Source organism: Solanum dulcamara, chromosome 7, assembly GCF_947179165.1.
Source record: "Solanum dulcamara chromosome 7, daSolDulc1.2, whole genome shotgun sequence".
Classification (NCBI taxonomy): domain Eukaryota; kingdom Viridiplantae; phylum Streptophyta; class Magnoliopsida; order Solanales; family Solanaceae; genus Solanum; species Solanum dulcamara.
This window is the reverse complement of record NC_077243.1, coordinates 79,306,329-79,378,417: the sequence shown is the minus strand read 5'-3', so window position 1 is coordinate 79,378,417 and position 72,089 is coordinate 79,306,329. Positions and strand designations below refer to the sequence as shown.

Genomic DNA, 72,089 nt, shown 5'->3' with positions numbered 1-72,089 from the left:
ATCTTTCATGTTTGACCTTCTTGCCGGAGATTCAGCACAACAATTTAATGCCACTTTCATGATTGATGACACAACATCTAGCTTCTTTTGTAAGCGATTATCTAATTGGGTTACCAAGTTGGCATCTACAACATCCATTACTGCCTGTGGAAGTGAATAACTCACCCATTGCTTCAAGCTAAGATCTCCCTTAAACTCATTAGGCTTTCTCCTGGTAAATGTTTCCAGCAACATGATCCCGTAGCTATAGACATCGCATTTTACTGACACCAATCCATCCAGTCCATACTCTACAGTGCAACAATTAATTTAAAGATGCAATATACTTTCTTGATTGGAAAAAAGAAGAGGAGGAAAAATCAATGTTCAAATTAGCAAAAACAAAGAGACATACCCGGTGCAATATAACCCAATGTTGCTAAGGTTTTTGTGTACAAATCACTCTCATCTTCACCAAGTAGTTTTGCAATACCAAAGTCGCTAAGGTGGGCAACCATATCCTCATCTAGCAAGACGTTACTAGGCTTTATATCACAGTGAATCACGGGAGAGGAGCAACCATGGTGAAGATATTCTAACGCACATGCCACATCTATCACAATGCTTAGTCTCTGCATGATGTTTAAGAAGTAGTTGTGTGAATACAACCACTTCTCAAGACTCCCATTTGGCATATACTCGAGCACTAAAGCCTTAAAATCAAGGTTGGAACAACTAGTGATGACTTTCACGAGATTCCTATGGCGAAGCCTACGCAAAACTTCACATTCTGTATCAAAACTCTTGAATGCCGCTTCCAGTTGCAGGTTGAACACTTTAACTGCAATGGCAGTCCCACTTCTGAGAACACCTTTGTAAACAGAGCCAAAACTTCCAGAACCAATCAGATTACTCTGGCTAAGCGAATCAGTTGCTTGAAGCAGTTCATAGTATGAAATTCTTTCTCTCGTTACGGTAGGTAATGAATCAGCTTGTTGAGGTACTCTTTTACCTCTTCTATACCTTATCCATACAAACACAAAGGTAATAGGAACAAATACAAGTGCAATTCCCAGCATAAGAAATAGAACAAGCATTTTTTTACTATTTGATCTGTGCTTTGATGATGTGGGGCATGGCGGGACACTAAACCTTGAAGAACCACACAATGCTTCATTATCGATGAAAAACTGACTCGAGAGGTTCTTGAAAGGACCCCCCGAGGGAATTTCACCGTACAACTTGTTGTCAGAAACATTGAAATACTTCAGGTTTTGAAGCTTCTCCAAAGACATAGGAATGATTCCTGATATATTATTATGAGAAATGTCTAGGAATTCCAAACCTACCATGTTGCTCATTGAGTCAGGTATAGATCCTTGAAACAAGTTGTGTCTCAACGAAAGGTGCACCAAATTTTGCAATCCTCCAATTTCTCTTGGAATTCCATTTGAGAATTGATTCATCGTCAAATCCATCAGTGTCACAGCCTTTAGATTTCCAATTTCTGGAGGTAAAGAACCAACCATGTTATTTGACGATAAGTCAAGAAGCAGTAAATCTTTAAGATTCCCTAAGCTTGTTGGGATATTGGAACTCAATTTATTGGACCCCAAATGTATCTCTCTAAGGGAGGTGACGTTCCCTAAACAATTAGGAAGAGATCCTGAAAGTTGATTTTGACCCAAGTAAATAGCACCCAAATGCTGCAATTTACATATATGATCTCCAATAAATCCTGTAAGTTTGTTGTCACTCAAGTTGAAGCGCTGAAGGTTTCTCAAGTTCTGAGTTGATGTTGGAATCGATCCACTTAAGTCGTTTTCAGAGAGATCAAGGTCTATTAAATTGGTTAAGTTTCCAACTTCATGTGGAATCTGGGCGTTGATCTTGCAAGCAGAGGCATCAAACTTTTCAAGAGATGTGGAGAAGTTCCCTATGGAGACAGGAAGCGCGACACTTAGTGGGTTGGAATGTATAGAAAGGAATGTCAAATTTCTGCAATTGGTTAATGAAGTTAGGAAGCTTAACGACGAATCGCTGGTTAAATTGTTTCCCCCCAAGTTTAGGAACTGTAGATAAGTTAAATATCCAAGAGAATTGGGAATCAAGCCACTGAGTTTGTTTTGTGAAAGCTCTAGATTAGTAAGCTTTGAACAATTGGAGATAGAAAGAGGAATAGTCCCACCAAGATTGGTTAATTCACTCAGATAAAGCTGTTCAATGTTGGGTAAGATAGAACCAATGTTTTGTGGAAGGGTTCCTGATAGATTGTTGGATGTAAGATCAATTAGTATCAGCCCTGATATGTTGAAGATTTCCATTGGAAGTGAACCACTAAAACTATTAAACCCAACACTAAGTTGCTCCAATTCAACAAGATTTCTTATCTCTTTGGGTATTTCACCTGTCAACACGTACATGAAGAAAGAATGAATAGTAGTAGTTAGTTCAATACAATATACTTTTTGCAGTGCGTACCAGTAAACCTATTATCGTCAAGATATAAAAATTGCATCTTGGTTAAGTTGCCAATCTCCGGTGGTAAGGATCCCTTGAGATTGTTCCTCCATAGTGAAACAAATTGCAACGAGGAGATATTGCATATGGAGATGGGGATAGAGCCGGTAATCTGGTTTATCTCCACCACTAACTTCACCAAATTAACAAGATTTCCGATTTCTTGTGGAATTATCCCTGCATTTAATGTGTAATAAAAAGTATCTGAGGTAATTAGATACAATAGTACTAGCATTCGTCATCATATCATATTATATATGGAAGAAGTTATGTTATTATTTAATTTACAAATTAGCAAAAATTAAACTAGGGTCAACTCTTCATAACTCTCAAAAAGGTGAAAAGTTGGAGTAAATTGCATTCATTAATGATTTAATATATACCACATTCATCATTTGAATAAATGAACAAAAACGTATAAAAATTTGTGCATAATAAGTAATAGTGATCACTATTAGAATTGTCATTTGGTGTGATAGATAAGAGGAGTTAATCTCGAGATAATTTTTGAGTGTCCTTTAATCCTTTGTTTGGTTACAGAGATTGTTATAACTTATCCCAAGATTAATAGAGATAAGATACCCTTTAATTGAATGAGATGATTGAGGACTATTAGGGGATAGAGTTTCTCTATATATAGTTAGCTCAACAGGATTGACAGCTATATATTTAGGACATAATTTTTTTAAAAAAAAATCAATAAATTTCAATATAATATATCCATTATCCTTAAAAATGTGGTATACATTGAGATTATCAATTAATGCACCTACTAGTAAGATAAAAATACCTGTGAAATGGTTGGATCCAAGATGCAATGTTTGCAATTTACTCAATCTTCCAATTTCACTATGTATTGGTCCATCAAACTCATTTGTTGATAAATCCAATATTTGAAGTTGTGAACAATTTGACAAACTTGAAGGCATATGACCATGAAGCTTGTTTTTTGATAGATAAAGCCCTGTGAGTATTGAAAGACCATTGCATAAACCATTTGGAAGACTTCCTGATAAGCTATTATTTGTAAATGCAATGACTTCGATTCTAGAAATATTGAAAATAGTGAATGGTATAGAACCCGTAAGTTGATTATCTTCTATCAACAACGAGTTCATGTTGTGAAGATTTCCTATCCCTTCTGGAATGTTCCCTTGAAGTAAATTGCTAGATAAAACTAACATCTCCAACCTTGAGGCATTCGAGAGTGACAGAGGAATAGGCCCTATGAGATTGTTTCCATACAAGCTTAAATATCCGAGGTTTTCAACACTTGCAATCTCCTTTGGAATTTGACCTTCTAACGAATTGAATGTCAAATCCAAAGATTCAAGCTTTGAAATATTAAAACATGAAGAGGGGAGTGAACCGGTGAAACTATTATTTCTAAGACTTAGATATTGAAGTTGGTGTAAAAACCCAAACCAAGAAGGAATCTCCCCTCTAAAGTTGTTGAGACTTAAATCAATAAACTTAAGTCGACGTAAGCATGCCATTTCTTGAGGCAAATTTCCCTGGAAATTGTTGTTTCCCAAGTCAAGAGAAACAAGAAATGTGAGGTTTCCAAAATCACGGGGAATCCTGCCCGTAAGAGCCATGTTGGAAAGATTCAAGGACTTCACTCGTTGGTGACGAGAGCCACAAGTGATTCCAACCCAATGGCAAACAGAAGAAGTGGGAGACCAACTTTCATCAAAGAAGTGAAAGGGGTCCGAAGTGATTTGAGATTTTAAAGAAAGAAGAGCTAATTGATCAGTCGTAATGTTGGTATGGGTCATGGCTGAACTTTCCATAACATAGTGAAGCAACAAGAGGATTGTTAAGAGAAAAAAAGTGAAGGCTTTCTCCATTAGTAGTAGGAAAATGGTATGGCTACTAGCCATTTAACAATTATTTATATAAAAAAATTGATTTATTTTTTACTTGTTTCAGAGAACATTATTTTTAATAAAAGAATATATACACAAGATTAACTTGTATTTGCTGTTATTGTTTGAGGAAAAATTTCCAAGTAATGTGGTCCTAAAGACTTGACAAACTGGAGAAAACCAAAAATCAACCAAGTCTTGCAAACGTAAATGTGGTGGCAAAGTTATTCCTCTAATCTGTTCAAAAAAAGCTCAAAATCATATTTAAAGGATCAAAATAGACCTACTCTCATACATACAATGTACACGAGCTATATTGAGATTTTTACTTGATTAGTAATAGAGTACTAATTTAGTATGGTTTATAATTGATTCTAGTTACTTATGAATGAATATGATAGTGTGAAAAATATTGTAACTCTCAAAAGATAAATATTCTATTTGTAGTTTTAATATCTTAACCAATTTTAATTTTTTTTTAATTCAGAGGTATTTTTATAAATTTATATTCTTGAAAAGAAAAAAAACACCATTAGTTTGTATTGGCTGTCATCGTCTGAAGACTTGACCAATTAGACAACCAAAGTCTTGCGTAGAGTTTGTGCCAAAATGTGCAATTAGAATGTGACATCATGAGTACAATCAACATTACACAGTGAAATAGTGTAAAATTGTGACATAAGTCAATTTGGTTTGTGAGAGTAATATATAATTATACTCGATATAAATGGTTTAAAAGTTGATTGATAAATGGTTGGTAGATATAAAATGATGTCTCTTTTTTAACAAAATATAAATTTGTGTGTCAATTTTTGTATTTGAAAAATGTAAAAATCATGATATGAAAATTCAAAAAATCTGCAATTTTTTTCCTACTACACTTTTCAATATCTGTTAACTCTAAAGTGTGTGCACTTTAGATTTGAAAAATGTAAAATGGCGGATTCTCTTGTTGGATCGCAATTACATTTTTAATTTAAGTTAACTGAGGTTTGGAATGAAAAGTTTGTTATTTGCCTTCATTGATTAAATAGGTGGGTGCTTACTCTACTTTGAGACAACATAAAATATATATGCATCTAAGATTTATTTGTCGATCATCACGCTACCCTTGGACTATTCCCTATAGATATTAATGAGGTGGGAAGGACGGATAGTGCCTAATATGGATATGAATATTTCCCTCATATTTGATCTTTCTTAGGTTACTCTCACAAGTGAACAAAAAGGTGGATCATCTGTCCTTGAAATACGACAGCTCGGCTATTCGGATCTTTTGTATGATCGTTTAGCCAGGTATTTGAATCATACTATTTTCGAAATTCAACTTTTCGCATTCAATAACAGCCTTCACTCTCTAGTATAAATGAATCTACTTAAAAATGCGTAATTAAATTTCCTATGAAATCGATAACTATCAGATGCCCCATATCTTATTAAGTGTTTCCATTCTCACAAATGAAAATTGATCTTTACAAGCGAATGATTTTCTCTTGTTGTTTATGTAGTCCCACGACATAAGTTCAATGGCAAAAGTAATGTCATTGGGCATAAGTTCAATGACATAAGTAATGTCATAGAACATAAGTTCAATCACAAAAGTTATGTCCCAAGACAAAATTTTCTATTGCATACTGAACTTATTATTCCCGAGGGCAAACATTCTCTACTTAGTTCTATCCTGCGAAATAAGTTTTACCAGTAAAATTATGTCATAGTTAAAGGTACTTTGCCCCATAAGTTTTCTTTAAATGATCATGATGGGAAAAAATTAAATGTTTGTCCCTCTTGGGGGGATTGAACACAACAATCCAGTGCCACTTTCATGATTGATGCCACAAAATGTCATGCGATTCGTGAGTTTGAGCGTATTGGACCTCATTTGACAAATGAAATTTGATATTTACGAGCGAATGATTTTACCTTGTTTGTATTTGCAGTCAGTTGCAAGTACTCACTCAGGGTTGAGATCTATCCTTTATATTCAAGGATTCAATTCCTGAAATACCACATGATATGTTGCCCACAAAATGTTCGATGTTTTGCCTAGCGAATTTGGTTTAAATTGTTAGTGTTTCTACTAAGTCTCAGATGTTACTCTAATAGTGTGTGCCTTAGTGTTGTATTCCCCAGCATTGGTGCCTAATCTACTTTGAGACAACATAAAAAGAAATACTAATCTTAGATTTATTTGTTGATCATCAATCTACCCTCTGATTCCTCCCTCCAAAAATGAGGTTGGCGGAAAGGATAACACGCCCCGGGAGGGTACCCTAGGCGTGACCGGCACTCAGAAACCATTACTGGCTCCCAAGCAAACCACTTGGCCTGATCACACATTCGTTCATTCATTCAATCAGCAGAAGACTTAAAATAAGGAGATAATTAGGTGGACAATCCAAATCAATAATCTAACTCAAGAAAGAAAGGTCATGTCCAACAAATCGAACTCCAATCTATATCATTAAAATAGTCTGACAAGAACAATTCAAGGAAATAAAATACTCCATCGACCGATCATTATCTAGTCTATGAAGCCTCTATCACTACTATCTAATTGGTGTCAATGACAGGTTCATGGCTACTCAAATCAGAATGAAAAGACTAAACTCAACACAAGAATAACATAAGTGGTATCCTCCGAATGTAGGGGAGGACTCACCAATAAGCTGAGCGTGAACAGATCCCCAACGGTGCGCCTGTTGATGATCTCTTAATCTGTCTCTGCATCATGAAATGATGCTAGTCCAAATGGACATCAGTACTTGGAATGGATGAGTATGTAATATGGCAGAATGAAACATACATCAAGGTAGAATAATACCAGTTCAGATATCTCAAATCAGAAAGATAAGAGAGACTCAATCAAGGTGTCATAAGTCTAAAGTAAGAATAGGGTTTAGACAGAGACCAATCATATACAATCCAATCCAATCATGTACAATCCGATCCAATCCAATCATATACAATTCGATCCAATCCAATCATATACAATCTAATTCAATTCAATCACATACCAACCAATCCAATCCAATCCAATCATATACAATCCTATTCAATCCAATCATATATCATCCAATCCAATCATATATAATCCAATTCAATCTAATCACATACCACCTAATCCAATCCAATCATATATCATCAACTCAACGAATAAAGACAAAGGACTCAACTCAATAGAAATGTGAAGTAGAGTTTAGAAATGTTTTACAAATTGACTCAATCATCTACAATCTCAATCAAACCAATCATATCATGCACAATCCACTCAATTTGGGATTTTCTCTAATCGACAACCTTCACCTATGAGCCAATGATGTACAACAAGCCGACGTTGTTGCCACGTTCGTTTAATACATTGCCAGGGTATGAATGAATCAACCAATCATGGATCCATCAATCAATCAAGTCCTATCATTTCAAGACAATGAAATAGGGAAGCATCTGACTTTAACGGTTCAATCCTCTCCTACGTTGTCTACGTAGTTCATGGGATTCGAGTAGGGACTATACTCTTACCCAATTCGGTGCTCGATACTCCTCCCAAGACTCAATATGCTCATATCTATCAGGTGAGTAAAATACTCAAAATACCCATTTAGTCTCTTTTGGACTTAGTTCAAATCAACTCATTTAGTCTCATTGGACTCTTTTAAAAACTCAATCAATCTGGTTTTATTGGACCTTCTTTCAAAATCAACTCATCTCAATCATCAAACTCTTCTCTTTAAATTTGATACAATGTAAACTCAATAAACGCAGTAATTATTAAATGCATTTAAAACATAACTTTAACATCTCAACTCAATCTCAAAATAGATATTTTAATGTAAAAATGCTCAACTTGTTTATACTCAAAATATTAATTCTCAAAATAATAATTAAGATACTTCTCATACTCAACTCATGCTTAAACTCTTTCTAAATCAAAGATGAAAATAATAATTCTTTAAACTCTAAATAGTGCATAAATAATTTATACAAAAAAGTTTACAAATTATTTTTAAAACTCATTCTCAAACAATCATTTATACTCAAAATTCTCATAAAACTCCAATCAAATCAAATTATGCAAATTATATCATGTAATCACATTAGACTCTAATCCACTCCATCTCAAAATATCATCATCAACATTACCTCTTCATCAATCATTTTACTTTTAAAAAAATAAACATCACTTACATCATCATCAAACATTTTGCTCCAAAATCCTCATTTAACTCTATGTTCAATTTCATCAATACTCATTAAAATATGCATCATCCAATCTGAAAGCAATACTTTATTTATACAAGGAAACCATCAATCTCAACGTCAAGACAAATTATGACAAAAGTGAAATCTCATCTTGGGTTCATGTGAATGAATACATGAATCCATACTCTCAACAAAACTCAACTCAAGAACATCATTAATACGTATGAATTTATATACAAAAACACAATAGAAATTATAGATAACCCAAGAAGTCAACTCATGGAACCTAAAAACTCAACTCAACTCGAATCAATGAATATGTAGGGCACATGGATGAAATCAATCCAACGTTGTGAGTAGCCTTACATACCTGAAATGAAGATTATCTCACCAAAAATCAAAGATATAGCTTGAAGATCTTGAATCCTAGCTCTTCTTCTCTTCTCCAATTCTTGTTCTCAATGTTCTTGGATGTTTTTGGAGAGAAAACTCCTTAGAAACTGATATGGGGGAGGAATTTAGCCCAAAACGTAGAGGGGAAAGGTGGGGAAAAGACTGAAAAGCCCCTCCCAAAAATGAAAACTTGGCAGAAATTTGAACTAGGTTGGAACAAGTCCGCGTCGCAAATTTGTTCCCCCCATAGTTCATTTTCCCCCAAAATCTTAAGTTGAAGCAAAACTCGCCAAGTCCGCAACGCGGACTGGTCGCGCACTCTTCTGGTTAATTGGACATAAATTTTTACTCTGAAGTCGTAAAAATGCAATCTTGCTGGAGTTGTAAAGAAGACTCAAATACCTTTAATTTCATAGGTGATAGGCTACCTAATTCACTATATTCTAGGAGATATGGTCGTTTGAAATTGACCCTTATACGAACTTATTCGAAAACTTAGCCGATAGAAATTCTTTGGACTTGGCTTGGTGTTAGAGATCCCTTATGACCCTAAACCACATCTAATGCACTTAAAATACTTAGGAATTGATCTTAACTCATATATACAATTATAATTTATTCAGTTCGAGTCTATACGCATATGAAGAATAATTCGAGTCTTGGCGAAAAGAATTTGGGGTGTTACAAAGGAGAGTGCCTAACTTATTATACGCATACAGATATTCCCTGTCATTGAAATCTTGATATAGTTCCAACAGGAATATTCTTCGACTCTCTTATAGTGTGTTAGTATATTCTTTTTATTTTTCTACAAGGATAGATATTATAACAACAAACTATCTAGCTTAGCTAAATGCCAGCCCCCCATGGTGAACTACATCGGAAAGGGCATTCGATCTCTCTTTTATGTATTACCTGCATATTTGTATTCATATTGTTAATTTAACCAATAAAATATTCTGCTTCAACATGATTAATCTTGTTTCAGTTATTCAATTTATATTTACACTTTCTTCATTGAAGGCTCTGTAGAACTCTAAATTTGAATTTAATATTATTACTAATATTTTTTGGATAGAACTTCTTATTTGTAAGGATTTAACTGAAATAACTAGTAGTTTTGAGATTGAAGGCTTTCTCCATTTGTGCAAAAATTAGTAGAAAAATGTTATGGCTAGTAACCGGTAAATTTGAGACTTTAAATAGGATATTACAACAAGAAGAGTTATGGCAGTTTAGCAAATATTTTCAACATACAAGTTATTTTGAAATAAAAGTTTCTACGACCATACTCAGCATGCAAGAAGTTGAATCTTGATCTTTTGTAGAATCCCTACAACATCTTTCATGTTTGTCCTTCTTGCTGGAGATTCAGCACAACAATCTAGCGCAACTTTCATGATTGATGCAACACAATCTAACTTCTTCTTTAAGTGGTTTTCCATAGGTGATACCAAATTGGCATCTACGACATCTATTACGGCCTTAGAAAGTGAATAACTCACCCATTGCTTCAAGCTAAGATCTCCCTCAAACTCATTAGGCTTCCTCCTAGTAAATATTTCCAGCAACATGATTGTAACACCCCAAATTTGTTTCGCCAAGACTCGAACCATTTTTCATGTGCGTGTAGGATCGAACTCGATGACTTCTAAGGGTCAACTTCAAATGACCATGTATCCTAAAATAGGATAAATTGGATGACCCATGACCTACCAAATTAAAGGTCTTTGAGTCTTCTTTCCAACGCCGCCAAGATTGTAAATTTTGGTGTTCGAAGTCAAAAGTTATGACCATCCTAAGACAGACTAGTACTACCAGAATTTCAGACCTGGATTGTGACTGTAGGAAGCCTGGGCTTGGCGCCGCAGTGGCGCGACGCGCCACTATCTTGCCAGGAATAAGCCTCAGTAGTTTGGTCCCTGGCGCGGCGCGCCACTGGGAGATGTATAGAGTTTTTAAGCCTATTTTTTCCAGAACCCAGAAAATATAGGCTTGGCGCTGTAAGGGCGCGACGCGCCACTATCGCGCCATAAAACAGCCTCAGTAGTTTGGTCCTTGGCGCGATGCTCCACTATCCGATGTGCAAGTTTTAAGCCTAAATTCGACTTGGTGCCGCAGTGGCGCGATGCGCCACTATCGCGCTAGGAGCATTTTTAGCCTGTTTTCCAGATTTTTGGAGAAAGGGCAATTTGGGTATTTTCCCAAATTATATATACATCTGCCTTGGGACATTTTAGACCATTATTTCAGTCCCTCTCTCTCTCTAAAAACCCTAGAAATCCCCTCTCTTCTCCTTCAAATCCTTCTCCAACAAAGAGTGCCTTCAAGAGCTTCAAGAATTCAAGTCTTCCCATTGAAGACCCAACAACAAGGTTTCTTCGAAATCTACTCTAAGGTATGTAAGTCTAACCTAAAATATGGATTGAGTTCTTCCATATGCCCATGTATGTGTTAGATAGGAGTTGTGAAAGATTTGAACCTTCTAGGAAGGTTTTCTTGAAATTTTTCCTAAACCCTAGAATATCTTTATATACTAAAAATTGATGGATGATTTCATGACTTGAATTATTAAATAGTCAACTTTCATATTATTGACTACAAATGTATCTTTGTATATATATTTATAGGTATTGACGATATTCTCGAGTTGAGTTTTGTTGAGAGTGTGGATTCATGTTTCATTCACATGAACCCAAGATGAGATTTCTTTTGTCATAGTTGTCTTGAGGTTGAGGTGGATGGTTTTTTGTATATATGTATTGATTGGAATGAGAAGAGGGAATTGGAATAGTTATGAATGTGAACGACATAAAAAAAAGAATTAAAACATTGGTAGAGCTAGAATGTCACTTTTGTTTTTATAAATGGAATGTAGAATTAAATAAGAATTTTAGAGTAGATGTTTGATGATGATGTGAATGATGATATTTGATGATGATGCGATGATGATGTTTGATGATGATGCGATGATGATGTTTGATGATGATGTGAATGATGATATTTGACGATGATGTGAATGAAGAGGTTTTGTTGATGAGGATGTTGTGTGATGAAGTAGATTGGAATCTAATGTGATTATGTGATAGGTGATTTGCATAATTTGATTGATTGGAGTCTTATGAGCATTTTGAAAATAAATGATCTCTTGAGAAGGAGTTTTAAATAAATGATTGTGAGCATTTTTGCATAAACTATTTATACGCTATTTTGAGTTTTAAAGAATGATTATTTTCATCTATAATTTTAAAAAAAAAGGAGTTTAAGCATGAGTTGAGTTTGAGAAGTCTTTTAATTATTTTTGAACATGAGTATTTTGAGTATAAATGAGTTGAGCATTTTTACTTTAAAATGTTGATTTTTGAGATTGAGTTGAGATTGTATAAATTTTAAAGAGAAGAGTTTGATGATTTGAGATGAGTCGATTTGAAAGAAGGTCCAAGGAGGCCAGATTTGATTGAGATTTGAAAAGAGTCCAATGAGACTAAATGAGTATTTTGAGTATTTTACTCACTTAATAGATATGAGCATATTGATTCTTGGAAGGAGTATCGAGAACCGAATTGGGTAAGAGTATAGTCCATACTCGAACCAATAAACTATGTCGCCAAACGTAGGACGGGATTGAACCATTAAATTCGGATGATTTCCATGGGATCGAACCGTTAAAGTCGGATGTTTCCCATTTTATTATCCTAACATGATAGGACTTGATTGGTTATGGATCCATAATTGGTTGATCGTTCATACCCTGGCAAAGTATGGACAGACGTGGCAACAATGTCGGATTATTGTACTATCACTCGCTCATATGGTGATAGTTGTCGGTTAGAGAAACTCCCAATTGAATGGATTGTGCTTGATATGATTGGATTGATTGTGATTGTAGATGATTGAGTTGAATTGTAAAATATTGCATAGTTTAATTTTCATATTTATTGAGTTGAGTCCTTTGAGTGGATTGTTGAGTTGATTGTATATGATCAAATTGGGTTAGATGAATATATGCTTAGATTGTACGTGATTTGGTTGGATATGTGATTAGATTGGATTAGATGATATGTGATTGACTTAGAGTTAACGACATATGATTGGATTGGATTGGATTGTACATGATTGGATGGGATCAAATTGTAAATGATTTAATTGAATTGTATTGTACATGATTGGATTGGATTGTATGGTATATGATTGGTCTTTGTCTAAAATGTATTCTTACTTTAGACTTATGACTGAGTCTTTTTATCTTTCTGAGTTGAGATATTTGAACCAACGTTATTCTCCTTTGAGGTATGTTTCATTCTGCCATATTACATACTGTACATTCTACGTACTGATGTCCATTTGGACCTGCATCGTTTCATGATGCAGAGACAGGTTTAAGAGATTGTCAATAGAAGCACCATTGAGGATCTATACATACTCAGCGTATTGGTGAGTCTTTCCCTACATCTGGAGGACACCGCTTATATCATTCTTGCATCGAGTTAGCCCTTTTCATTTTGATTTGAGGTAGCCATGAACATGTCATTGGCATCAATTAGATAGTAGTGATAGAGGCTTCATAGACTAGATAGTGATGGGTCGATTGAATATTTTATTTCCTTGAAATTATTCTTGTCAACTATTTTAATGACAAAGACTGAAGTTTGATTTGTTGGCCCATGACCTTTCTTTCTTGAGTTAGATTGTTGATTTGGGAATTGTCCACCAAATATTCTCTTTATTTTAAGTCTTCCACTGATTGAATGAATGAACGGATGTGTGATCAGGCTATGTGGTTCGCTTGGGAGCCAGAAATGGTTCCTGAGTGCCAGTCACGTCTAGGATACCCTCTCGGGGCGTGACATGGCCGGCACTCGAAAACCATTGTTGGCCTTCAAGCGAACCACTTGGTCCAATCACACTTCCATTCAGTCACATTCTATTAGCTAAAGACTCAAATCACAAGGATACTATTCATAATTAAGGCCAAAGGCCAACCACATATCCAATCAACAACTAACAAAAATAAAACTAGTCAAAATGAACAATTCAATATTTTCCACACTCTAGTCTATGAAGTCTCTATCAACAATCTAGGAGGTTCCAATGACAGGTCCATGGCTACCATAATTCAAAATAAAAGAAAACTAATCAAAGTTAAAAAGATAATTTCGGTATCCTCCGGAAATAGGGAGGACTCACCAATTAGCTGGAAGTGAATAAATCTTCAACGGTGCACCGGTTGATGATCTCTAGTACCTATCTCTGCATCATGAAATGATGCAGGCCAAATGGCTTCAGTACGTGGAATGTACGAGTATGTAAAATGGCTGAATGAAACAAACATCAAGAAAGAATCAAATCAACTCAGAATCTCAACTCAAAGGAAGGCACAACTCGATCAAGTGTCCTAAGTCTAAACAAGAATATGGTTTAGACAAGACCAATCACATACAATTCAACCCAATTCGACTCAGAGTACTATCAAGACCTATATGAAAGTTTCTCTTATTCGACAACCATCACTTATGATCTAGTGACAGTACAATAAGCCGACGTTGTTGCCACGTCCGTTCATACCTTGTCAGGGTATGAACGAATCAACCAATCATGGATCCATAACCAATCAAGTCCTATCATGTTAGGATAATAATTTAGGAAATATCTGATTTTAATGGGTCAATCCCCTCCTACGTTTGGCGACGTAGTTATTGGACTCGAGTATTACTTACTCTTACCCAATTCGGTGCTTGATACTCCTTCCAAGACTCAATGCTCATAAAACTCTATACAATCAACTCAATCTAATCAGATCGACAAGTCTCATTTGGACCCTTGTTAATTCATCAATTTTATCGCAATCAACATCTCAACTAATCATACCATCCAATCAATCCCAATCACATCTTTCAAGAGTAGTTTAAATATGCATTTATGGCAACATTTAATCCTATCCAATCATTCCTTCGTTCATTTCACCAATCTTTTGGGGACTCATCAAGACTCCAAGACTCTAAATCAATAATTTAAGACAATCAACATGTTTAAGTTTTTAACAAAAATATATTTAACAACTCATATCAATCATGAAGCATTTATCAATTTCTTGACTCAACAACATCAACATAACAAAAATTAAGTTAATAGATGAAAAAGACTCATTTGGACGTAAATCTATCAAGAAACTCCATTCTTATGGACATTCAATCTCAAAGAAGATGTAGAGCACATGGGTGGATTCAAGCCATGCTTTGAGTAGCCTTACATACCTTGGTGTAGATATTGAAAAAACCTTGATGTTAGGTCTTCAATGAAAAGCTTGAATCCTTGAATTTTTTTGAGGGCAAGTCTTGTTGGAGATGGATTGAGAGAGAAGAGGATGAAGATTAGGGTTCTTTTAGAGAGGCAAAAGACTGAAAAAATATGGTCCAAAACATTCCAAGTTAGTGTATATATGTTTAGGAAAAATGTCCAAGTTTCCCTTCATCAAAAATCCGTAAAAATGGGCTAAAACCCTGCTGGCGCTATAATGGCGTGCCGCGCCATTGCAGCGCCAAGCCTGCAATTTCTGAAATCTGGAAAATGGGCTTAAAAACCTTGCAGGTGCTTTAGTGGTACATCGCGTCAAGGGCCAAACTATTGAGTCTAGTTTCTGGCGCTATAGTGGCGTCGGGCGCCACTGGAGCACCAGGTCTGAAATTCCTGTAGTGATAGTCTAGGCCTGAAAATTCCTGCAGTGATAGTCTGTCGTAAAATAGTCATAACTGTTGACTCTGAACTCCAAAAATTGAAATCTTGGTGGTGTTGGAAAGAAGACTCAAATACCTTTAATTTGATAGGTCATAGGCCACCCAGATCGTTATATTCAAAGAGATATGGTCGTTGGAAGTTAACCCTTATACGAACTCATTCGGAAACTTAGCCGAGACGAATTCTTTGGACTTGGCTTGGTTTTAGGGATCCCTTGTGACCCTAAATCACATATAATACCCTTAAATTACTTAGGAATTGCTCTTAACTCAGGTATACACTTTAAAATCGTCGAGTACGATCCTATACGTACACGAAGAATGGTCCGAATCTTAGTGAAAAAATTTGGGGTGTTACAGATAGACAATGAATCAGCTTGTTGAGGAGCTCTTTCACCTCTTCTATACGTTATCCATACAAACAAAAGGATAATAGGAGCAAATACAAGTGCAATTCCCATCATAAGAAATAGAACTAGCAATTTCTTCCTATTTGATTTGTGCTTCGATGAAGTGGGGCATGGCGGGACACTAGATCTTGAAGAACCACATAATGCTTCATTGTAGATGAAAAACTGACTGGAGAGGTTCTTGAAAGGACCCCCCGAGGAAATTTCACCAAACAACTTATTGACAGAAACATTGAAATACTTGAGGTATTGAAGTTTCTCCAAAGAAAAAGGAATGATTCATGATATATTATTATGTGAAATGTCTAAGAATTCCAAACCTACCATGTTGCTCATTGAGTCAGGTATAGATCCTTGCAATTTGTTGTGTCTCAAAGAAAGGTGCACCAAATTTTGCAATCCTCCAATTTCTCTAGGAATTCCATTTGAGAATTAATTCATCGACAGATCCATCAGTGTCACAGCCTTTAGATTTCCAATCTCTGGAGGTAAAGAACCAACCATGTTGTTTGACGATAAGTCAAGAACCACTAAATCTTTAAGATTCCCTAAGCTTGTTGGGATATTGGAACTCAATTTATTGTAACCCAAACGTATCTCTCTAAGGGAAGTGACATTCCCTAAACAATTAGGAAGAGATCCTGAAAGTTGATTTTGTCCCATGTAAATTTCACCCAAATGCTGCAATTTACAAATGTTATCTCCAATAAATCCTGTAAGTTTGTTGTCACTCAAGTTGAAGCACCGAAGGTTTCTCAAGTTGCCAATTGATGTGGAAATTGATCCAACCAAGTTGTTTCCAGTAAAATCAAGGAATAATAAGCTGCTTAAGTTTCCAACTATGCTAGGAATTCGCCCTTTGATTTTGCAACTGTAGGCGAAAAACCTTATAAGAGACGTGGAAAGATTCCCTGTTGATAGTGGAAGCATGCCGTTTAGAGGGTTCACATATAGATAAAGATATGATAAATTTCTGCAATTGGTTAAGGAAGTCATGAAACTTAACGAGGAGTCGCTTGTTAAATTGTTTTCCCCCAAGTTTAGGAACTGTAGACGAGTCAAATATCCAAGAGAATTGGGAATCAAGCCACTGAGTTTGTTGTGTGAAAGCTCTAGATTAGTAAGTTTTGAACAATTGGAGATAGAATGAGGAATAGTCCGTACAAGATTGGTTAAGTGAAGTTTTCTGAGCTTCTTACTGAGCTTCTTACATCTAAGCCCAGTATGGAGAAGAAGATGAAGATTGAGAGAAGTTAGAGTAGAGAGAGTAGAGAGAGTAGAGAGAGTAGAGAGAGGAAGATATTTTCATTATTGGGGCTTCTGTGAAATATACCCTAATTCACATTACATTGATTACATATACATGTATATATATACACAGTTACTTAGACTAACAAACTAACTAATTGGTAGTTAGTTTGTTTAACTAAGAGAGATGGAATTGACCATAATACCCCTACTTCTAACTAATTTCCTAACTAGTCTTTTACATCTCAACACTCCCCTTCAAGCTAGGAGGTGCAAAGATGTTCAAAGCTCCTAGCTTGGACAAAAGATGCTCATGCTGAACCCTTGACAGCCCTTTAGTTAACAAATCTGCAGGTTGTTCTTGAGTTGGTAAGTAACTTACCTTTATCAGGCCTTGCTGCAGTTTTTCTCTGATAAAATGGCAATCTATCTCTATGTGCTTTGTTCTTTCGTGATATACTGGATTTGCTGCAATCTGAATTGCAGCTTTGCTATCACTATACATTTGAACAGGCAGCTCAACATCTGCATCCACTTCTTTCAACATACCCAGCAGCCATACAAGTTCTGATACAGTCGAGGCCATACTTCTATATTCAGCTTCAGCTGAGCTCCTTGATACTGTGGTTTGTTTCTTTGCCTTCCATGAGACCAGAGACTTTCCCATCTTGATCATGAACCCTGTGACTGACTTCCTGGTTAGTGGGCAAGCAGCCCAATCTGCATCACAAAATGCAGTGACCTGCCTATCTGACTGGCTGGACAATAATATACCTTGTCCGGGTAGTTTCTTCAAGTATTTGACAATCCTTAGTGCAGCCTCCATATGGGACCTTTTTGGTTGATTTAGAAACTGACTCAGTGTCTGAGTACTGAAGGAGATGTCTGGCCTTGTCATATTGAGGTACAGTAGCTTACCTATAAGTTTCTGATATGCAGCTTGATCTACCAAAGGATCTTCTGATTCTTCCAGCCTCTTGTTCACATGATCATCATACTGCCTTGATGTGAGCTTGATGTTGGTGTCTATGGGAGTTCCTGCTGGTTTGGCTGCAGATAGTCCTACCTCAGATATAAGTTCAAGGGTATACTTCCTTTGATGCATGAGTACACCTTCTGTGGTTCTTGCAAACTCAATTCCTAGGAAGTATTTGAGCTCCCCCAAGTCTTTCATTTTGAAGGCTCTTTGTAGAGCCTGCTTTGTGTCTTCTATCAGTTTAAGGCTGCTACTAGTTATTAACATGTCATCTACATATACAAGGACAATTATAATACCTTCTGCTGACTTGTTAATAAACAAGGAGTAATCATATTGACTTTGTTTGAACTCAAGAGAGGTTAGAGCTTCAGTGAGTTTGTGATTCCACTGCCTTGGAGCCTGCTTGAGCCCATAGAGGGACTTTGTTAGTCTACACACCTTCTCCCCTTGACTGACAAATCCCTGAGGAAGCTGCATATATATTTCATCCTCAAGGTCCCTATGGAGGAAGGCATTGAAGACATCCATTTGATGGATGTGCCAATTCTTAGAGACAGCAATGGAGAGAATGGCTCTGACAGTGACCATTTTCACAACAAGAGAGAAGGTCTCCTTGTAATCAATTCCTTCCTGTTGGCTGTAACCTTTTGCAACTAACCTTGCTTTAAACCTCTCTATTTCTCCTGTGGATTTGTACTTGACCTTGTATATCCATCTACAGCCAATAGGTCTTTTTCCTGCAGGTAATGAAGTGATCTCCCAGGTGTTGTTGCTTTCTAAGGCCTGGATCTTAGTCTGCATAGCTTCAACCCATCTGGGATCTTTGATTGCTTCAGCATAGCTTGTGGGTTCTATCACAGAGGATATAGCTGCAATAAAACACTGATGAGATGGTGAAAGATGTGAATAGGCTACATAGTTGGACAGGGGATATTGGACATCCTGTTTGGCAGTCAGAGAAACAAAATCCTTCAGCCAAATGGGAGGCTGTTTGGATCTGACAGATCTTCTAGTGATAGTTGGTTCAGATACCTCAGAGCCACCTGCATCAGTGGGTGGTTGTGTAGGCACCCAGTGTTGCTCATCACCTCTTGGATGCACACATGTATCCTCTGCTGATAGAACAGGTGGAGCAGTACCTGAAACTATGAATGGAGGCATTTGATGGAGCTGTGGAGCTATATTACCTAGACTTTGTAGGTTGTCTACAAACAACTGTGAAGATGTAGAATTATCATTCTTGGAGAATGGAAATATGTCTTCTCTAAATTGAACATCCCTGCTGACAAAAAATGAGCTATTGTGCAAATCAAACAAGATATAGCCTTTTTGTACTTCAGAATATCCCATGTGAACTGCTGATTTTGATCTGGGCATAAGCTTGTCATGTTCAGTGAGGTTCTTGGCTAGAGCTAGACAACCAAGTGTTCTCAAATGAGATAAACCTGGTTTTCTACCATACAACCTTTCATAGGGAGTGTTAAACTCAAGCACAGTACTGGGAGTTCTGTTTATTAGATAAGCAGCAGCCAGCACACAGTGACCCCAAAATTTGATAGGTATTTTAGCTTGAAATCTGAGGGCTCTGGTTACTTCTAGTAGGTGTCTATGTTTCCTCTCAGCCACACCATTTTGTTGAGGAGTGTATGGACATGACCTTTGATGTATAATGCCCAGTGATTTAAACATACTATCACATACTGAGTTAACAAACTCAGTACCATTATCAGATCTTAGAACTTTAACCACCTTCCCAAACTGATTCTTAGTATACTTTAGAAAGAGGTTAAGAGACACACACACATCTGACTTGTGCTTAAGTAAGAATAGCCAAGTCATTCTTGAAAAATCATCAACAATTGTAAGGAAATACTTGTTACCATCAAAGGTAGGTGTATTATAAGGACCCCAAAGATCAACATGAATCAAATCAAAACAGTTACTGCTTTTGATGATGCTAGAAGAAAATACAGGTCTAGTTTGCTTGGCAAATGGACACACTAAGCACTCAGACACCTTACACATACTAACTTTATTCATATTGAATATCTTGGCAAGTACAGTTGAAGATACATGTCCTAGCCTTTTATGCCATAGCTCCATATTGGATTCCTTGTTTGTTGACTGACCAGCATCTACAGAGTTGGCAGAAACTTGAGTCTTACTTGCAATATCTTGATTTAATTGGCTCCATAGCAGATATAAGCCACCCTCTTCTCTACCAAATTCCTTCACCTTCCCAGTGTAGAGCTCCTGGAAAACACAGAAATCAGGGAAGAAAGAGACTGAACATCCTAACTCCTTGGTTATTTTGCTAACAGACATTAAGTTGTACTTGAATTCCGGAACATGGAACACATTAGTGATCAGACTTCTAGATGGTAGACTACAAGATCCAATGTGAGTTACTTGAGTTGTATCACCATTTGGTAAACACACATCCTTCGAAGAGGCAAGTTTAAGTACAGACTCTTTTAGCAGCATCTCCATCTTAGACACCATATGGTTTGTTGCACCTGTATCCACAATCCACACATCACTATTTTCAGTTACAAACAAGGCCTTACCTGCATTGTTTGCCTTATTGCAATCAGGTACATTGGCTCTTGATCCTGACTGTTGATTCATCATCATAAGAATCTGCTCATACTGATCTTTTGTGAATGTACACCCCTGCAGTAGTTGCTTGACCTCTTTCTCAGCTGTCTTGTTAGAGGTAGATGCTGATAGTTTGTTTTCATTGTGCTGTCCTGTGCTGTTTCTATCCCATATTGCTTCACTATTCACATTTGTGTTCAAACCATAAGAGAAACTAGCCTGACCTGACTGCTGAAGTTGATTAGTGTCTGCATGAACCATGTTTGCACTCTGAACCTTCCTTTTGGACTTGAAATCTGGGGGGTATCCCACCACCTTATAGCAGGACTCTTTTGTGTGGCCTCTACACTTACAGAACTCACAGATTAAGGATGTATTTTTCTTAAATCTGTTAATAACACCTGAACCATTTCCAACTCTAGAGTACATGGCTATTGAATCAGAATTTGATGAATAAAGCCCCAAATTGTTGATGCCTGTCACCACAGCCTTCTGACTTTCATCTCCTACTATCATAGCATATGCTTGATTGATAGTAGGTAAAGGATCTATCATGAGAATCTGACTCCTAGCTTGATGATATGTGTCGTTCAACCCCATTAGAAACTGATACAGCTTTTGTCTATTCATGTGGACTAGAAATCCTCTGGATTTCTCACAATTACAACATGGTGAAGGCACTAACACTTCAAACTCATCCCACAGTGCCTTCAGCCTCGTATAATATGTTGAAACAGACGATGTTCCTTGTTGTAAAGTAGCTATTTCTTTGTGTAGACTGTAGGTTCTAGATCCATCAACCCTGTCAAACCTCTCTTGCAAGTCAGACCACACACTTGAAGCATTTGACGCAAATGCAATTCCACTAAGTAGGCTCTTTGTTACTGAGTTCATAAGCCATGATAACACAATCGCATTTACCCTTTCCCATTGGCCCCATAACTCTTCACTATACATTTCTTTTCTGCATGTACCATCCACAAGACCTAACTTGTTTCTTCCTAGCAAGGCTAGTTTTATTGATCGATTCCACAAGGTATAGTTTTCAATGCCTTGCAACTGGAATGATATGATACTGATACCACTTACATCCGTGGGACTAAGGAATAATGGATGATTATAGTCAATACTTTGTCCATTATTACCTGCCGAGTTTGATGAACCTGATGCAGCCACTCGTTGAGCTGAATCTGTGGCTTCGCCTGTCATCTTTTTGTCCTTTTAGCTCTTTGTTGCGGAAATTCGTTTGAGCTTCGATGAAGCTCGGATCTGTAAAAAAAACTGAGCTAGAACCTTGATTTTTCGATTGAATCCTTGACTCTGGTTTTTTTCGAGTCTTTGACTCAACTGTCTGAGCTTCTTACTGCGATCAAGCTCTGATACCATGAAGTTTTCTGAGCTTCTTACTGAGCTTCTTACATCTAAGCCCAGTATGGAGAAGAAGATGAAGATTGAGAGAAGTTAGAGTAGAGAGAGTAGAGAGAGTAGAGAGAGGAAGATATTTTCATTATTGGGGCTTCTGTGAAATATATCCTAATTCACATTACATTGATTACATATACATGTATATATATACACAGTTACTTAGACTAACAAACTAACTAATTGGTAGTTAGTTTGTTTAACTAAGAGAGATGGAATTGACCATAATACCCCTACTTCTAACTAATTTCCTAACTAGTCTTTTACATCTCAACATTAAGCCATTCAGAAAAATACTTTTAATGTTGGGTAAGATAGAACCTATGTTTGGTGGGAGGGTTCCTGATAGATTATTAAATGCAAGAGAAATTATTCTCAGCCGTGACATGTTGAAGATCTCCATTGCAAGTGAACCACTAAAACTATTAAACCCAATGTCAAATTCCTCCAACTCAACGAGATTGCTTATCTCTTTGGGTATTTCACCTGGCAACACATTTTGAAAAAAGATCGAATACAGTGAGTTTAAGCATTTGATTCAACCTAGCATACACTGTATTTTTTTCAAATTTGAATACCAACCTCTAAGCTTATTTTCACTAAAATATAGAATCGGCATCTTGGTTAAGTTGCCAATCTCCCGTGTAGGGATCCCTTGAGATTGTTATCCGACGATACAAAATATTGCAGGGAGGAGATATTGACTACGGAGATCGGGACAGAGCGGGTAACATGGTTTTCCTCCATGCCTAACTCTACCAAATTAACAAGATTCCCAATTTCTTGTGGAATTATCCCTACTGTTAATGTGTAACAAACAGAAAAATTTACTGGGTTGTTGTTGTTGTAATCTGTTTCTGAGGATGTGGTTTTTAAGATCAAACACCTAATTACTTGTGTAATTCTCAAAATTTATATTCATGAATGTGGAGTAGACGCGCAAAGACTAGTAAGATAAAACATACCAGTGAAATAGTTTGATCCAAGAGCCAACATCCGCAAATTACTCAATCTTCCAATTTCACTATGGATTGGTCCATCAAAATCATTAGATGATAAAGACAACATTTGAAGTTGTGAACAATTTGACAAGCTTTTAGGCATATGACCGCGAAGTTTGTTTGTGGATAAATAGAGCCCTTTGAGTATTGGGAGACGATTGCATAAACCATTGGGAATATTTCCTGTAAATGCAATGACTTCGATTCTAGAGATATTGAAAATAGTGAATGGTATAGAGCCAGTTAGTTGATTACGTTGTATGGACAACAAGTTCATGTTGTGAAGATTGCCGAGCCCTTCTGGAATGTTTCCTTCAAGTGAATTAAAAGATATATCTAAAACCTCCAACGAGAGTGACAGAGGAATAGAACCTATGAGCTTGTTACCCCTCAAGTTTAATTCTCTAAGCTTTATAAAACTTCCAATCACTTCTGGGATTTCACCCTCTATGGAATTGAATCTCAGATTCAAAGTTTCGAGTGTGGAAATATTAGAAATTGAACAAGGGATGGAACCAGTGAAACTATTATTTTCAAGATTTATAACTTGAAGTTTGTGTAAAAACCCAAACCAAGAAGGAAGCTCCCCTCTGAAGTTATTGAAACTTAAATCAAGAAACTTAAGCCGACGCAAGCCTTCCATTTCTTGAGGCAAATTTCCATGGAAATTGTTACTTCTCAAGTCAAGTGAAACAAGAAATGTGAGACTTCCAAAATCATGGGGAATCCTGCCTGTAAGAGCAATGTTGGAAAGATTCAAGGACTTCACTCGCTGGTGGTGAGAAGCACAAGTGACTCCTACCCAACGACAAAGAAGTGGAAGGGGTCCGAAATGATTTGAGATTTCAAAGAAAGAAGAGTTAATTGATCAGTGGTAGTGTTGGTTTGAGCCATAACATAGTGAAGCAACAAGAGTAATGTTAAGAGAAAAAATGTGAAGGCTTTCTCCATTAGTGCAAATATTAGTAGGAAAATTCTATGGCAAGTAACCTATGGTTTTGACACTTTAAATAGCAATAAGATCTCATGTCATTAATATCAATACCAATATCACCAAATCAGCCAAAGTCTTTCAGTTCTCACTTAAATATATATATAAAGACTTTGACAAGTCAATCGAAGTCTTGCTTTATTTTCTGAGTGCTTAATTTGTTGTAAATAGTCTTACTTTCATATTCACTAGAATTGTGTAGTCAAAAGAAGTGTTGCATTTATTAACTTACCACTATTTCCTCCATCCCAAAATAAATATTCGTTAGAATAGGAATAAGTGTATATAATCCTACTTAGAATAAGAATAATAATATGAATAGAAATAATAGATAGTATCTTACTTGATAGACTATTTTATTGTAGTGTCTACAAATAGGGTCTATGTATAATAATGTAGAGACACAAATTCAATAACATTCTTCTCCAATATTTCTCACAATATCATTTTAGAAATTTAAGACTACAAATAATCTTTCCGTTTCTTTTTAGTTGTCACAGTTTTCTTTTTGAGAGTCAAATGATATGAAATTTGACTAACATTTTATGGCAAAATAATATGTTTTTTCAATTACACTACTAATACTCTATCTTCTTAATATTGTTCAATTTTTTTCAAGAAAGATTTATGAAAAAACATGAATATAATTTTTGTTAAGATGACATTTATTTTGAGACAGAGGGAACTCAGGCAGTTGTTACCAATATTAATTAGTAAAGCAATAATTGTTGTTTAGTGTTTAACTACCGTAGTAAATTCACAGCTTAGATTATCAGTCAATTAGCCAATAGGAAATGAAACGATAAAGCAATAATTTTTGTCTGCATATTAATGAATTCAAATTTTTATTAAATTATATTACATTAGAAATTATGATTTAGCTACAAAATAATTCTCCTTAAATTAAAAAGTAAAAAATGGAAGGACAAAAAGGACGGTCGATATATGAGCAAATTTTCAAAAGAGAATGGTGAATTAGATGTTCTAGCATCCTACCAGACTTGCATTGACATATACTTGCAATTGAATGATAATTTACACGAATTCAAAGTTTAAACTTTATGGAACTAAATAATCAGCTCGTACCAACAATATATTTATAATAATTTAGGGTAACAAAGAAAACAATTCATTAAGAAAAATCATTTTCTCAAAATGTAGTTTTAATTTCCATAACAAACACACTTTAATATGAACTATATACATATATATATATCAACTATAAAGGGGTAGAGTTAGTTGAGGTACTCAAAGAACTCCAAAGAGAATTAAAAACAATATATAAATAGTGATGATATCTCCTTTTTTTTTGGCTCACGGATGAAGTTAGAAGTTCGGGTACGAATTTAGCTGAACTCAGTAATTTTTGTTCGAACAGTATATTTATCTTTAAAAATTTAATAAATATTAATTTTAAAACTCAATTATTATCACTTAGTATCGTCTTTCTAAAATTCAAAACTCATAAAATCAAAATCCTGATTCCCTAACTTACATTAATTTCTCATGTGATAATTTTCCAAGTATAAAAGCTACTCGTATTAGAGAAATTTTCCAGGTCACGTGGCTCCCAAAGACTTGACAAACTAGAGAAGACCAAAAATCAACATGGTGCTTTTTAATTATTAATTCTTGCAATTTTATATTATTTTTTGAGAAAGTGAGAGAGAAAAGAACAATATAAAGCCACGATTGAAGGAAAGAAGAAAATGTTTCTTACATGAATCCAATAATTTAGCAAACATTTGCATTTTGGATATGTTTTTTCACTTAAAAATTCAAGATAAAAATAATATATTTTTTCAATTACACTCTTGTACTCCATATTTTTAATAGTTTTCAATTTTTAAGAAAGATTTAATAATTTGGATAATTTAACAAATTACATATTGTATATATTAATTTCTTAATGAACGTCAGTTTTGCTAATATGATACTTATTTTGAGATTGAGAGAGTAGCAAGGAGTGTAACAATTTTTGGTAAGAAATGTAAATATTACCATTAACAATGCACCACCTAACAAGTCTCTACTTTTTGTATAGTAAATTTTGAAGTGTGTTCCATGTCAATATGCACTAGGAAGTTCCATGTCGATATCTTATGTTATGTTAATTAAGTTTTAAGGGACTTAATTAATAACATAAGAAAGCGCACAAATAGTCATTAAGAAATCTAGTTTCAGCCATAAATATTAAATGGGTTTGTTTAACCAAATTTGTCCAATTAATAAATTTATTAGATCATTTCTCTTTTGCTCAAACATGGTTAGCTTCGGAGTTCTGATTTAATCTGATGTGTTAGTATTGGTATGATCGCATCCTAACTTCCGTAAGATGTGAATTCAAATATTCCAACTCCGAACCCTAACTAAATTCACTAATTTCCACTACTAGAATTTCGTTGTTTGCCGACTGCAAAAGTGATCGGAATGTAGTCGGAAAATGGAGTTTTTTGATGACAAAAAACTATACTTTAAAATAGTCGGCATATTGAAAGTCGAAAAATATTTACCGACTACAGTAGTCGGACTTTGCCGTTTACCGTAGTCGAAAAATATAAAACTAGACTTGACCATTAAACTACCTAAATTGTCAACTACTGTAGTCGAAAAATTATTAAAAATAATAACTTAATGATTTAAACAATGTCGACTATACAGTCATCAGAATAGTTAAATAATTAAATATTTAATTAATATGTATTTCGACTACTGTAGTCAGCATATACAACTATTTATATTCATTTAATTACTCTTTCAACTACTATAGTCAGTATAAATAATTAATTTATATGATATTGCCTATTATTGTAGTCGAAAAAACTATATTTTTAATACATAAAAATAATATTTAGTTGGTGCACCACCTGCTAAATTATCCTACCACCCTTCCATAAAAATTCAATAATAAAACAAAACATCAAATACATTCCTAAACATTCAAATTCCATTCAATAAAATTGAGTCTAAAAGTTCAAGCATCATCAAAATCAAGTCTAATAAATATTATAGAAAATGTCTAAACAACTAGAATGGAATCTACTCTTCATCAGATTCGGTCTCTTCTTCACCATCATCAGATTCAGCCATATGTTTGTCCATGAACTTTTGCACTTTAGCAAAGTTAACTTCAGATGTTTGAAGTCATTCTGTCAGCTCTGAAATCTGTCTTCGCATTGCTTCCATTTCTTCCAAAGATTGAATAGTAGAAGCTCTAGACAACAATGTTGATGGATGACACAAGGAAGGTTGTACTCCAAGCCCGTAAAGTCTACCTTTCTTCACACCTTCTGCCACATTTGTCTATATTGAAGTAATATCATCATATGTTTGAAGTCATTCTGTCAGCTCTGGAATCTGTCTTTGCATTGCTTCTATTTCTTTCGAAGATTGAATAGTAGAAGCACTAAACAACAATGTTGATGGATGACACGAGGAAGGTTGTACTCCAAGCCCGTAAAGTCTACCTTTCTTCACACCTTTGCCACATTTGTCTATATTGAAGTAATATCATCATATGATAGTTGGGTTGTGGAATCAGCCTCAAAAGTAGATTGTGTTTGACGCTATTCGTCCAAGCCTCCTTTAAAATCCTGAAGGAGCAATTAGGATCCATTCGTTCTTAGAGCTATTCACTTGGTTAAGATCCAGCTGCCATGTACAAATGGAAGCAAAAAAGATAAAGAATAAAAATAGTTAGGCATTCTAGCAGAATTATCAAAGAATAAGAAGCAAGAAAATTTTAGTCTTATTAATACAGTTGAGAAGTTGGCTCTTGCATTGAATTGAATTTGAGTTCTTTACCATGACTCTTGCACATTTGGATCAATTTTTTCAGCTTCCCTTATATTATCACAACAACTACTAATGGAATTCTTCAAATTAAGACTAGTACATTTTTCTTGCTCCATCTCAGTTGATTAAAATTACTAACAGCACAAGGTTGAGTAGCAAATGGTTGACTGTGGGCATTTGGGAATCCAAAATCAACCCACTTGTGTGTGAATTTAACCCTGTTGAATCAATAATCAGTACCTAAAACAATGATGCATGACAGATATATACCTATAGTCAAAGTCAAAAAATCTTAATCTCGTCTAATTTCTAATACTTGAAATTTCCTCTTTTCTCATCAACAAACTGTTTTCCAGATGCTATATAATTTCTAATACTTGCAATGTTGCTAAGGTTTTAGTGTATATATCCCATTGGTGATCCCAAGCGAACCCTTGGTCTAGCTGACTATTAAACGGAAAAGTAAACATACACGAGGAAGATTCATAAAGTGGACCTCTAAAACATTTAGTAAATCTCATGCAAACGTTAATGATGATGATGATGTTTAAAACCTCTGAATACACAGGATTGATCTGACTCACTAACTTTGACTATCTATGAAGCCTCTACTAAACTGAGACAGGTGAGTAGACAAGACCCACGACCACCTGACTAAAAATAAAATAAACTGGACTAACTTAATTAGACCCCTCCGAGAGAAAGGAGGTCTCACCAACTGCTGATGAAAAGAGATCTTACTTAAATGTTTGCAGTCGTGAGTACCTGAATCTACATCATTAAACAATGTAGCATTGAAAGACGTCAGTACATGGAATAGAAGGTATGTAATAAAGCTGAATGAAATAAATAAATTAACTAGAAGGCTGCATTTAACTCAGCTGAAGGAAAGCATGACCATGAGGTAAAATCATTTACCCTTGACAATAAAATATGAAATGGAAGCAAGCCATTAAAATAATATGTTTTACTTTATTGGGGAATTTCTCTAACCGACAACCATTACTATGAGCCTCGTGATGATACATCATCCAGCCCTTATTGCCAAAGTCATCCTATATCTTGTCGAGGTATAGGACAACAACTCTAACTTATGGATCCATCTAATAGGCCTTCATAGAGGCAAGTGACGAGTTTCCCGAATTGTGGTATGATCCTATCCTACGCTGATTACATAGTTTATGGGGCTTTGAGTTATATGAACTCTTACTTAAATTGGTGTTCAATATTACTCCCCAAAACATGCAATATTAATAATGCTCGTATAACATCTGTGTTGAGATAATATTCAAAGAGCGCTCTTTGGGGAAAACTAATCTTTATTTTACTGACTTTCTGAAAACCATTTATAACAAATGCCTAAATATGAAATATACAAGTAAGGAAACAAAATATAATCTCTATAATGCTGGAAACTAAATCAGATAAGAATCTACCTAATTGGATATCACATGGAACATGCTCAAGGTATCACCTGACAACTTTTCCTTGATGAAGTGTCCATCAATTTCAATGTGTTTTGTTCGATCATCTTGTACTGGATTATGAGCTATGCTGTTGGAAGCTATGTTATCACAGTACAAGGATAATTTATCCTCTCCGGATAATTTTAGTTCTTCTAGTAGCTTTTGTAGCCACAAAAGTTCACAAACACCTCTATACTCTGCTTCAACATTGCTTCTTGCTTCTCCAAGTGACTAAGTTGCCTTTCACAAGTGTACAATAACCGGTTGTAGACCTCTTATCATCTAGATCAGCATTTGAAAAAGCTTCTATATGGAGGTGACCATGTTTGGCAAAAAGAATACCTTTTCTGGGAGCAGATTTCAAATATCGCAAAATGCAAAAAATGGCCTACATGTGAGACTCACGAGGATCATGCATGAACTAAATGTAACACCTCGGATTTTTTTCCGCAAAGACTCGAACATTTCTCTATGTGTGTGTAGACTCGAACCGAAGGACTTCTAAGTATATATATGAGTTAGGATTAATTCCTAAGTATTTAAAGTGTGTTAGATGTGTTTGGGGGTCATAAGGAATCTCTAACACCAAATCGAGTCCAAAGAATTCCAATCGATTAAGTTTTAGGATGAGTTAGTATAAGGGTCAACTTCAAATGACCATATCTCTTAGAATATAATGAACTGGGTGTCCCACGACCTACCAAATTAAAGGTCTTTGAGTCTTCTTTCCAACGCCACCAAGATTGTAATTTTTGGAGTTTGGAGTCAAAAGTCATAACCATTTTACTACAGACTAGAACTGCAGGCCTAAACTCTAAACCAAGAAAATTTAGGCTTGGCGCTGTAAGGGCGCGATGCGCCATTATAGCGCCAAGAACAAGCCTCAGTAGTTTGGTCCTTGGCGCGATGCACCACTATTAGATGTGCAGGGTTTTTAAGCCCATTTTCCATAACTCAGGAAATTTAGGCTTGGCGCTACAAGGGCGCGACGCGCCACTATAGCGCCAAAAAACAGCCTCAGTAGTTTGGTCCTTAGCGCGATGCGCTACTATCAGATGTGCAGGTTTTAAGCCTATTTTGACTTGGCGCTGCAGTGGCGCGGCGCGCCACTATAGCGCCAGGAGAGTTTTTGCCCAATTTTCCAATTTTTTTAGGAAAGGCAAATTGGACTTTTTCCCTAATTATATATACTCTAACCTTGGATGATTTGAAGCATATTTTCAGTCTTGTGCCTTTCTCTAAAAACCCTAATCTCCATTCTCTTCTCTCCCAAACATCTCCAATAAGATTTGCCCTCAAAAGCCCAAGGATTCAAGATCTTCAAGTCAAGTCTTGGTTTCCGGTGAGATGATCTTCAAGCAAGGTATGTAAGGCTAACCTAAAATATGAATTGAGTTCTTCCATATGCCCATAGATGTGTTGGATAGAAGTTGTGAAAGATTTGAACCTTTTATGAAGGTTTTTCTTGAAATTTCCTAAACTATAGAATATTACTAAAATGTGTTAATGATATTCTTGAGTTGACTTGTTGAGAGTATGGATTCATGTATTTATTCACATGAACCCAAGATGAGATTTCTTTTTGATCATAATTTATCTTGAGGATGAGATTGATGGTTTTTATGTATAATAAAAACAATATTATTTCCATAGTGAAATGAGGTATTCTTTTACATGAGTTTGATGAAATTGATTTTGAGTTATATGAGAATTGAGATAGTTATGAATGTGAATGGCATAAAAATAAATGAAACATTGGTAGAGCTAGAATGTCACTTTTGTTTCTATAAATGGAATATAGAATTAAATAGGGATTTTGGAGCAAGATGTTTGATAATGATGTGAATGATGATATTTGATGATGATGTGATGATGATGTTTGAAGATGATATATGACGATGATGTGAATGATGATATTTGATGATGATGTGAATGAAGAGGTTATGTTGATGAGGATGTTGTATGATGAAGTGGATTGGAGTCTAATGTGATTATGTGATATGTGATTTGCATAATTTGATTTGATCGGAGTCTTATGAACACTTTAAAAATAAATGATCTTTTGAGAAGGAGTTTTAAATAAATGATTTTCGAACATTTTTGCATAAACTATTTATACACTATTTTGAGTTTAAAGAGTGATTATTTTCATCTTTGATTTAGAAAGAGTTTAAGCATAAATTAAGTTTGAAAAAGTCTCTTAAATTCTCATTTTTGAACATGAGTATAAATGAGTTGAGCATTTTTACTTTAAAATATCGATTTTTGAGATTGAGTTGAGATTGTATCAATTTTAAAGAGAAAAGTTTGATGATTTGAGATGAGTCAATTTAAAAGAAGGTCCAATGAGGTTAAATTTGATTTGAGTTTTGAAAAGGGTCCAATGAGACTAAATGAGTTGATTTGAAGGAGTCCAATGAGACTAAATGAGTATTTTGAGTATTTTACTCACTTGATAGATATAAAAATATTGAGTCTTGGGAGGAGTATCGAGCACCGAATTAGGTAAGAGTATAGTCCATACTCGAACCAATAAACTACGTCGCCAAACGTAGGAGGGGATTGAACCGTTAAAGTCGGATGCTTCCCATGAGATCGAACCGTTTAAGTCGGATGTTTTCCATTTTATTGTCCTAACATGATAAGACTTGATTGGTTATGGATCCATGATTGTTGATTCGTTCTTACCCCGGCAAGGTATGAACAAACGTGGCAACAACGTCGGCTTGTTGTACTATCATTTGCTCATATGGTGATAGTTGTCGGTTAGAGAAACTCCTAATTGAATGGATTGTGCTTGATATGATTGGCTTGATTGTGATTGTAGATGATTGAGTTGAATTGTAAAACATTGCATAATTTTAATGTGCATATCTATTGAATTGAGTCGATTGCATATGATTGGATTGGATTGGGTATGTGATTGGGTTGGATTGGATTGGGTATGTGATTGGATTGGGTTGGATATGTGATTGGATTGGATTAGATGATATGTGATTGAATTAGAGTTAATGGTACATGATTGGATTGGAATAGATGATATATGATTGCATTCGATCGGGTTGTATATACTTGGATTGGATCGGATTGTATATGATTTGATTGAACTATATTGTACATGATTGGATTTGATTAGATGGTATATGATTGGTCTCTGTCTAAACTGTATTCCTATTTTAGACTTATAATACCTTGATTGAGTCTCTCTTATCTTTATGACTTGAGATATTTGAATCGGTATTATTCTACCTTGAGAAATGTTTCATTCTGCCATATTACATACTCGTACATTCCATGTACTGACATCCATTTGGACGTGCATCATTTCATGATGCAGAGACAAGTTTAAGAGATCATCAATAGAAGCACCATTGAGGATCTATACACACTCAGCGTATTGGTGAGTCCTTCCCTACATTCGAAGGACACCGCTTATGTTATTCTTGCGTCGAGTTAGCCCTTTTCATTTTGAATTGAGGTAGCCATGAACATGTCATTGGCACCAATTGGATAGTAGTGATAGAGGCTTTATAGACTAGATAGTGATGGGTCGATTGAGTATTTTTTTTCCTTGAATTATTTTTGTCAAACTAATTTAAATGACAAAGATTGGAGTTTGATTTGTTGGCCCATGACCTTTCTTTCTTGAGTTAGAATCGTTGATTTGGATTGCCCACTAAATTATTTTTCTATTTTAAACTTTCCGCTGATTGATTGATATGAACGGATGTGTGATTGGACCAAGTGGTTCGCTTGGGGACCAGCAATGGTCTTCGAGTGCTGGTCACGTCTAGGGTACCCTCTCGGGGCGTGACACTAACTTACCATGCTAACCACATATGCCATGTAAGATCTAGTGTATGATAGATAAATGAGTCGTCCAACCGATCTCTGATATTTTTGTCTATCAACTAACTCTCTTATCCTTGCTTTAGTTTGTAATTGCTCTCAATTGGTGATCCTGTTGGTTTACAACCCAACATACCAGTTTCTTCCAGGCGATCTAGAATATATTTCCCCTGAAGATTCCTTTTCCTAATCTAGCCACTTTAACTCCCAAAAAATATTGCAGCTCCCCTAGATCCTTGGCATCAAACTCCTGAGCCAAGAGCTCATTAATCGAACCATCTTTTTTTTGTCATCACCTGTCATTACTATGTTATCAACATAAACTATTCGGAGAGTGATCTTACCCTTGTGATATCTTATAAAGAGAGTATTGTTTCTTTTTTATGATTCCAAAAGGGGGAAGTGTGTTTCATCTTGAGTTGGGAAGTTTCATGTGTGTGCTCAAGATAGGACGACCTGGTTAGAGAGACAGGGGGGAGGGGGAATATGGATGGCACAAACTTGATTGGAATGAAGGGAAATATTGATAGGGGGAATCCAAATCAGTCTTTTCATAGTTTGGCATCATCAAAAAGGGGGGAAATATTACTTTCAAGTTTTGATGAATTAACAAACTATGAGACCTGATACACCGACTTGATCCCATGAGTGAATCGCGTTTCAGAAGGACTGAGGACTAGCTATAAAGCCGCCACCTTCTGCTGTGTTTGGTAGAAATAGCAGAGGTAGTAGACCTAACAACCAATCAAATGAAACCTAGGATGAGTATCTCCAACGTTAATACTCAAACCTTGGACAACAAAGATTTGGCTTTTCTTGCATCAAAAATTGACAATCATAAAAAGGCAATATGAGTTCTCTCAAGAAAAGACAACTTCACCAAAGTAGCACGGGACCTGATAGAGTCATTCAAGAGATATATTTCTTTGATGCTTTGTTGTAATGTTGAGTCTTATGTTTAACATTGTAAAATCAGTTCTTGTCATATAAAGGAATATTGATTATTTATCTTTGTATTGTTTCACTTTGAGTTCATTACTAGAGTTAGCTTTGACGTGTTTAGAAAAGTCTACATTAAATGAGAGGCGGTTGTGTAGTGGGCAATAGAGATATTGCTTAGGCTTAAAGTCTTGTAATAGAGGTATTGCAAGCCAAGGGGTGGAGAGGGTTAGTATCTAGTTATAATAGGTTGTAATAGATTACTTTGCTCTTGCATCTTATTAAAGATTGGTTGCTAAACCTTGTGGGACAGGTCATAATTTTTCCTCCCTTGAGCAAGGAGGTTTTTCACGTAAAAATCATGTGCAATATCTTTACTTCTAAATCTTCTTAATATTTATAATTCTATCAAGGGACCAGATCCATTGACACTGTGGTGGACTCGTATAAAGCTATCAAGTATGATTAGCATTGCTTTGTTGATAACCAAAAGAAAACATAGCTTCGTTGAACCTATCGAACCATGCTCTGGAGACTATTTTAGCCCGTATAATGCTTTATTCAATATACACACCCTTGCTTGACTTTTTCCCTTATCAAATCTTGGAGGAATCTCCATATACACTTCTTCTTCCAAGTCATCGTGTAAGAATGCCTATTTTACATCAAACTATTGCAATTCCCAATCAAGTTTGACTGACAAGATAACATGATTCTGATTGTGTTCATCTTTGCAATTGAAGCAAATGCCTCTTGGTAGTCCACTTCGTATGTTTATGTGAATCCCTTAACTACAAAGCTGGCCTTGAACCTTTTAATCGAACCATTGGATTTATGTTTCAAAGTGGAAGCCGACCAATTTCTTGTCTTGTGGAGGAACGACTAATTCCAAGGTCTTATTTTTTGCTAGAGCCTTCATTTCTTCAAGCATATTTTCTTTGGGATCTTTGAAAGATTCCCTCCAATCCTTTGGAATAGACACAGAAAAAATGGACAAGGTAACAGCTCTATAGGAGGGGGACAAGGAATCAGAGGACACAAAGTTACAAATAGGATGTTTGGTACAAGATTTGACACCTTTTCTTTGAGCAATAGGTATATCTTAATCACCAGTTGAAATTGAGGTCCAAATAGTCGCAAACTTGACACCTGCCTGCATAATGGAAGCAAGCAAGAAACTAATGGGAAAACGCAAGACAGTATTTTGGAATGTAGATCCTACTGATTGCATGGAACTTATGTTACAGAAATTAACGATGATAGATTGGAAACCCCAAGTTTTGGAGAACACAAAAAGACTGTACAATTTATTTACAGCCATGGTACTGTCCTGAAGCTTCTAAGAGATTCTTGTCCTGATGAACTTGTAAAGTCTTCAAAGATAAGGTCAATTGTTCCCTTTGTCTCTGGAAATCATTGTATCACAGAAACACTTAATTAGGATGTTTCAATCTTCTGATTGGCGTACCTCAATCTTGACTTCTACAAGTGAGGGTAAAAGAATGCCAAAAATGGTTAAATGTCAATCCTTTTTGACTGTCTTTGATGGCTGTTTGGAATATGGGTCAGGCTGCTTTTCTGTTCAAAAATCTTGCTTCGATTCCAAACAGCCATCAAAGACTCTGTCCAAAAGAATTGATCTTTAACCATTTTTGACATTCTTTTATCCTCACTTGTAGAAGCCCAGATTGAGGTACGTCAATCAGAAGACTGAAACCACCTAATTAAGTGTTCTTTCCGTGATACAATGTTTTGTAGAGTCAAAAACGGCACAATTGACCTTATCTTTGAAGACCTTACAAGCTCATCAGGACAAGAATCTCTTAGAACCTTTAGGACAGTAGCATGTCTATAAATAAATTGTACGAGTGTTTTTGCCTTCTCCGAAACTCCTGGTGTCCAGTCTTAGTTAATTTCTGTAACATAAGCTCCATGCAATGAGAAACATCTAGGGTCCAAAAAACTGTCTTGCGTGTTTCCATTAGTTTCTTGCTTGCTTCCATCATGTAGTTAGATGTCTAGTATGCAACTATTTAGACCACAGTTTCAAAATCCCTTGCTAGCAAAAGCAAGGATTTGCCTTTGGGGTCGAGCTCGTCGCACCGGGCTTGCCTAGTGCAGGTTACCTCTACTGTGTGGTTTGCGAGCTATTGCATAAGAACAGACTTTTTACCTTGTGTGCACCCACAGGGTAGCGGCTACGGATTTCCCTTGTCATAAAAAAAATACATCGCGTGTTGCTTTTATCAATACATCTAAGTCATCAAAGTGCAACAATGTAAAAAAGTGACAAACCATCGACTACCAGACAAATAGATAGTTTGAATAGGCCCTAAAGCATAATGGACAGTCATGAAAGGAACCTTGCTTTTATTATTACTTGATGGATAGGAATTTCTAGTATATTTCGCATACTCACAAGCGTCACAAAACAAAGAATCACACTAATTTAGCAAACATTTGCAACAAAAAAGTGATTTGGAACAAGATATTCTGAGAACATGCTCAGCAGGCAAGAAGTTGAATCTTGATCTTCTGTAGCATCCCTGCAACATCTTTCATGTTTGTGCTTCTTGCCGGAGATTCAGCACAACAACCTAATGCAACTTTCATGATTGATGCCACAACATCTAGCTCCTTCTGTAAGCGATTATCCATTGGTGTTATCAAGTTGGCATCTACAACGTCCATTACTGCCTCTGGGAGTGAATAACTCACCCATTGCTTCAAGCTAAGATCTCCCTCAAACTCATTAGGCTTTCTTCTAGTAAACGTTTCCAGCAACATGATCCTGTAACTATAGACATCACATTTTACTGACACCAATCCATCCAGTCCATACTCTATAGCCAAACAATTATATTAAGATTTAACATAATTTCTTGGTGAAGTACTGTTGAACATCTCTATTTGAAGTGAACCACTAAAACTATTTAACCCGAGACTAAGTACCTCTAACTCCCTGAAGTTGCTTATCTCTTTGGGTATTTCACCTAAAGAAATTAAGAATGAGTTAGTTCAAGCTAATATAAGTTTATAATTTTGCTATCACTTTGAATACGTACCAATAAATGTATTTTCTCTAAGATCTAGAATATGTTGATTGGGATCTAGCCACTAATCTGGTTATCCTCCATGCCTAAAGCCGACAAATTAACAAGATTTCCTAACTCTTGTTGAATTATTCCTGCAGTTCAAGTACATTATTACAAGTGTTCATAACAGAATTAATAATGTTGTAGCTAGGATCATACCTGTGAAGTGGTTAGATCCGAGATACAATATCTGCAAGTTACCTAGTCTTCCAATTTCACTATGTATTCGTCCATCAAGCTCATTGCCTGATAAATCCAATATTTGAAGTTGTGAACAATTTGACAAGCTTGTAGGCATATTACCACCAAGTTTGTTTGTGGATATATAAAACCCTTTGAGTATTGAAAGACCATTGCAGAAACTACTAGGAAGATTTCCTGATAAGCTAGTTTGTAAATGCAATGACTTAAATTCTAGAATTATTGAAAATTGTGAATGGTATAGAACCCGTAAGTTGATTATCTTGTATGGAAAACGATTTCATGTTGTGAAGATTGCCTATCCCTTGAAGTAAATTATGAGATAAATCTAACATCTCCAACCTTGAGGCATTCGAGAGTGACAGAGGAATAGAACCTATGAGATTGTTTCCATACAAGCTTAAATATCTCAGGTTTTCAACACTTGCAATCTCCTTTGCAATTTGACCTTCTAAGTAATTGAGTTAAGCTGGGGTTCAAGGACTTCAGTCGCTGGTGACTCCAACCCAATGACAAACAGAAATAGCAGGAGACTGATATGTGCTTCATTAGAGGCAGATTTTCTGCTTCATTAGATTATTAATTGGAACTTAATTAGAATATATATATATAATATGTGTACTGTATTAAAAGAAGAGAAAAGTAAAATGATCAATAAGCTTTGGAGCAACGATAAAGTTGTCTTTGTGGGACTTATAGGTCACGATTTCGAGTCGTGGATTCGGTCCTTGATGTTTACGTCGGGTAGTTTTCCTACATTACAATTTACAACCCATGGAGTACACCATTCTTCATATCTTGCATGAATGCCGGATACTTCATGCATCAAGTTGTTTTTGTTTTTTTCTAAAAGCATGTAGGCTTTATGATCCTAGCATTTTTTGTCATTACTCTTTTTGTTTGTTCTCTTGATGTTATATGTCCTCTTAGTGTCCATGTAAAACATTTACTATATTACTTGCCTATTTGTGTTCATATAGTTGATTCCTCTAACAATTTACAAAAAGATCATTCTGCTTCAAAATTTTCAAGAGGATCAATTTGGTTTTAGTGATTCAATTTACAAGTTCCTCCATTTTGCAACACTACTTTTTAGAGGAAACAGAATCATGCACAAATCAAGTGCTAAAATAGAACAAAAAAAGCAATCTTTCCATAAAACAAACAAGTGATTTGGAGCAATACATTCCGAGAACATGCTCAACATGCAAGAAGTTGAAGCTTGATCTTCTGTAGAATCCCTACAACATCTTTCATGTTTGACCTTCTTGCTGGAGATTCAGCACAACAATCTAATGCCACTTTCATGATTGATGACACAACATCTAGCTTCTTTTGTAAGCAATTATCTAATGGGGTTACCAAGTTGGCATCTACAACATCCATTGCTGCCTCTGGAAGTGAATAACTCACCCATTGCTTCAAGCTAAGATCTCCCTTAAACTCATTAGGCTTTCTCCTGGTAAATGTTTCCAGCAACATGATCCCGTAGCTATAGACATCACATTTTACTGACACCAATCCATCCAGTCCATACTCTACAGTGAAACAATTAATTTAAAGATGCAATATACTTTCTTGATTGGAAAAAAGAAGAAGAGGAAAAATCAATGTTCAAATTAGCAAAAACAAAGAGACATACCCGGTGCAATATAGCCAAATGTTGCTAAGGTTTTTGTGTATAAATCACTCTCATCTTCACCAAGTAGTTTTGCAATACCAAAGTCGCTAAGGTGGGCAACCATATCCTCATCTAGCAAGACGTTACTAGGCTTTATATCACAGTGAATCACGGGAGAGGAGCAACCATGGTGAAGATATTCTAACGCACATGCCACATATATCATAATGGTTAGTCTCTGCATGATGTCTAAGAAGTAGTTGTGTGAATACAACCACTTCTCAAGACTCCCATTAGGCATATACTCGAGCACTAAAGCCTTAAAATCAAGGTTGGAACAACTAGTGATGACTTTCACGAGATTCCTATGGCGAAGGCTACGCAAAACTTCACATTCTGTATCAAAACTCTTGAATGCCGCTTCCAGTTGCAGGTTGAACACTTTAACTGCAATGGCAGTCCCACTTCTGAGAACACCTTTGTAAACAGAGCCAAAACTTCCAGAACCAATCAGATTACTCTGGCTAAGTGAATCAGTTGCTTGAAGCAGTTCATAGTATGAAATTCTTTGTCTTGTTACGGTAGACAATGAATCAACTTGTTGAGGAGCACTTCTACCTCTTATATACCTTATCCATACAAACACAAAGGTAATAGGAACAAATATAAGTGCAATTCCCAGCACAAGAAATAGAACAAGCATTTTTTTGCTATTTGATATATGCTTTGATGATGTGGGGCAAGGTGGGACACTAAACCTTGAAGAACCACACAATGCTTCATTGTCGATGAAAAACTGACTCGAGAGGTTCTTGAAAGGACCCCCCGAGGGTATTTCACCATACAGCTTGTTGACAGAAACATTGAAAACCTTCAGGTTATGAAGTTTCACCATAGACATAGGAATGGTTCCTGATATGTTATTATGAGAAATGTCTAGGAATTCCAAACCTACCATGTTGCTCATTGAGTCAGGTATAGATCCTTGAAACAAGTTGTGTCTCAACGAAAGGTGCACCAAATTTTGCAATCCTCCAATTTCTCTTGGAATTCCATTTGAGAATTGATTCATCGTCAAATCCATCAGTGTCACAGCCTTTAGATTTCCAATTTCTGGAGGTAAAGAACCAACCATGTTATTTGACGATAAGTCAAGAAGCAGTAAATCTTTAAGATTCCCTAAGCTTGGTGGTATATTGGAAATCAATTTATTGGAACCAAGATTTATCAACCTAAGGGAAGTAACATTCCCTAAACAATTTGGAAGAGATCCGGAAAGTTGATTTTGTCGCAAGTAAATTTCACCCAAATGCTGCAATTTACAAATGTTATCTCCAATAAATCCTGTAAGTTTGTTGTCACTCAAGTTGAAGCGCTGAAGGTTTCTCAAGTTGGCAATTGATGTGGGAATCGATCCAACCAAGTTGTTTTCAGAAAGATCAAGCACTAACAAGTTGCTTAAGTTCCCAACTTCATTTGGAATTTGCCCTTTAATTTTGCAAGAACTGGCGTAAAACATTGTAAGAGAAGTGGAAAGATTCCCTACAGATACTGGAAGGATGCTGTTTAGAGGGTTCAAAGATAGAAAAAGAAATGTTAAATTTCTGCAATTGGTTAAGGAAGTGAGGAAGCTAAAGGATGACTCACTTGTTAAATTGTTTCCCGCCAAATTTAGGTACTGTAGATGAGCCAAATATCCAAGAGAATTGGGAATCAAGCCAGAGAGTTTATTATTTGAAAGCTCTAGATTAGTAAGTTTTGAACAATTGGAAATAGAATGAGGTATAGTCCCAACAAGATTGGTTAAGGCACCCAAATAAAGCTCTTCAATGTTGGGTAAGGTTGAACCTATGTTTGATGGTAGAGTTCCTGATAGATTATTGTTTGTAAGAGAAATTATCCTCAAGCGTGAAGTACTGTTGAACATCTCTATTTGAAGTGAACCACTAAAACTATTTAACCCGAGACTAAGTACCTCTAACTCCCAGAAGTTGCTTATCTCTTTGGGTATTTCACCTAAATAAATTAAGAATGAGTTAGTTCAAGCTAATATAAGTTTATAATTTTGCAATCACTTTGAATACCTACCTATAAATGCATTTTCTCTAAGATCTAGATTCTGCATCTTGGTTAAGTTGCCAATCTCCCGGGGTAAGTATCCCTCGAGATTGTTCCGCCATAGTCCAAAAAGTTGCAGCGAGGAGCTATTGAATATGTTGATCGGGATAGAGCCATTAATTTGGTTATCCTCCATGCCTAAAGCCGCCAAATTAACAAGATTTCCTAACTCTTGTGGAATTATTCCTGCAGTTCAAGTACAGTATTACAAGTGTTCATAAAAGAATTAATACTGTTGTAGCTAGGATCATACCTGTGAAGTGGTTAGATCCGAGATACAATATCTGCAAGTTACCCAGTCTTCCAATTTCACTATGTATTCGTCCATCAAGCTCATTGCCTGATAAATCCAATATTTGAAGTTGTGAACAATTTGACAAGCTTGTAGGCATATGACCACGAAGTTTGTTTGCGGATAGATAAAGCCCTTTGAGTATTGAAAGACCATTGCAGAAACTACTAGGAAGATTTCCTGATAAGCTATTGTCTGTAAATGCAATGAGTTCGATTCTAGAATTATTGAAAATTGTGAATGGTATAGAACCCATAAGTTGATTATGTTGTATGGACAATGAGTTCATGTTGTGAAGATTGCCGATCCCTTCTGGAATGTTCCCTTGAAGTAAATTATGAGATAAATCTAACATCTCCAACCTTGAGGCATTCGAGAGTGACAGAGGAATAGAACCTATGAGATTGTTTCCATACAAGCTTAAAACTTTCAGGTTTATAAGACTTCCAATAACTTTTGGGATTTCACCCTCTATCGAATTGAAGTTCAGATTCAAAGTCTCAAGTGTGGAAATATTAGAAAATGAACAAGGGATGGAACCAATGAAACTATTATTTCCGAGATTTAGAACTTGAAGTTGGTGTAAAAATCCAAACCAAGAAGGAATTTCCCCTTTGAAATTGTTGAAACTTAAATCAAGAAACTTAAGCCTTCGCAAACGTGCCATTTCTTGAGGCAAATTTCCATGGAAATTGTTGCTTCCCAAGTCAAGAGAACCAAGAAATGTGAGGTTTCCAAAATCACTGGGGATCCTTCCTGTAAGAGCCATGTCAGAAAGATTCAAGGACTTCACTCGCTGGTGATGAGAACCACAAGTGACTCCTACCCAACGACAAACAGAAATAGCAGGAGACCAGCTTTCATTCAAGAAGTGAAAGGGATCCGAAACGATTTGAGATTTTAAAGAAAGAAGAGCTAATTGATCAGTGGTAATGTTGGTTTGGGTCATAACATAGTGAAGCAACAAGAGTAATGTTAAGAGAAAAATAGTGAAGGCTTTCTCCATTAGTGCAAATATTAGTACAAGTAACCTGTGGTTTTGAGACTTTAAATAGCAATAAGATCTCTTTTTAGGAGATTTTTCCATTCAATATCAATACCACCAAATCAACCAAATCTTGCTTTCATATTCTCTAGAATTGTGTAGTCAAAAGTAGTGCTGCATTTATCAACTTACTACTCCCAAAATATGAATATAAGGTTGGAAAAAAGTTGAAGTGGCATACCAAGGAAAAAATATAACTAGTGTTTGACTTGAAAAGGAGTCATCCACTAACTTTTATAATCATAATGTAAGGATGCTCAAGATATAGTGTACAATTTCTTGTAAGTAGATATTTCAAAATGGTTAAACGTTTTCCTATTGGTTGGTTTTTATAATATTAGAAAAAACACCATTCTACTTCAAGATTTTCAAGTGAAAACTAGAAACTGTAGGGGGAATGGTACCAGTGAAATTATTATTTCCAAGATTTAGAACTTCAAATTTGTGTAAGAATCCAAACCAAGAAGGAACCTCACTTAATGAAGTTGTTCAAACTTAAATCAAGAAACTTCAGCCGACGCAAGTGTGCCATTTCTCGAGGCAAATTTCCCTGGAAAATTGTTGAGTTGGTTAAAGTCTCACATTAATTTGGGAATGGACTGATGATCAGACTTGAGCAATCCTCTCTTTTTAAGCTAGCTTTTGAGTTGAGTTAAGCTCGGGTTCAAGGACTTCACTCGCTAGTGACTCCAACCCAATGACAAACAAAAATAGCAGAACACCAACTTCCATCCAAAAAGTGAAAAGGGTCGGAAATGATTTGAGATAGAATTATAAATATGGTGGCAAACAATTCCTCTAATCAGCCAAAGACTTGGCAAGTCAACCAAGTCTTGCTTTCATAGTCTTTGATCTTTAGTATTATATTATAAATGTTTTTAAATTGATCTGGTAAGAAATGGTTTGCTTGATTTTAACTCCTCTACTTATAAATTGTGTAATGCTTATTGGATGTAGAATAGTGTTTTTCGTCTCAATTTACGTGATTCATTTTTATTTTTAATATATTCTAAAAAGAATATCATCTTTCTATATATGAAATTTAATTATAGCAATTTTATTTAATACTTAATGAAATGATATTAACCATAATTTTTTTCAAAAATGATTTTTTTTCTCTTCGATCTTGTATTCAGTCGAATAATGACACATAAATTGAGATGAGAATAATATTTTAGAGCATGAGAAATGGCATTTAAATTGCCTAAGTTTAAGTGTTTGGTTCATATTCTCTACAATTGTAAAATTTATTTTCCTAATATAGTAATATCTCTTTATTATTCTTTATCATATTTTTGACCTCTGATTTATGCATCATTTCTTAATTATCTTTTTTTCAAGTCTCATCATCTTTTTGTTATTATATCTTCTATTATTGGTTTTTAAAATTATAAAATAAATATTGTATTAATTTTATACATGAATAACTAGTCAATTTATTATCAAAACTCATGAATGAGTTGCCTCTTTATTATGCATTATTTCTTAATTACCTTTTTTCAAGTGTCATCATCTTTTTGTTCTTATATCTTCTATTATTGATTTTTAAAATTGTAAAACAAACATCGTATTAATCTTATACATGAATAACTAGTCAACTTATGGCCGAAACTCATGAATGAGTTGTCTCTTTACTATGCATCATTCCTTAATTAACTTTTTTCAAGTGTCATCATCTTTTTGTTATTATATCTTCTATTATTAATTTTTAAAATTGTAAAACAAACATTATATTAATTTTATACATGAATAACTAGTCAACTTATGACCGAAACTCATGAATGAGTTGCCTCTTTACTAGCTACCGAATTAGTTAATTCAAGATAAATGGGGTTAACCAAATATTATAAGGATTGAATTTGGAATTTATCAATAATGTAGGGATTAAGAGTGCAATTATTTCTTTTTAAAAAAATGTTTACTAGATAGAAAAATTGGTAATTACCTAAAACTCAAGGGGCCTAAATGAACATCTAGAAAGACAGAAAGAAAGAGAAGACAGAGAGGAAGAAGAAAAAAACCACTAGAGAAAAGAGCTGTATTCACATGGGATGCTGTTTTAGCTAATGGGTCCTTTCTCTCTCTCTCTCCTCTTTCTGTCTCTTAATTCAACCGACAATTATGAGCTTTGAATCATAAAGTTAAAAGAGTGGACTGAAGAAAAAAAAAGAATAATTCTTCTTCTTCTTCTGCCTTCTTTCTTCTTTCCCTTTTCTTGTTTTTTTTTTCCAATTTTTTCTTTGATTTGGAGCTGGGAAATTATGGCTGATGATAAGGTAACCATTTTACTTTCTGGGTGTTTTTTTATAATGTTCAAAAGTTGAAATCTTTACTTGTTAAGTTGTTTTCTTTCTGCTAGTTCCATTTTTTGGAATATTTGTGTTGTTGCCCCTTTAGATTAAATTTCAGTACTAATCTGAGTTTAAATATCATTTTGCTTTCTGGGTATTTTTGTTATGTACTATCTTTACTTGTTATATGTTGTTTTCTTTCTGATAGTTTCATTTTTTTGGAAGATTTTAGTGGTTATATTTGGGTTGTTGTTTCTTGGATTCAAAGTATATTGCCCCTTTAGATCAAATTACACTGCTAATCTGAGTCTAAATACCATTTCTCTTTCTGTTTTTTTTGGTTATGTACAGAAAGTTCATAACCTTACTTGTTAAGTTGTTTTCTTTTAGCTAGTTTCATTTTTGGAAAACTTTAGTGGGAATATTGGGTTGTTCTTTCTTGGATTCAAAGTATATTGCCCCTTTAGATCATTTTTCATTACTAATCTGAATTTAGATACCAGCAGCACTGTACAAATCTGCTTTGTTTTTTTTCTCTCTTTCTTTTTGTGATTCTTGATTGCAATACTAGGTCTAGTGTTGGCTTGTAGTTGAGAAAATAGCTGAGCATTTCAGAGTAGGTAATTTTTTTTGGTATTGTGTTTCAGTTTTTTTTTCATATTGAATTTAAAATTAAATCTTTTAGTATGAGCTTGTTTGCCCCTTTCTTTAGGTCTCACAATAGCAATTTTGTACTCTCAATATTAGTTTCACTTGATCCTTTTGTCTTTCAAGATTTTCCATTTGCTAATCTGGTAGTCTTTTAGAATTTATCTAATGATAATTGACCTGATATAAGTTAAGCCTCATGAAGATAGCTGCTGCCTTCAAGAATATGGACCTATTAAGTACGCGACCTGAACCACAATTTCTCCGAGCTTGTCTGAGACCCATGACCTGATATAATCATTTCTTGTTCAGATACTCTAATGTGGTTTATCTAAGTATATCTAGTTACACAAATGTTTCTAATAGCTGTTCTCGTATTTCTTCCTATGTCATGCTTCACATTCAAGATTGTTAAGTTTGTGTGGCTTATGTTTCCCCGATGATACATTTGTCAGTTATGGTGTTGCATGTTTTTAGTATGATAATGCGGTATCAGGTTTTAGAAATTGCTTGTCTGAGATCTATTTCATGTGGACTGTAGGAGATGTCTGCTCCTGTTATGGATGTGAATGGTGCAGTCACTGGTCATATAATTTCCACTACTATTGGAGGAAAAAATGGCGAGCCAAAGCAGGTAAGAATGTTGTCTTTTTAGATTCATGAATGTTTGTTATTTAGTTTGGCTCTTATTGAGCTGAACTATAGAGTAATTTTTTTCTTATGGAAAATTGAAAATGTGTTTGGCTTCCCAAATAATTTGGTGCAGACAGTCAGTTACATGGCTGAACGTGTTGTGGGGACTGGATCATTTGGAGTTGTTTTTCAGGCAAGTGAGCACAAATCATATTTGTTTCACTAATTGTTGCATCATTTGTTTAACTTGTGGTCGACTGGTACTTGTCTTGTGTAGGCAAAATGCCTGGAAAATGGGGAGACGGTTGCAATAAAGAAGGTTCTACAAGATCGTAGATACAAGAATCGTGAACTGCAGTTGATGCGCACTATGGATAACCCAAATGTTGTTTCGTTAAAACATTGCTTCTATTCAACTACTAGTAAAAATGACTTTTTCTCAATTTGGTCATGGAATATGTTCCGGAGACCATGTATCGCATGTTGAAGCATTACAGCAATATGAACCAAAGAATGCCCCTCATCTATGTGAAGCTTTACACATATCAAGTAAGTGACGCACCTTCTCGAGCGAACACTTTCTTCCTAACCTTGAACTATATTAAACAGAGACTTGTTCAGGTATTCAGAGGGCTGGCATATATGCACACTGTTGCTGGCGTTTGCCACAGAGATTTGAAACCTCAGAATATATTGGTAATGCGTCTTCCGGGTTGCTATTTCCGCTAGTTCATTGTGGCGCTTCATATTTTGATATCATTATTTGTTTTCCACAGGTAGACCCTGTTACCCACCAAGTGAAAATTTGTGATTTTGGAAGTGCAAAAGTGCTGGTAAGTCTTAATCATAAGAGTGCATTTCTGTGGCTATTTACATGTACCTTCGTAAGAATCCTTTTCCCTTTTTCCGTATTTATCCTTGCCTCATAAAGAGGACTGTTCACATTTGTTTGTGTTTAGAATCTGTAACTCTAACCTAATCAGTATTGTTTCTAGAGTTAATGGTCAAAAAAACACTTGAACTGTCACTTTTTCGCAAGTTCCACACACCAACTATCTGTTGTTCCCTATTTCTACATGAACTATCACCATCTACTCAACTATATGTGTTTTAATACATAGATGGTGATAGTTCAGGTAGGAAAATGGAACGGAACAACTTGTGATGGTTCAAATAGGAAAAGGGAACAACTGATAGTTGGGGTGTGAAACTCTCGAAAAAGTGATAGTTCAGGTGTGTTTGTGACCATTAACTCTTATTTCTAACATATATCAATGAATAGTTTGAACCTGGATACTTCCCCTTGCATGAAGAATATTGTTCCACAAATTTGTTAAGTAGAAAGTGATTGTTGAATTTTTTCACTTTTCGAATGTCATTGAACAGTATATACCATATGGAGTTCACAAAATTCTTGTTTGAACTATCGTCTCACATGCCAAATTTCTTGGGCAGAGACCCTTTTTACCTAACTGTTGTCTTTGAGAACAAAGTTCTCTACATCCACATCTTGGTTGATTTATTGCTGTTTTCTGCCATTGCATCTTCCATTTCCTCAGTTTAGGAATGAGTTAATTGAAGTTTGCCATTGAATCAAGCTACTATTTAATTTTGTTCTAAACATATGGGCATGGAGAAACTGTTTCTTCTAGGAGAACTTCTCTAGGCTCTATGGTTTCTTCTTTATCTAAACTTGGTACATCTTCATCAGATTAAAGGTGAAGCAAACATCTCATACATCTGCTCACGGTTTTATCGGGCTCCTGAACTCATATTTGGTGCAACAGAGTATACGACCTCTATTGACATCTGGTCAGCTGGTTGTGTCCTTGCAGAGCTTCTCCTAGGCCAGGTTTGTAAAGATCTCGTATCTTTCCTTGCTAAAGTAGTCTGTGAGGTTTTTTTCATACCCCATAATCCCGCATTAGCAAAACTTTTGACTAATTTTGCAATACCTTTTGTAGCCATTATTTCCAGGAGAAAACGCTGTCGATCAGCTTGTTGAAATAATCAAGGTACAGCTTGAATAATCTTAAATCTGATGCAAATGTTTCTGTACAATTGTTGTTCATTTGCTTCATCTTCCAGGTACTTGGAACACCAACAAGGGAGGAAATTCGTTGTATGAATCCAAATTACACTGATTTTCGGTTTCCACAAATCAAAGCACACCCTTGGCATAAGGTATACTTACTTGATTTTAGTTTTAAGTAGTGGAAGAAGAGTTTGTAAGTTTTCTGTGTAGCTTATTCCTGCGTTCCATTTGGTAAAAATGTTAAGTACTCTCTCCATTTCAATTTGTTTGTCTGGTTTTGACTTGGCATGGAGTTTTAAGAAAGTAAAAAAGATTTTTGAATTTTTTGGTCTTAAACTAAAGATATGTAGAATGTACCAAAATACCTTTTAATCTTGTGGTCTTAAATATGACATGAGAAAAGTTGAAATTAAAGAGTTGCCAAAAAAAGAAAGCGACATTTTTTTTTAAACGCACTAGAAAGGAAAGTAAGACGAACAAACTGAAACGGAGGGAGTATCTGAAAAGATATTCTTTTTTTGTTCAGATATTTTTCTGTGTTCTCATTTGCTTTTTTCTTTTAAAAAAAATAAAATCATTATTTTAGCATGTGGAAATAATGAGCTGCATCTTGGTAATACATACCAAGTTTCACCGCCGACACTTGTAGCATTTTGTGAGAGAACAGTAGCGAACAATGAGATCTAGAACAAGGAGAGAGATGAGCAATTTTTGTGGCCCGTGTGACTGATATTTTTGGATTTTAATCCATTTTTCCTCTTTGAGTCATGCTGGTTTTCGTTGATCTTGATTTCTGATTGACTATTAATTTGAATTGTGATAGTGTAAAGCTCTTCAAGATACATCAAATACTTGTGGTTTTAGATTCTTTCATTTGACTTCCTCTTGACAAATGAATATTACATGACTAAGCATGGATATCTAATATTTTTCTACAATCATCTGCTCCATAAACTTTTAGGGAGCTATTAATATCTAGGATTTACTTTTCTGAGGATTTGCACTCCAAAAATTCATTCAATTAAGTACGTCTTAATTTGCAATCGACAAATTGAGAGGCTGAAAAGTTTTAAATTAATACCTATGGAGAGTAGGCACAATTCTGTTTTTGACTTTGTTCACAATCCATGTTTGTACAATTTATATTAGCTGGTCTTTTATCCTGTTTAATGAGTTTGTGCTGAAGGTAGCTATAACGGCAGATTGACTATACATGGAATTCATTCTACCTAAGAAGCTATCCGTTGAAAACAGAAATCATAAAAAAAGTAATTTCTTGAAAAGGGAACATATAGTTAGATGAGTATAAGGTTTTAGTGGATTCCTGCCTTCAATAACAAAACCAAAAATTCTATTACTGTTTCTGAGCTCGTGCACGTAATTTCTCTGCTGCTGACTCACTATATTGCCCTTGCCGTGGTCTCAGGTATTTCACAAACGGATGCCGCCTGAAGCTATTGACCTTGCTTCACGTCTATTGCAGTACTCACCTAGTCTTCGTTGCAATGCAGTAAGTTTGATCTAATTGTCTTTTATCTAATGTGAGTTCATTCATTATGCAAGTATCTCGATTGTGTCTAGCATGCTTTGCCTTCTTTCATTTGGGATTAGTTATAGTAGGTTTTAATATTCCTACTAACGATACCATGTTTCTGAACCATTCTTTATTAGATGCCGACAACCTAAATCTAACTAGTTAGTGTTCTACTTTTCTTTCTGCAGCTTGAAGCATGTGCTCATCCTTTCTTTGATGAGCTTCGAGAACCCAATGCACGCCTTCCCCATGGCCGGTCATTGCCGCCTCTTTTCAATTTTAAGCAGGAGGTATGTATTTCACTCATGGTCATTCTAGATTTGTGAAACATATTAGAGTGATTCATTCAATGGACCCTGCTTGGGGGGGGGGGGGGGGGACCAAAGGAAACATTCATTTGGATTTGGAAGGGAAAAAAATCATTTGATCCTAATATTATACATTTCCAAAAGTTACATTTCACAGCGTATCTTAATAAACCAAATCACCTAGCTAACTACTATGCTGGAGTTGCTATGGATGGTAGCAGCCTTGCTCATCAGCTATGTGAAATCTTCCGTGATTCACGAGACAACAACAATAACAACAACATACCCCGCGTAGTCCCACAAGTGGTGGGGTCTGGGGAGGATAAGATGTGGTTTCCGATAGATCATCAGCTCAAAAGAGAAGATATTCGAAGCAATTGTAGAGACAACTTTATTAAATTATCCCTGTCCAATCGTGAACAAACTTTACTAAATTGTTATTAAAGCAACTCTTATGCTGATCCAACTATATTTTATTGTTTCAGTTGGCTGGTGCCTCTCCAGACCTCATTAACAGGTTGATACCAGATCATATAAAAAAGCAAATGGGACTGCATCTTTTCACGACTCGCGATGACATGACGTGAAAGCACATGTTTAGTGGAGTATACCGGTTGATGATCTATCTACATCAAGAGATCCGAGTTTATATTCTGCTCAACAGGTTCCACATGACAAGCTGCATCTCCTTGTCGACGAGAGGACAAAGTAAAGGGTTGCTGTGTATTTTAATCCTTGGTGGTGGTATTGTCTTTTTTCATTCCACTCTTCGAGTATCTCTCTCTCTTCTCTTACCGGCCGACTAGTGTAAGGAAGGTTCTTTTTTTGTACATGTTTGGTAGTAGTAAATTGACCAGAAAGCTCCCACCATCATACAAATGAAATGTATTTTTTTTAAAATGAATAGCAAAGGAATTAAGGGGCTGTTTAATTTCTTGTAAAATTTGATCTGTGTTCTGTTTGTATTTATTTTATTTTATTTTTACTCTCTGCTAACGTTTGTTACTTTTATGAAAAGAGCTGCAAGGAAATGATGATCACTGTATGTGCTCAACATTAGTGGATTTTCTATTTTATTCCCTCTACTTTCTGGGCAAGTCTATCAAAGTCGAGTGGAGAGGGGATGTTTATTTACGGTTGTTGTAGTAACACTTTTCATTTCCTATTCTGTCTTTCAATAAGAAGTCAGACTTAATTGATTCCTTTTTTTCCTCTCTGCTCCATTTTCATCTCATTTTATAATTACTTTTTATATATAATCATGGTGTTCGGGTAAGCATGTGCAAGTTGGTCTCTATTCAGTTAAGTTTTTTGATTTAATTGGGGCAGAGCTAGAGGGACAGAAAGGGATTTGCTGTTTGTTACATTAAATTACATAGAGAGTTATTTTGTTATATGCAAAGTTATTTCGTTATACACATACATAGTAGTTGTTGAATTTTCTTGATTGTAATCATATTTTTGCAATTATTCAACTAATTGAATGATTTGCAATTTATATAGCAACACAAATGTTAAAGCTTTTTTATGACTAAAAGTTTTATAACCACACAAATGTGTAATGTTAAAGGTTATATAATGTTAAAATCCTTTACTTTTTAATATCCTTTTTAGAGTCAAACTATGTCAACCAGATTTAAAAGGAACCATTTGTATGTTTGCCTCTAATAATCTTCTTGCTCTTATTGGATGTAATAATAACTGTCACCTACCCACTACACCGTCACAAACTAGCCACATGCTTCATGCTTGGCCTAAAAAAGGTTCATGTGGGAAAGATAGTAAGCAATAGTTATCCATGGTTGTCATCAGTTTGTGGTGTAAGGTGTTTGATTAAGTCTTAAAACAAGCACAACTTTCATGTATAGATGTTACAAAATTTTGATTCTTGCAAAGCTCTGTTTTGAGAGAATAGCCTTATCCGACATGACTGACATTGTTCTTGAATTTCCGCAACATTTTCGCGCTTAATTGGACAAAACTTCCCTTTAATTTTTTCTTTTTGAATGAAAGAAAAGAGGAGGGCGTCGATAGATAATTTTCTTTGTTATTTCTTTGATTAGTATTAGTATTTTAAACTAAGATTTTTATGCAATGTCATATATATATATATATATATATATATATATATTTTATATATAGGCATAATACATAAATTGCTCCCTAAACTTGGCTTCAAATTTTAAGTATGACCTCCAATTTTCATAGTGCACAAATAGGCATTTTAACTATCCATTTCTTAAACAAAAAAAACGTGAATCCAACCTGGCAAAACGCATGATTGAGACACAATTCAAGCGCGTCAACTGTAATTTTCGATGCCCACAATAGTAAAAAAAAAAAGAAGCAGAAATGACAATTTTACCTTTAATGAATCCCTTTTCTCTAATTTCTTTTTATTAATTATAAAATACGTGTAATTTTTTTAATTACGTGGCAACCACTGAGTGGCTCAAAAATCCACGTAAAAGCGTTTGCATATCACACATTTTAGTTGTTGGATTCAGGTGTTTTTTGTTTAAGAAATGGATAGTTAAGGTGCCTATTTATGTACTATAAAAGTTGGAGGTCCTAATTAAAATTTAAAACCAAATTTAGGGACCAATTTATATATTATGCCATATATATAAGGTAAACTCTTTTTTTTTTGGTATGTATACGTGTATAGTAAATATTGAACATCTTTAGTAAAATTTTTATCTCTGCAACTGAGTAATATGAGTATTGACGAGCAATTATGAGGATATTTTGTACTCATGCAATAACTTATTTGACAATTCAAAGATAAAAAGATGTGAATTAATTATAACTTGGTCAACGTGTGTTATACTACACATCGAATGCTTGATTAATAATCACCAAATGGATAGGAGATCTTCAATGTATAGACTAATTAATGAATAACTAGATCTTACTAGCTCACTTCATAGTTGATCATATTATTTGTCTACAAATAATTGTTGTAATTAATTCTTAGATAATCGAGTTATTTAGATTGGTTGATTGATTTATTAGGTAATAGTTGGTAACGTGGATGACATGTGGCCACCCTAATACTAAGCAAGGTATATATATGGTAATCAGACCTATGAGTTTGTCCAAATTCAGTAACTTCAATGTTAATTTATATACATATTTAAAAAATTGTCAACGATAAGTCACATTAACTCCTACTATTAATAGAGGATATATCTAGACCATTTCACATAGTTGGACCTTCTCTCAATTCTTAACGTGTAATTTACCAAAATGTCCTTTAAAAGGTGGACGGTCTCGAGTTTTTTACGTTATCATATAAAAAAAACTTCAAATTGATAAGTTTTGAATTTTGAAGATTTGTCCAAAGGAGAAAACAAGATTGAAGACATGTCAATTGATGTAATTTCCCGATTAATGATATTATAATTGAGAGAAGTACTAAAATATTACTTCTAAATTTGGCGCAAATTATTAGTTTTATCCCTGAATTATTGATAGCCTTAAAAATACTCCATTACTTGGCTAACTGAATTTAAATACACATCCGATCTTGCAATATGAGTAAAATACACCCTTAAATTCTCGTCAAGTTTAGGGGTATTTTTTCTCGGCTTTTTATTAAGAGTCACATACTTGTATAAGAGTTTGAAACCACTTGCTATGCCATTTGGCTGATGTGTGGTGTATTTAATTTTTTTTTTGTCAAGTAGAAAGATGTTTTTAAGTTTGTTAATAGTTTAGGAACGAAACTAATAATTTGCGTCAAGTTCAAATGTGTTTTTAATATTTATCTCTATTATAATTCTCATATATAACTACCGTGAGGGCGAAAATCAATTTTTAACCAAAGTGCACAAATATTTATTTTTGGGGGTCGTTTTTTAATTTGGAACGAAGGTAATACTTAAAAAAAAAAATCTTTTCGAAACAGATAAAAACGAAAAATAAGACAAACCAAATCGATTTGCGTACCGAGAAACTAGCTATCCAAAAATTTAGGTGCTGACAGCCTGACATTGACCCCTATTTTTAGAGTGTCCTCGGATATCACCTGATCGTTCGGCAAATTCCACTCTCTTGTCATCTTGAGTTGATGTACAAACCAGTTTTATCACTTCCCATATATAAACAAACAAAGAAAGTCTACTTCTTTATTTTTAATCTCTATAGAATCAGTCGAAAGCCAATTCACTTACCGTAAATCCCAAGTTGAAGGTGTTCAACAGAACGTGCAAGAATTCATTTTTTCATCAAATTCGTCGACCCTTTTTGGTGTTTGATCTATTGTTTGTGTTACATCCGAGTTTAGTGTTTGATTGATTTGATTAGAGACAAAAGGGGGTTGATCAATCTTGAAATTTTGGGGCGGTTCTGTTGCTTTTGATTTTGCCCATAAAGTGTTTGATTGATTGCTTGAATGAAATTTTGAGGGAAGTTATGGATAAGGAGGTGGATGTACGGAAACAGAAAGTGGATGTTCCTGAGACTGTGGTCACTATCAGATTGGATGAAGATGCGGAAACTGAAAAGTCAAGAATTGGTGGGGAAGAGGGAGATTCGGATGTGAAGGGAAATGGGTCGGAAGGGAATGAGGTGAAAGTGAAGGATTTGAAGAAGGGTGATGATTTTTCGACTGTAATTGATGTGAAGTGTGATGGTGGTGATGGGAAATTGGGAGAGGATTGCCAAAGGGTTTGTAGAATTTGCCATTTGAGTACATCTGAAGCTGAAAAGAATTTGGTGGATTTGATTGAGCTTGGTTGTGGTTGTAAAGGAGAGCTTGGATTTTTGCATTCTCATTGTGCTGAGGCATGGTTTAAGCTGAAAGGAAACAGGTAATTAGTGTTTTTGTTCTTTGTCTCAGATTCGTCTTGTTATAGTTTATTGCCATTCTTAGCTTGATGTTATGCTTCTTTAACTGATGTTAAGATCTGTAGCTGTTTACCTTACTCTTATTGTAAATATACATCATTTAAACCTAACTCAACCCATAAGTTAGCTCATGAGGGGAGGATTGTCCTTTTAAACAGAACACCAATTCATTCCCCAATCAATGTGAGATTCTAACCCACTCTAATACCCCTTTCACGCCTTGGACCAACTGGAACGTGTATCGAGAGCCCAAACAGGAATGAAATTAGCTCTGATACTATGTAAAGATATGCCACGTGTGCCTAACTCAACTCCAAAAACTAAGTCGTGAGGGAAGAATTGCGCCAGTCCATATAAGCAGACTACCTACTCATTTCTCAACCAATGTAGGACTCTAACCCACTCTACCATTAAAGGGTGTTGGGTTTTAAAAAGAAGAATTTGCAGGAAAAGAATAAAAATGTCAAAGGAATTAAAAACAAGAAAGAAAACGTATAAGCTGAAGTTGAAATCGATATATTTTTACTGCAGTCTAAGAATACAATTTATAATAAAACTACTAATTTCTAAACCTAAAAATAAGCAAAACAATCTGCTGAAAATACCAAACTCCTAAAGTCTATAAAATACTATTTATTCAAAATTCAAATAGAATTCAACTCCTAATTAAAAAGGGCTAACTAGTTGACTAGGTCTATCTTAATAAAATTACTGCAATAATAATTTAATAATTCTAAAGCAAATATTCAACACTCCTCCTTGCTTTAGGACCTGCAAAATTTTGGTCTTCAACCTTAGGATCTTTACACTTGATAACCGAAAGTGACCTTGTGAATAAATCTGCAGATTCATCTTTGGTCTTGTAGTGAACTAAATTCACTTCTTGTCTTGAATGCAACCCTTGAGTACTAAATCTTTTTGACATGTCTTCCTGTTTTGTTTGCATCTTGAATCTCAACTTACCCATTTTATTTTTCTGTAACATAGATAACTCCTCCATTGCTTCAATTCTTTTAGGAACATTGAAAGCTCCTTCAAACCTAGCAGATTCACATTTTGCTTGTCCTTTTTCAATTGAAGGATCATCTTCTAATTTTTTCAGCCTATGATCTTTTTCATGTTCTACAGAAACATCTTCTATTGGATCAAAGAAAAAATGTTTTACCTCTCATCTTAATGTTTAAAACTTCTTTTCCAACACCATCAATAATGAAGCAATTCTTATCCTCAGAAGATACTTTGTATCTTTTTTCTACCAACTGACAAATGCTCAACAAGTTTTGATCAATATCATGTACATAAAGAACATCTGAAATTGCTCTATTACTTGAACTTGTTTTGATGACAACAATTCCTTTTCCTTGAACAAGAATCTGGTCACCATTTCTGATCCTAACTTTGGGTATTTCAGTAGGCTTTAATTCTTTAAACAAACTCTTGTCATAAGTCATGTGGTTAGTGCAATCACTATCAATCAGCCAAAAATTTGTTGAAATTTAACTTGAGATACATGTTGCAACAAAAAGATGGTCTTCTACTTCTTCTTCATTTACCACACATGCATCTACTACATGGTTCTCAAATTTATTTTTGCAAATCACTACTTTGTGGCCAAGCTTTGCACTTGCTACACTTTGCGTCTGGCCTTTTCCAACATTTGTATGGTGGATGACCCATTTTTCCACGGTGCTCACTAGGTGGGTAATTTTTGAAATTTTTACTCCTGTTTTGAGTTTTATGGTTGGCTGCTAAGCTCCTTCAACCATACCATCTTGCCTCATAAGTCTTCTTTTCCCTTGTGCCTGAAAAGAATTTAACTACTCTGTGAACGTAATCTTGGACAGATCTTGTGTATTTTCTAAGGTAGTTAGACATGCTTCATATTTTTCCGACACTGTAACAAGAATTTTTTCAATAATTCTTGAATCTTTAAATTCAGTGACTAGTAATCTTACCTTGTTAACTATGCCAAGCAATCTGTCCGAATATTCTTTGACTATCTCAGAATCTTTCATTCTTTGCAACTCTAATTCCCTTATTAAATTTAATACTTGCATTCCTCGAATTCTTTCATCTCCAGTATACTCTTTCTTCATATAATCCCGAATTTCTTTTGGTGATGTGAGTGACATAATTATTGTGAAAATAGTTATTGAATCAGCAACAAACAAAGTTGCCTTTGCCTGAGACTTTGTGGTTTTCTTTTCCTTGTGACTCTTGATTTGAGCTATGGTGAGATTAATTTCATAATCTTCTTTCACAACTTCCCAAAGATCAAGAGACTCCAAGTAAGTTTCCATTCTTACGGTCCATAATTGATAATTTTCACCATAAAAGCCAGATGGTGCCATTCGTGAAAAACTATTTTCAAAATCCATCTCTTCACTCACAGGTCCCTCAAGAAAAAATTGCTCTAGATACCAATTGTTGGTTTTAAAAAAGAAGAGTTTGCAAGAAAAGAATAATAATATTAAAGGAATTAAAACAAGAAAGAAAACGTATAAATTGAAGTTGAAATCGATGTATTTTCACTGCAGTCTAAGAATACAATTTATAATAAAACTACTAACTTCTAAACCTAAAAATAAGCAAAAATATCTGCTGAAAATACCAAACTCCTAAAGTCTATAAAATATTACTTATTCAAAATTCAAATAGAATTCAACTCCTAATTAAAAGGGCTAACTAGTTGACTAGGTCTATCTTAATAAAATTACTGCAGTAATAATTTAATAATTCTAAAGCAAATATTCAACAAAGGGGATGCTAATAAATATTACTTCTCTTCAAATCTTCTGAGGATGAAGCTTGATACTGAATGTTTCTCTAAGCATTGTCTAATTGGTTTGTGAAATTGATCTATGGCCAATTGCATTTTCATGCTTTAGTGTCTATAAGAATAATTAAATGTCTTTGATAGAGGTTGATTCGAGATTAAATTTGGTGGGTGCAGCCTTTAAGATTCTTAACTCTAACCCATTGTACTCTGAGATCCTGGATTCAAATGTTGATATTTATTGAAAATTTGGTGGTTTTCGCATATATTTATGCATTGTATCGCGTTGGGGAGAACCAGTAAATGATATATGACATCCGTTGTTGGTCTTTGATTAGGTAGACTGATGGCAATGTACGTAGATTAGGTTCTTGTAAAATTTGCTCATTGAACATCCACTAAAAAAATAGTATTAGTTGTGTTCGTGGCTAATTTGCTCATAACTAACAAAATTTTGTGATAATCCATCGCTAATTCGTTGCTAAATGCCATAAATTTCCGTCCTAGTTACTTGAGTATGTTATAGTCATTCTATTCTTAAACTAAAAAGCTATATTTCATTAAAAATTAAAACATAGCGTACAAGCAATGTCGTAAGTCATGGAGAAGTTACTATGGTAAATTCATCACTGATTTATGCTTAGTATAGATTGTATGCTCAGCTCAAATATAAGAACTATTGTAATTACTTTGAATTTATGTTGTTGTATTCTCAAATCTATGTCGCCCTTGGTTTCACATTCTTCAGAATACCCACATCAAAGCATGAGAATAATTTCCATTGCTTTGTTATCCCCAAATCCAACTAACATTGAAAGATAATGCTTTAGATGGTTTGTGTTGTTTCGAATAGACGATAAATGATTGTATCCGTTGGCAACTTCCAGACATGAAACGCCAGCCAAGATGTTCTTTTATTTTCGTTGTTTCATTTCCATGTCCTTTTGAGGTTATCTGCTGGTAGAATCATGTTGCTTTGCAGTCCAAATAGCTTAATGGAGTGTCATTCCTTATCATAACTGCTTCGGTATTAGGAAATTTATAGTGGTGATTGAGTCACTTGACAGAACATCACTCACCAGCATCTAAACAGGAAAAGAAAAAGCTTTAAAAAGGCCAATCATTCATAGAATACAGGAGTTTGTGTTATTTTGTTTACTAAAATTTTAAAGTTCCGGACCAGAACATTCCACAGTATTGATTATGTTATTTCTCTTTTGTGCCATCTTCGTGTAGAGTATGTGAAATTTGTGGGGAGGTCGCACAAAATGTTACTGGTGTCAGCAATAACAGATTTATTGAAGAGTGGAATGATGCAAGATCTACTGCAAGTGGTACTGGCTCAACCGAAACGACTAGAGGTTACTGGCATGGGCAGCCATTCTGTAACTTCTTAATGGCGTGCCTGGTAATATCATTCGTGTTGCCATGGTTTTTCCGTGTAAATATGTTTTGATGAGGTAAAGAGGGTATATATTTACTTACTTCCTCATTAAAATAGCGTAGATAGCAATTGTATTTGTGTTCAGTACTTACAAACAGCTGAACTTTTATCACATTTGCATTGTTTTGCTTGATTTGGGCAAATTTCTTGTTGATACTCAGAATATTTTGGATACTTAATGAAGAAGGGCCAATACTGCCAGCTAAATATAGTCTTTGGCTGTATAAAGTTTCAACATATGTTATGAATTTCTTCTTTTACATTTTTATGGTTTTTTATATTGCAGTGGGTGGTATTAATGCTTAGATAATCTTCTTGCCCTTTCAAATCTTGAAGTGGCATGAGTTCTTCTGTTTCTTTGATGGGAACTTTCTTTTATTTGAACTCCCAATAAGGAAACCATTTACCATTTCAAGGGATCTTCTGGAAGTTGTTTTGAGGTGCCTGAGTTTAAAATAATTATAATACATAAACAAACACTCAAACTTGCATTCAATTGGTAATTAAACATTCCATCTTTGAGTATGCATCTCTAGACACCTCAACTTGTCTTCATTGTGTTGGTTGAACACTCTCAACTTACAATATAATCATCTTGACGCCTTCAACATTTGCATGTGGTGTCCCATGAGATACAATGCAGACGAATTGGAGTGTTTAGTTGTCAGTTGAGATCAAGTTGAAGTATCTTGATGTACACTCTTAAAGTTGAAGTGTTTTCTTGTCAGCTGAAGCTTGTTCACCAAAAATATTCATGGGCTACCACACACGAGGAAATGAAAAATCGCCTAATTTCGTATGTACGACCTCTAAATGCTATGAAAGTGCCGTTGATCGTGTCGAGACCACACGTACTGATCCCACAGGTAGCTACGAAGGGTTCCATAACAGTTTTCGAGAAAAATTCACCGGAAGCCAGTTCACCAAAAGTATTCATGGGCTAACACATACGGAAAAAAATAGCAAAATCGCCTAATTCCTCTTGTGCGGCCCCTAAATGCTATTAACACACTGTGGATCATGTCGAGACCGCACGTACTGATCCCCAGGGTACCTATGGAGGGTCTGTTAATGGTTTTCGAGAAAAGTCCACTAGAAGCTAGTTCACCGAAAATATCCATGGGCTAATACACACGAAAAAATAGAAAAATTGTCTAATTTCGCTTGTGCTGCCTTTAAATGCTATGAACGCATCGTGAATCGTGCCGAGGCCACACGTACTGATCCCCCCTATACCTACAGAGGGTCCCATAATAGTTTCCAAGAAAAATCCACCGGAATTCAGTTAACCAAAAATATCCATAGGCTAAGACACCAAAAAATGGCAAAATCGCTTAATTCCGCTAGTGCGGTCCCTAAATTGTATGAACGTGTCATAGATTGTGTTGAGGCAGTACATACTTATCCCCCGGATAGCTAAAGAGGGTCCCATAATGATTTCTGAGAAAATTCATCGGAAGCCAGTTCACCAGAAATATCCATGGGCTAACACATGAAAAAAATGACAAAATCGCCTAACTTAGCTTGTACGACCTTTAAATTCTATGAACGCACTGTAGATCAGGCCGAGACTGCACGTAATGATCCCTCGGGTACCTACAAAGGGTCCCATAACTGATTTCCAGAAAAATCCAACAAAAGCCAGTTCATCAAAAATATCTATGGGCTAACACACATGAAAAAAAGGCAAAATCGTATGATTCCTCTTGTGCAACCCTTAAATGCTATGAACGCGTAGTGGAACGTGCCGAAGCCGCATGTACTAATCCCTTAAGTGCCTACGTAGGGGTCCCATAACGGTTTTCAAGATAAATCCATCGGAAGCCAGTTCACCAAAAATATCAATGGGCTAACACACATGAAAAAAATGGAAAAATTGCCTAATTCCCTTGTGCGTTCCTTAAATGCTATGAATGCGCCGTGAATTGTGCCGAGGCCGCACGTACTAATCCACGGGTACTTACGGAGGGTGTCATAACAGTTTTCAAAAAAAATCCACAGGAAGCCAGTTCACCAAAAATGTCCATGGGCTAACACACGAAAAAGTGAAATAAATCCCCTAATTCTGCTTGTGCAGCTAATAAATGCTCTGAACGCGCCGTAGATCATGCAGAGACCGCATGTACTGATTTTACAGGTACCTACGGAGAGTCTTATAACGATTTTTGAGAAAAATCCATCGAAAGTTCACTGATAATATCCATAGACTAACACATACGAAAAAATGGAAAAACTACATAATTTCTCTTGTACGACCCCTAAATGTTATGTATGCATTGTGGACCGTGCTGAGGTCGCATGTACTGATACCCTGGGTACCTATGGAGGGTCCCATAATGATTTCTAAGAAAAATCCACCGAAAGTCAGTTCACCAAAAATGTCCATGGCTAACACATACAAAAAAATTAAAAAATTGCCTAATTCCGCTTGTGTGGCCCCTAAATGCTATGAACGCACCGTATATCATGCTGAGGCTGCACGTACTTATCCCACAGGGTCCCATAATGGTTTTTGATAAAAATTCACTCGAAGCCAATTCACCAAAAATATCAATGGACTAACACACATGAAAAAATGGCAAAATCGCTTAATTTCGTTTATGTCGTCCCTCAATGCTATGAACGATCCGTTGATCATTTAAAGCCGCACGTACTAATCCCTTAGGTAGCTACGGAGATTTTCATAACAGTTTCGGAGAAAAGTCCATCAAAAGCCATTTCACCAAAAATCTATATGGGCTAACACACACGAACAAATGGCAAAATAGCTCAATTCCGCTTGTGTGACCCTTAAATACTATGAATGCATCGTGGATCATTTCGAAGCCGCATGTACTGATCTAATGGGTAGATACGAAGGGTACCATAATAATTTTCATGAAAAATCAAGCGGAAGCCAACTCATCAAAAATATACATGGCTAACACATGAAAGAAATAGAAAAATCGCTTAAATTTGCTCATGCAGCCCCTAAATACTATAAAAGCGCCGTGGATATTGTCGAGGCCGCATGTACGGATCCCTCAGGCACTTATGGAGGGTTCCATAATGGTTTTCGAGAAAAATCTACAAGAAGCTAGTTCACCAAAAATATCATGGGCTAACACACACGAAAAATATGGCAAAATCACTTAATTCTGCTTTTGCCATCCCTCAATGATATGAACGCGCCGTGGATCGTGTTGAGGTCACACGTGCTGATCCCTTGGGTAGCTACGGAGGTTTTCATAACAGTTTCGGATAAAATTCATCAAAAGCTAGTTCACCAAAAATCTACATGGGCTAACACACACGAACAAATGGCAAAATAGCCCAATTCCGCTTGTGCGGCTCCTAAATACTATGAATACATCGTGGATCATTTTGAAGCCGCATGTACTGATCTACTGGGTAGATACGATGGGTACCATAATAATTTTCATGAGAAATAAAGCGGAAGCCAGTTCATCAAAAATATACATGGCTAACACACATGAAAGAAATAGAAAAATCGCTTAATTTTGCTCGTGCGGCCCCTAAATACTATGAACGCGCCGTGGATATTACCGAGGCTACAAGTACGGATCCATCGGACACCTATGGAGGGTTCCATAATGGTTTTCTAGAAAAATCTACAAGAAGCTAGTTCACCAATAATATCCATAGGCTAACACACACAAAAAAGGGCAAATTGCCTAATTTCTCTTGTGCGAGCCCTAAATGCTATGAACGCGTCGTGGATAGTGTCGATGCCACATGTAGTAATCCACCACATATATTCAGAGGGTTCCATAATGGTTTCTAAGAAAATTCCATCGGAAGACAGTTCACCAAAAATATTAATGAGCTAACACAAACGAAGAAATGACAAAATCACCTAATTCCACTTGTGCAGCCTCTACATGGTATGAATGCATCATACATCATGACAAGAATGCATGTACTGATCTACCAGATACCTATGGAGGGTCCCATAATGGTTTTTGAGAAAAATTCACCGAAAGTCAGTTCACCAATTATATACATGGGCTAACACACACGGAAAAATGGCAAAATCACCAAATTTCTCTTGTATGGCCCCTAAATGCTACGTATGCACTATGGATCGTGTTGAGGTCGTACATATTGATCCCTTGGGTACCAATGGAGGGCCCATAACTGTTTCCAAGAAATATCCACCGGAAGCCAGTTCACCAAAAATATTCATAGGCTAACACACACGAAAAAATTACAAAATCGTTTAATTCTGTTTTTACGGCCTCTAAATTCTATGAATGCACCGTATATAATGCCGAGATGGCACGTACTGATACCCTGGGTACCTACGGAGGATCCCATAATGAAACTATCGTGCTGCCCCTAAAACATTGCCTAATTTCGCTTGTGCCGCCCCTAAATGTTATAAACGTGTTGTGTATCGTGTTGAGGCCAAACGTATTGATCACTTGGGTATCTACGGAGGTTTCAATTACTATTTTGGAGAAAAATCCACTAAAAGCCAGTTCACCAAAAATATTCATGGGTTAACACACAGGAAAAAATGGCAAAATAGTTCAATTTCGCTTGTGCGGCCCCTAAATGCTATGAATGCATCGTGGATCATTTTAAGTCCGCACGTGTTGATGTATTGGGTATCTACGGAGGGTCCCATAACATTTTTAAGAAAAATGAACTAGAAGTACATTCACCAAAAATATCTATGGGCTAACACAGACGAAAAAAATGGAAATATCGCCTAATACCGCTTGTGCAGTCCGTAAATGCTATGAACGCGCTGTGGATATTGTTGAGGCCGCACATACGGATCCCTCGAGTACCTATGGAGGGTTCCATAAGTGTTTTGGAGAAAAATGCACAGGAAACTAGTTCGTCAATAATATCCATAGGCTAACACATATGAAAAAAATGGCAAAATTGCCTAATTTCTGTTGTGCGGCCCCTAAATGCTATGAACGCACTGTGGATAGTGTCGAAGACATACGTACTGATCCCCCACGTATCTACGGAGGGTTCCATAATGATTTCTAAGAAAATTCCATTGGAAGACAGTTCACCAAAAATATCCATGAGCTAACACACACGAACAAATGACAAAATCACCTAATTTCGGTTGTGCGGCCTCTACATGGTATGAACGAGTAATAGATCATGCCGAGACTGCATGTACTAATCTATGGAGTACCTACGAAGGGTCCCATAATGTTTTTTCAAAAACAATTCACCCGAAGTCAGTTCACTAATAATATACATAAGCTAACACACACGAAAAAATTACAAACTCACTTAATTTTTCTTGTATGGACCCTAAATGCTATGTATGCTCTGTGGATCGTGCTGAGGCCGCATGTATTGATCCCTTGGGAACAAAAGGAGGGTCCCATAACTATGTCCAAGAAATATCCATCGAAAACCAGTTCACCAAAAATACCAATGAGCTAACACACACGAAAAATTTGCTAAATTGCTTAATTTCATTTGATTTTTTTTCCATCTCATTTTTTTAACGACGACCCCTAAATGCTATGAACACACCATATATCATGCCGAAGTGGCATGTAATGATCCCATGAGTAGCTACGGAGGGTTCCATAATGGTTTTTGAGAATAATCTATCGGAAGACAGTTCACAAAAAATATTCATTGGCTAACACACACAAAAAAAATTGCAAAATCATTTAAATTTCTTGTGCCGCCACTCAATGCTATGAATGCGCCATAGATCATGGTGGGGCTGCACGTACTGATCCCCTGCATATCTATGGAGGTTTCCATAATAGTTTCGAAGAAAAATCCATCAAAAGCAAGTTCAACAAAAGTATACATAGGCTAACACACACGACTAAATAGCAAAATAGCCCAATTTTGCTTGTGCGGACCTTAAATGCTATAAATGCATCGTGGATTATTCGAGGCCACACGTACTGATCTCCTGGATACCTACAAAGGGTCCCATAATAATTTTTGTGAAAAATAAAGCAGAAGCTAGTTCACCAAAAATATACATGGGCTAACATTAATGACAAAATGGAAAAATTGCCTAATTCCGCTCGTGCGGCCCCTAAATGCTATGAACGCACCGTGGATATTACCGAGGCTGCACGTACGGATCCATTTGGTTCCTCTTGAGGGTTCTATAATGTTTTTCGAGAAAAATTCCATAGGAAGCCAGTTCACCAATAATATTCATAGGCTAACACACACAAAAAATGGCAAAATCGCCTAATTTCTCTTGTGAAATCCATAAATGCTATGAATGCGCCATAGATAGTGTTGAGGTCACACGTACTGATCCCCCACGTATCTACACAAAATCCAATTCACCAAAAATATTCATGAGCTAACACATACGAAAAAATGCCAAAATTTCCTAATTCTACTTGTGAAGCCTCTACATGATATGGACACGCCGAGGATCGTGCAGAGGTTGCACATACTAATCTCCTGTGTAGATACAGAGGGAACCAAAATTATTTCTGATAAAAATTAATCAGAAGTCAGTTCACCAAAAATATTTATGGGCTAACACACGAAAAAATGACAATATCACCTAAATTCTCTTGTGCGCCCCCAAAATATTATAAATATGCCATTAATCGTGTCGAGGTCGCATATACTGATCTCCCAGGTAACTACGAAGGGTCCCATAATGGTTTCTGGGAAATATCTACTAGAATCTAGTTCTTAAAAAATATCAATGGGCTAACATACACGAAAAAATTACAAAATCGCCTAATTCCATTTCTGTGCCTGCTAAATGTTATTATTGCATCGTGGATCGTGTTGAGGCCACACGTACTGATCTCCTGATTACTTATAGAGAGTTTTATAATGGTTTCAGGGAAAAATCCACCAGAAGGTAGTTCATCAAATATATCAATGGTCTAAAACACGAAAAAAATAGAAAAATGCCTAATTCTTCTTGTGCGACCCTTAAATGCTATCAACGCGCCATAAATTATGCCGAGCCCATATGTACTGATCCCCTAGTTACCTACAAAGGGTCCCATAATAGTTTCAAAGGAAAATCCATCGAAAACCAATTCACAAAATATATCAATGGGCTAACACACGAAAAAATGCTAAAAATCGCTTAAATCCTCTTGTGCGGCCCTCTAAATACTATGAACGTGAAGTGGATTGTATCAAGGCAGTACGTACTCATCACTGGATAACTACGGAGGGACTCAGAATAGTTTTCGAGAAAAATTCACTGGAAGACAGTTCACTAAACATATTAATGGGCTAACATACAAATTTTGCTACCTCTAAATTCTATGAACGCACCATGGATCATGCCTAGACTGAACGTACTTATCCCTCAAGTATCTATGGAGGGTCCTATAAAGGTTTCCAAGAAAAATTCACCAAAATCCAATTTACCAAAAATATCTATGGGCTAACACATACGAAAAATAACAAAAATTGTTTAATACCTCGTGTGCGGCCTTCTGAATACTATGAATATGTAGTGCATTGTGTCGAGGCCGTACGTACTGATTTCTGGATAACTACGGAGGGACTCATAACAGTTTTTGAGAAAAATCCATTGAAAGCCAGTTTGCCAAAAATATACATAGGCTAACACACACGAAAAAATTGCAAATTTGTGTAATTCTGCTTGCTTGACCTCTAAATGCTATGAACGCTCCGTGAATCATGCCGAGGCCACACATACTGATCCATCAAGTAGCTATGGAGGGTCCCATAATGGTTGACGAGAAAAATCAATTGAAAATCAGTGCACCAAAAATATTAATGGGCTAACACACAAAAAAAATGGCAAAAATGTCTAATTTCTCTTGTGGGGTCCCTAAATGTTATGAAAGTATTTTGGATCATGACGAGGCCACACATACTAATCTCCCAAATATCTACAAAGTAGCCCATAATGGTTTTCATGAAAAATCCATCGAATGCCGATTCACCAAACATATCATGGGCTAACACATACGAAGAAAATGATAAAATCGCCTAATTTCCATTGTATGGACCCAAATGCTATTAATGGATCGTGGATCATGTCGAAGCCACACGTACTGATCTTTTGGGTACTTACGGAGAGTATTATAACAATTTTCATAAAAAAACCACTGGAAGCCAGTTCATCAAAAATATCGATGGGCTAACGCACCAAAAAATAGAAAAAATTCCTAGTCCGTCTTGTGCAACACCTAAATACTATGAACTCGCCGTGGATCTTGTCGAGGCCACACTTAATGATCCCCCAGAATCTACGGAGGGTCCCATAATGGTTTTCAAGAAAAATCCATCGAAAGTCGGTTCACAAAAATATCAATGGGCTAATAAACATGAAGAAATGGCAAAATCACCCGGTTCGGCTTATGCGGCCTCTAAATGCTATGAACGCACCATGGATAATGCTAAGGCCACACATACTGATCCCTCTTGTATCTGCATAGGGTCCCATAATGATTTATGAGAAATCAATTGGAAGCCAGTTTACTAAATATATCCATTTTCTAACACACATAAAAAAGGCAAAATCGCTTAATTTTGCTTGGACAGCCCATAAATGCTATTAATGCACCATAGATTGTGTTTAGGCCGCACTTACTGATCTCTGAGGTACTTACGGAGAGACTTATAATGAATTTCAAAAAAAATCCACCGAAAGTCAGTTCATCAAAAATATTCATGCGCCAACACACATAAAAATAATTTTCACTTGTGTGGCCCCTAAATGCTATAAATGCGTTGTAGATCATACCAAGGCTACACATACAGATTACTCATATACCTACCTTGATCCCATAATAGTTTGACAGAAAAATCCACCGTAAGCCAGTTCACCAAAAATATACAAGAGCAAACACTCACAAAGAATTGACAAAATTACCTAATTCTGCTTGTGTGGCCTCTAAATGCTATCAATGCATCATGGATTGTGTCGAGGCTGCATAATTGGTCCCCTAGGTACCTACAGAGGGTCTAATAATAGTTTCCAAGAAAAATTCACCGAATACCAGTTCACCAAAAATATCAAAGGACTAACACATTTGAAGAAATGGCAAAATTTCCTAATTCCTCTTGTATTGCCTATAAATGTTATTAGCGCGCAGTGGATCATGCCTAGACCGCACGTACTTATCCTTCAGGTACTTACGGAGGGTCCCATAATGGTTTCCAAAAAAATCCATTGGAAGCCAGTTTACCAACAATATCCATTGCTAGCACACTTGAAAAAATGGAAAAAAATTGATTAATCCCTTTTCTACTTCCCTTAAATGCTATGAACGCGCAGTGGATCATGCCAAGGACTCACGTACTTTTCCCTCAGGTACCTACAGAGGGTACCATAATGGTTTCCAAGAAAACTTCACCAGAATCCAGTACATTAAATTTATCCATTGGCTAACATACACAAACAAATTGAAATATTGCCTAATTTCGCTTGTGCGGCCCCTAAATGTTATCAATGCATTGTGGATTATACCAAGTCCACACGTACTGATCCCTCGAGTACCTAAAGAAGGTTCCATAATGGTTTCCAAGTAAAATTCATTGAAATCCAGTTCACCAAAAATATAAATGGGCTAACACATATGAAAAAATGGCAAAAATGTCTATTTCCTCTTGTGCGGCCCTCTAAATGCTATGAACGCGCATTGGATTGTGCCGAGGCTGCACATACTGCTCCCCCAAATACCTACGGAGGGTACCATAATATTTTCCAAGAAATATTAACGAAATCCAATTCACTAAAAATATCTATGGGCTAACACACATTAAGAAATGACAAAATCACCTAATTTCGCTTGTGCGGCCTCTAAATGCTATGAACACGCCATAAATCATGTTGAGGCCAGACGTACTGATCCCTTGTGTAGATACGGAGGGTACAATAATGGTTTTAGAGAAATATTCTTCAGAAGCTAGTTCACCAAAAATATTCATTGGCTAACACACACGAAAAATGGCAAAATTGACTTATTTTGCTTGTGAGGTCTCTAAATTCAATGAATGCATCGCGGATCATGTCGAGCCTCACATACTGATCCCCTGGGTACCTACAGAGGGTCTAATAATAGTTTTCAAGAAAAATCCATTGGATGTCAGTTCACCAAAAATATCAAAAGGCTAACACACACGAAGAAATAACAAAATCGCCTAATTCAGCTTGTGCGGCCTCTAAATGATATGAACGTGCAGTGGATCGTGCCAAGACTTACATACTGATCACCTATGTAAATACGGAGAGTCTCATAATAGTTTTCGAGAAAAATCCACAAGAAGCCAGTTCACAAAAAATATCTATTGGCTAACACACATGAAGAAATTATAAAATCGCCTAATTTCGCTTTTGCGGACCCTAAATGCTATGAACGCGTCCAGGATTGTACTGAGGCCACACTTACTGATCTCCTGGTTACCTACACAGGTTTCATAATGATAAATCTGTCGAAAGCCAGTTCACCAAAAATAACAATTGTCTAACACATATGAAATAATAAAAATTACTTAATTCAAGTTGTGCGACCCCTCAATACTACAAATGTGTCGCGAATTGTGTCGAGGCCAAACATACTTATTTTTCGGGTACTTACGAAGGGTCTTATAACAATATTAAGGAAAAATTCACTGAAACTCATTTCATTAAAAATATATATGGGCTAACACATGAAAAAATATAAAATTCGCTTAATTTCTCTTGTGTGGCCCCTAAATGCTATGAACATGCCGTGAGTTGTGCTGAGGCGAAACGTACTGATCATTTAGGTACCTACCGAGGATTCCATAATGGTTTCAAAGAAAAATCCACCGAAAGCCAATTCATCAAAAATAACCATTGGCTAACACACACTTAAAAATGAAAAAATTACTTAATCCTTTCGTGCGGCCTCTAATGCTATGAATGCACAGTTGATCGTGTTGAGGCCTCATATACTTATCCTATGGGTTATACGGAGTACCTCATAATAGGTTTTGAGTAAAATCCAAGGAAATCCAGTTCACCAAAAATTTCTATGTGCTAACACACACAAAAAAATAGCAAAAACGTCTAATTCCGCTTGTGCATCCTCTAAATGCTATGAACACTTCGTGGATCATTTTGAGGTCACACATACGGATCCCTCATGTATCTACGGAGGGTTCCAAAATGGTTTCTGAAAAAAATCCACTGGAAGTCAATTCACCAAAAATATCCATTGGTTAACACACACAAAAAAATGATAAAATCATCTAATTCCGCTTGTACGTCCTCTAAATGCTATGAACACTTTATAGATTATGCCGAGGCCACACATACTGATCCCCTGAGTACCTACTGAGGTTACAATATGCATTTCTGAGAAAAATCCACTAGAAGCCAATTCAAAAAAATATCCATGGCTAACACATATGAAAAAATGGCAAAATCACCTAATTACGCTTGTGTGGCTCCGAAATGCTATGAATGCATCATGGATCATGTCGAGCCCACCCATACTGATTCCCTATGTACCTATGAAGAGTCCCATAAAGGTTTTCGACAAAAAATCCATTGGAATCCAGTTCACCAAAAATATCCCTAAGCTAACACACATGAAAAATGGCAAAATCGTCTAAATCCTCTTGTGAGGCCCTCTAAGCGCTATGAACTCATAGTGGATTGTACCGAGGCTGCAATACTGTTCCCTAGGTACCTACGGAGGGTCTCATAACAGTTTCTGAGAAAATTCCACCGTAAGGTAGTTCATCAACAATATCAATGGAATAACACACATAAAACAAATTGCAAAATCACCTAATTCTACTTCCACGACCTCAAAATGCTATACACGCATCGTGGATTATGCCGAGGCCCCATATACTGATCCCTTGAGTATTTATAGAGGTTCCCACAATGGTTTCTGAGAAAAATTCATCGGAAACCCGTTCACCAAAAATAGTCATGGGCTAACACACAAAAAAAATTCAAAATCACCTAATTCTGCTCGTGAGGAACCTAAATGCTATGAACGCATTGTGGATTGTTCCGAGGCTGCACGTACTAATCCCTGGGTACCTAAATAGGGTCCCATAACTATTTTTGAGAAAAATTCACCGAAAGTCAGTTCACTAAAAATATACATGGGCTGACATACCAAAATGGCAAAATCGCCTAATTCTACTTGTACAGACTCGAAATAGTATGAGCGCATCGTGGATCATTTTGATACCACACATACTGATTACCCGGGGACCTACGAAGTGTACCATAATATTTTTTGAAAAAATTCACCAAATGCCAGATCACAAAAAATATCCATGGGCTAACACGCACGATCCTATGGGTACCTACGTATGGTCCCATAATGGTTTCCGAGAAAAATTCACCTGAAGCATGTTCACCAAAAATATCTATGGGCTAATACACACAAAAAATAGCAAAATCATCTAATTCCGCTTGTGCGTCTCCTAAAAGTTATGAACACGCAGTGGATCCAATCGAGGCCACACATACTGATCCTTCAATTACCTATGGAGGTTTCCATAATGGTTTCCGATAAAATCCACCAAAATTCAGTTCACCAAAAATATCCATGAGCTAGTACACAAGAAAAAAGGATAAAATCGTCTAATTCAGCTTGTGCAATCGCAAAATACTTTGAACACATCATGGATTATGCCGAGGATGCATGTACTGATCTCCAGGTACCAGCGGAGAGTCCCATAATAGTTTTTATAAATTATCCATCGGAAGTCATTTCACCAAAAATATCTATTTTTAACACACACGAAAAAATGGCCAAATCGACTAATTCCTCGTATGCTTTTCTTAAATACTATGAGCACACAGTGGATCATGTCAATGCTACACATACAACTACGCTAGGTACCT

At 35.8% G+C, this 72,089-nt stretch overlaps 5 protein-coding genes and 1 pseudogene across 7 annotated transcripts in view; 2 read left to right on the top strand and 4 right to left on the bottom strand.

Annotated features, from left to right (window-relative positions):
- The window catches only part of LOC129896568 (probable LRR receptor-like serine/threonine-protein kinase At3g47570), a 4,617-nt gene extending 266 nt beyond the window's left edge, over window positions 1–4,351 (bottom strand). The window contains exons 1-4 of the mRNA XM_055972503.1: window positions 3,290–4,351; window positions 2,461–2,676; window positions 395–2,386; window positions 1–290 (exon numbers count right to left, since the gene is read on the bottom strand). The exon at window positions 1–290 is cut by the window's left edge and continues 266 nt beyond it. Coding sequence (XP_055828478.1) covers window positions 1–290; window positions 395–2,386; window positions 2,461–2,676; window positions 3,290–4,349 — 3,558 coding nt within the window. The 5' untranslated portion in view covers window positions 4,350–4,351. The remainder of the gene's footprint in view (window positions 291–394; window positions 2,387–2,460; window positions 2,677–3,289) is intronic.
- A 12,188-nt stretch (window positions 4,352–16,539) lies between these two features.
- LOC129894925 (receptor protein-tyrosine kinase CEPR1-like) lies at window positions 16,540–17,037 on the bottom strand. The gene has a single exon (XM_055970515.1). The coding sequence runs from the start codon at window positions 17,035–17,037 to the stop codon at window positions 16,540–16,542; it is 498 nt and encodes a 165-aa protein (XP_055826490.1).
- A 5,116-nt stretch (window positions 17,038–22,153) lies between these two features.
- LOC129894924 (receptor-like protein 35) lies at window positions 22,154–23,998 on the bottom strand. The gene is made up of 3 exons (XM_055970514.1): window positions 23,320–23,998; window positions 22,676–22,840; window positions 22,154–22,353 (listed from the first exon to the last, which is right to left on the bottom strand). The coding sequence occupies exons 1-3, from the start codon at window positions 23,996–23,998 to the stop codon at window positions 22,154–22,156; spliced, it is 1,044 nt and encodes a 347-aa protein (XP_055826489.1).
- A 14,824-nt stretch (window positions 23,999–38,822) lies between these two features.
- Window positions 38,823–43,494, bottom strand: LOC129896339 (probable LRR receptor-like serine/threonine-protein kinase At3g47570). 2 transcript variants are annotated; one of them, XM_055972207.1, is made up of 4 exons: window positions 41,684–43,494; window positions 41,401–41,616; window positions 39,334–41,328; window positions 38,823–39,229 (listed from the first exon to the last, which is right to left on the bottom strand). In XM_055972207.1, exons 1-4 carry the CDS (start codon window positions 42,807–42,809, stop codon window positions 38,892–38,894), a joined length of 3,675 nt encoding a protein of 1,224 aa, XP_055828182.1. In that variant the 5' UTR covers window positions 42,810–43,494; the 3' UTR covers window positions 38,823–38,891. The 2 variants fall into 2 exon arrangements, with proteins under 2 accessions (XP_055828182.1, XP_055828183.1); XM_055972208.1 differs by having other exon boundaries at window positions 39,334–40,425.
- A 1,300-nt stretch (window positions 43,495–44,794) lies between these two features.
- On the top strand, window positions 44,795–51,415 carry LOC129895019 (shaggy-related protein kinase eta-like; annotated as a pseudogene). Its single transcript, XR_008767713.1, has 12 exons — window positions 44,795–45,043; window positions 46,248–46,340; window positions 46,473–46,532; window positions 46,617–46,888; window positions 46,961–47,035; window positions 47,116–47,172; window positions 48,051–48,191; window positions 48,304–48,354; window positions 48,428–48,523; window positions 49,801–49,884; window positions 50,097–50,198; window positions 50,702–51,415. The product of XR_008767713.1 is annotated as a shaggy-related protein kinase eta-like (transcript).
- Window positions 51,416–54,149: 2,734 nt separating this feature from the next.
- Window positions 54,150–59,524, top strand: LOC129896394 (uncharacterized). Its single transcript, XM_055972275.1, has 2 exons — window positions 54,150–55,030; window positions 59,080–59,524. The coding sequence occupies exons 1-2, from the start codon at window positions 54,633–54,635 to the stop codon at window positions 59,297–59,299; spliced, it is 618 nt and encodes a 205-aa protein (XP_055828250.1). The 5' UTR covers window positions 54,150–54,632; the 3' UTR covers window positions 59,300–59,524.
- The last annotated feature ends 12,565 nt before the right edge of the window (window positions 59,525–72,089 follow it).

Excerpts from the sequence above, each read along its gene's own strand:
- LOC129896394 (XM_055972275.1), top strand. The coding sequence starts at position 54,633 with ATGGATAAGGAGGTGGATGTACGGAAACAGAAAGTGGATGTTCCTGAG. Across the intron at positions 55,031-59,079 it reads TTTAAGCTGAAAGGAAACAG|AGTATGTGAAATTTGTGGGG; the intron begins GTAATTAGTGTT and ends ATCTTCGTGTAG.
- LOC129894924 (XM_055970514.1), bottom strand. The coding sequence starts at position 23,998 with ATGGAAGGCTTGCGTCGGCTTAAGTTTCTTGATTTAAGTTTCAATAAC. Across the intron at positions 22,841-23,319 it reads TGGATCAAACTATTTCACTG|GTGAAATACCCAAAGAGATA; the intron begins GTATGTTTTATC and ends ATGTGTTGCCAG. Across the intron at positions 22,354-22,675 it reads AACCCTCCCACCAAACATAG|ATGTAAGAAGCTCAGTAAGA; the intron begins GTTCTATCTTAC and ends TACTGGGCTTAG.
- LOC129894925 (XM_055970515.1), bottom strand. The coding sequence starts at position 17,037 with ATGCTTCCACTATCAACAGGGAATCTTTCCACGTCTCTTATAAGGTTT.
- LOC129896339 (XM_055972207.1), bottom strand. The coding sequence starts at position 42,809 with ATGGAAAAATCTCCTAAAAAGAGATCTTATTGCTATTTAAAGTCTCAA. Across the intron at positions 41,329-41,400 it reads TAGAGAAAATGCATTTATAG|GTGAAATACCCAAAGAGATA; the intron begins GTAGGTATTCAA and ends TAATTTATTTAG. Across the intron at positions 39,230-39,333 it reads ATTTGGCTATATTGCACCGG|AGTATGGACTGGATGGATTG; the intron begins GTATGTCTCTTT and ends GTTTCACTGTAG.